This window comes from Rhamphochromis longiceps, linkage group LG1, assembly GCF_057381845.1.
Source record: "Rhamphochromis longiceps isolate RC_006_pf linkage group LG1, R_longiceps_female_GT1.1, whole genome shotgun sequence".
NCBI classification, from domain to species: domain Eukaryota; kingdom Metazoa; phylum Chordata; class Actinopteri; order Cichliformes; family Cichlidae; genus Rhamphochromis; species Rhamphochromis longiceps.
The window spans coordinates 28956411-29027871 of NC_140557.1; the positions used below are offsets into that span (position 1 = coordinate 28956411).

General features: G+C 41.1%; 3 protein-coding genes across 8 annotated transcripts; 1 reads left to right on the forward strand and 2 right to left on the reverse strand.

Annotated features, from left to right (window-relative positions):
* Positions 1-5860: 5860 nt before the first annotated feature.
* cyp19a1a (cytochrome P450, family 19, subfamily A, polypeptide 1a) lies at positions 5861-8695 on the reverse strand. The gene is made up of 9 exons (XM_085405001.1): positions 8515-8695; positions 8270-8420; positions 8003-8157; positions 7726-7890; positions 7474-7588; positions 7286-7397; positions 6934-7096; positions 6422-6663; positions 5861-6159 (listed from the first exon to the last, which is right to left on the reverse strand). The coding sequence occupies exons 1-9, from the start codon at positions 8669-8671 to the stop codon at positions 5899-5901; spliced, it is 1521 nt and encodes a 506-aa protein (XP_085261127.1). The 5' UTR covers positions 8672-8695; the 3' UTR covers positions 5861-5898.
* Positions 8696-12431: 3736 nt separating this feature from the next.
* Positions 12432-17868, forward strand: gldn (gliomedin). The gene is made up of 10 exons (XM_085405038.1): positions 12432-13053; positions 14623-14674; positions 14762-14779; positions 14931-15029; positions 15544-15645; positions 15744-15860; positions 16090-16170; positions 16255-16380; positions 16477-16627; positions 16719-17868. Exons 1-10 carry the CDS (start codon positions 12511-12513, stop codon positions 17182-17184), a joined length of 1755 nt encoding a protein of 584 aa, XP_085261164.1. The 5' UTR covers positions 12432-12510; the 3' UTR covers positions 17185-17868.
* Positions 17869-18069: 201 nt separating this feature from the next.
* dmxl2 (Dmx-like 2) lies at positions 18070-59564 on the reverse strand. 6 transcript variants are annotated; one of them, XM_085405034.1, is made up of 56 exons: positions 59152-59564; positions 50784-50909; positions 50448-50519; positions 50248-50326; positions 49927-50071; positions 48000-48066; positions 47727-47899; positions 47175-47355; positions 46872-47052; positions 46536-46754; positions 46164-46435; positions 45153-45416; positions 44721-44950; positions 44421-44623; positions 43785-43906; positions 41919-42008; positions 41677-41785; positions 41459-41578; positions 41113-41340; positions 40362-40648; positions 39725-39897; positions 38987-39638; positions 38520-38849; positions 38311-38430; positions 38063-38198; positions 37371-37481; positions 37064-37233; positions 36617-36714; positions 36324-36489; positions 35660-35924; positions 35338-35540; positions 33946-34338; positions 33217-33399; positions 32785-33081; positions 32490-32681; positions 32302-32378; positions 31900-32030; positions 31169-31414; positions 30368-30445; positions 28440-28466; positions 27908-28098; positions 27652-27785; positions 27476-27561; positions 27086-27287; positions 26474-26591; positions 25404-25469; positions 24629-24715; positions 24270-24391; positions 24012-24150; positions 22525-22585; positions 22246-22373; positions 22093-22170; positions 21892-21983; positions 21749-21801; positions 21432-21649; positions 18070-19983 (listed from the first exon to the last, which is right to left on the reverse strand). In XM_085405034.1, the coding sequence occupies exons 1-56, from the start codon at positions 59236-59238 to the stop codon at positions 19774-19776; spliced, it is 9288 nt and encodes a 3095-aa protein (XP_085261160.1). In that variant the 5' UTR covers positions 59239-59564; the 3' UTR covers positions 18070-19773. The 6 variants fall into 6 exon arrangements, with proteins under 6 accessions (XP_085261160.1, XP_085261157.1, XP_085261142.1 ...); XM_085405031.1 differs by lacking the exons at positions 28440-28466; positions 30368-30445 and adding an exon at positions 30708-30890; XM_085405016.1 differs by lacking the exons at positions 28440-28466; positions 30368-30445 and having other exon boundaries at positions 50248-50323; positions 59152-59563.
* Between the last annotated feature and the right edge of the window lie 11897 nt (positions 59565-71461).

The following is a 71461-nucleotide window of genomic DNA, read 5'->3' on the forward strand; positions in this document are numbered from 1 at the left end:
GAAGAAGAAGAGGGTGAAAAGCTTCCCTCAATGATGAGTGCCACCACTCTCTTCTGATGTTCAATGGGAAACAAATGGGCTGACTTTGCAAAATGGGCTTCCATGAAAAGGCCATGAAGTGAGAGTCTGCCTTTGATCCAGTGCCTCTACTGGCAGAAAGCCTCCCAGTCTGGGCTTCTTCAGACAGACCAGTCTGACGAGAGAGAGTCTCTCCTGTTTCAAAGAGAGTCGCGCTGCATATCCTCTTTTGCACAAATTTTCCTGTGACTATCAAAAGGCCCGAAATACACTGCTCATATGAGCACAGTGCCAGCGAGGCTGAGAAACACTCACGAGGGCAAATTACTCCGAGCATCATGTTAAACAGTGTCATAACTGACTGTAGGAGGTACCGTTCATATTGACAGAATTCTGACAATGTAGAGACACGAGTACATTGCCAGTTTACCCTTTCTGGTAGATGTTTCCATGGCAACCATGGCTCTCTTTTAATGAAACACGAATCCAGCAGGGGACTGAAACGGAGAGACAATATGGCCACTGGCATTTGAAAATTTTAGCAAGAAATAATGTGTGTGTGTGTGTGTGTGTGTGTGTGTGTGTGTGTGTGTGTGTGTGTGTGTGTGTGTGTGTGTGTGCGCGTTTCTTGGCAGTAAATAATATGTAATCAATCAGATGGTCAATCAGAGCTCGAGGCAGGACAGTCTCAAGTTGGTGCTAGGCTGTTGCGTCAGAGTTATTTTAAAGCTGTCTGGCTGTCTGCCTCTGTAAACCTGTCATGGAAGAATTAAAATAAATGGATGGGTATGGAAAATGTACCTCATGTGACAAATGAAAACCACAAATGAAGAAACATGGACTTCCTAAAGAGAAAGAACATAAGATTACAGTTAGCTCAAGTGTAATACAGTCCAGTGTGGTGGATTTGCGATATGCATGTTTTCATTTAAGTGCTCTGATTTCATCCTAAATGAAATCACAAAAAAGTTACAAAGTGTAAAATCTCAAAACACATTACTGTGGATCATCTTTGTGCTTCAAGCAGACAATGCTGACACAATCTGAAACCACAAGTATTTTTCAATTCTTCTTGAAAAATATTTCTCATACGGACACACACACACACACACAGCCATCACAAACTGATATAGCAGATGCGTGGTATAACAGGCATCTGCTTTGGGGCCACATTTTCTCTTATTACTTTCTCCTATTATTGCCTTAATAGTTACCGTGCAACCACACTCATGGTACACATTAGGTTTTTTTTTCCAGGGCTTACTGTTGCTTAAGAGATGGCAGAGTTGGTTTGTTTGTTTGATCAGCCTGCCACTTTGGTTCACAGTCAAGTATCTCTGGCTATTAGCTGTAGATTTCTGGTTATTGCTAAGAAGTCTGGTGTTGGAATAGACAACATCTGGAGATGATGACTCTTCAGTGATGCATGATTCATTTGGAACTGTAATCTATTCAGTTGAATTCCTCTCTAGGAGCACCATCGGCTAAGAGTTTGCTCACCACCAGAATTCCGGAATTCGCATGATAAGGTGGGGCCAGGTTTCACAATGAACTCACCCGAAACTCTGGCTGATTGGGACCCACACCCAGTTTCACACCTTGGCTCAGGCGATTAGAGGATCATCAGGGGGTCCTTTTGTCCCTCTGTGGGGGGATACTCCCACTAGGTTTATATCTGGGACTCTCCACCATTTGACCTTAGAACTGAAGAAGCTTCTCGGATGAGAGGTGAAACGTCTTCAAGTTACTTAAAGAAGTCCAGACGCTTTTCTTTGCAAGCTCCTTTGACTACAATGACCTGGATGACTGAGAACCTTCACAGACAGATTCATGAAGTATATATCTCTGTATCTCTGTCCCATCTGGCCTGTCAAACCAAAGTGTTTTGGGGACTCACTGGCTCCACCCTTAGTGCTTTTTTCAGATTATACTTCCACAGTCAGTAACATGACATAGCCCATCTGTAGCTGGAATAGCAACAACTATAAGCAAGCCAACAAGATGGGGGACATCATGATTTCAGGTTCATTGAATTTAAAAGGAGATTTTAGACTATGCCATTGGTATACTACAGTAAGTACCTTAGGAGCTGCTATGGTTTGATAGACTACAGTGTCTAGTGCTAATAAAAGCCACCAAAAACTTATGAATGAATCATTATGGCTCAGCACACTTGAGTAACCTCTTTGTGACTAGGAAAAAGCAGAGGTTCCCTGGTGTTTGCACTGAATTTTTTCACATTCAGTGACCAATAGCAAGTAGTTGTGGTAGTTGTTCGGCCTCTGGACGACCACTTTCTATTACAAGGGGATTGCACAAGCTGCCTGGTGGAACAATCCTGCTCTGACTGCAGTTACTCTCAGACAGTTTGGCGAAGGTTTGCAAATAATTGCCATCTAATTTATAAATGCAGACAGATTGCCAACACATCATAGTTAATCTGTGTGCTGATGAGTGTAACATGTCTACAGTGTGTCTCTCTGCAATAGAGAACTTGACTCAGCTGTTGGTTGCTCATATTCTGCTTATATTCCTGTATAAAATTGCTGTCCTGCAGCAACACCGTCACTATTTCTGATCTTTTTCAGATCTACGAGGTTCTAGCTGGACTCTATATGTAAGCAAATTTCTGTTTAATATCAGTGTTTTTGTATGTACGCAGCAATAGATTTGCGATCAAAGGAAACAGATTTATGATTTTCCCTGATTTATCACAGTGAATCACCATTTTATTACAGATTGCACATAGTTGCCAGCCTGACCCCATCCAAATGCAAAGTTATAGCAGACTGACTCTGTTTCTTTGCAGTTGCTTTGAGGACAGCAACTTACAGTGAGTGGTGACAGGCCGGGTCCCCGCCTTTGAAGTAACATTTCAAAGGCAGCGAGAACCCATGTTCAGAGCACGCTGTTAGTTTTGGGCGTGTCGTCGTCTCCAACCACTGTTTTTCCTACTGTGACTGTAGCATGACCAGTACAGTAGCCAGAAAACCATAACAACATAGATCTGCTTTGGTTGTTGACTTTTACTTTCCTGTAACCCTACGTGAGCTGCTCCACTGCTATGATGGGTGCAGATGTCAAAGGTCATGCTATTGCAGTTTTTTGATATTTTACTTTGATGACTTAGAGTCACGTTGCATTTCCTTCGACACACAGAGTAGCTGATTTCTTTAATTATTGTTTTGTTTAGTTTTTAAGAGCTAATTCTCATTTCTAAAGACTAGCTACCCTTAAGAGGGAAGTAAAAAATAGACCCTATAAATAAAAGTTTTAATAACTTCTTAAAGAAAAACAATTGAGGGGGGATTTCTCTAAAAGTTATCAGTACTATAAAAAAGTTTTTGCAGTTCCTGCTGATGGTGATGTACAATGACTCAACTAGGCCCGTGCATGAGGATGTGATAATTAAAACACCATTACACCCTGAGGCTACTTTACACTGGCTGTTAACACATTTGTCAAAAGCTGCTGGAAATTGAATGTATACAGATCTTTATTTTAAATTATAATTTAAATTCTTGCATGCTGCTCGATAATCTGTCTGTTCAGGCTTTGTTCTCTTTTAACATAAATCTAAGATAGATAAACACGGCTCGCCTTAAGGGTTTTTGAACTGTGAAAAAAAATTGACAGATGAGCAGCAGGTTGCATGTGAAAAAACCTCAAGAACAGCAGCTTCAGTGTATTTTTAGCTTGATGTTTGTCAGTATTCACTCATTTACATCCATCTTAATAACTTAATTCTCTCTAGCTCTTCTTAATGTTATTAAGCTCACAGATGTCATGGAGATTATTATGACGAAACATTTTTTCCTCGCAAATTTGCAAGATCTCATAAAGATCTGTCTGGGCTGCATGTAAAATGTTTTCCATCCTGATCGAGGGCAGAAATGAGATTGGGGTTGATGAGACTATTATGATTCATTTGCTATATCCCACAACACCTGCAAGGAACAGCCTGTGATCTGTGATGCACACACACACACACACACACACACACACGCACTGAAAACAATATTACAGAGAGAAAGACACAGTCTCTCTACAGTAACAAACACACACACAGTCACACAGACAGTGACTTTGCTTCTTGCAGAGGTGCCGAAATGATTTGTTGCAGGTACTGATTAGCCTACCAAGCAGCTGTGTGCGTGCTACCCTTCCTTTAATACCCTCCCATCTCACTGTGATCAGCACCATAAGGCCCCAAGAGGTCGCATCAGTCAAGCTGAGACAGATACTCTTATTTTGATCGTGTCACTCTCTTGTATCACTGACACACAGCTGACCGTTGACATGCAGAAACTGCACTGCGCAGCTGAAACTCTGCACACACTGCCTGTTTGAACACAGTTTCTTTCTCAGCCCTTTTTCTTTCAAACATTGAACAGTGATTGTTCAGCGTGTTTGTTGATTGCTTCTAGCAAAGCAATACAAGCTGAAGCATCTCAGTATGAAATGTATTAGCCACTTTTGCCCAAAGGCAGAGCAACTGAACATAATGAAAAGACTAGACGCTGAAGATAAAGATCAAATCACTGTATTAGGTGTTACTGCGCCCTCTCCTGACCAATGTTAGTGTTACATAATTGCAACAAGAGATGCCTTTTTTTTTCTCTTTGTGGCTGTCGAAGGGCAGTTTTATCACCCACTCAGAACAATCTCGAGACTAACGATGCCTTATAGATCATAAAGTCACACATGTTAGATCTATTGAAAAGCACCATAATGCACCGTTTACTGGAGTAAGTGAATCATCTCTTGCTTGTTTTGCAATTAGACAAAAGAGATCTGGTTACTTTGGTGTTATCAGACTTGCATTGGTTGTCTGTGGATTATAAAATGGCACTGTTTGTGACGACATGACTTCCTGATACTGTTTATCTGCTGTACATAGTTGTTTTTTTTTTTCAAGCCTGACACAGCGTGCTGAAATATGACAAGTCTTTGCCTTATAGCTCTTTGGGAATCACCTTGTTGGTGCAAAAATACTATTTCATGCCTGTCAAACTGTGTTATCGTTTGCATTTTTCAGAGATTCACAAAAGAAAAGAGAACAATGAGTGAAAAAGAAGTGTCCAAAGAAAAGCATTCAAAGACTTTCAGAAGGTCTGGAAAACTATTCCTCAAGAGCACTTTAAAAATTACAAAAAATTTGGCTTTTTGGAAGAAATAATATTTAAAGAAATAAAGGCTCGCTGAAGACTTTTGCACAGAACAGTAGGGGAGTTAGCTGTTGTGTCATTGTTTGGAATTAAAGTGTGTGGGTGCAGAGGAACTCTGGGAAAATGCCTGGTTTTCTCTCGCTTTTTTTCATGTGCAATAAAAATTTAAATGAACTTACTTCTCAGAGTTGGAGTAGACTTAGAATGCATCGCTTTCTTCTACTTATTCTCTGTGTAATAACTTGTATTTACATTCCCCTTTGCTTCCATTGGACTTTGCCTTTGCTTTTGCTTTTGTTTTTTTGTAATAAAAGGACAAATTTGAAATCCTTTTTCATTTTCTGTGTTCTTAAATGACAAACGCACATTTATACCACATTTAATAAATTATTAATCGTGTGATTAGTTCAATTTAGGTGTAAGATATTTAAAAAAGGAGAATGAGAAAAATGTGGGGTCAAATAAAAAAAATACAAAAACAAAAAACTGTGAACTAAATATGTATGACATGCAGACAAAATGATGAGACGACAACACACATTTGTGACACAATAATCTACATTTATTTCAGTGTTAGCAGGTTTAAATGTACATTTCACATCATGCATACAGTTTGAGTACAAATACAATCTTTGCGTATATCAAAATATAAAGGCTAGCTTTGTGTCGTTATAAGATTATACAAATTAAGTATACAAAAGTACAGGTACAGCTAAAGGTTCGGGTCTCGGAGGGTTTGACAGTTGCTTCTCTGCCTGGGTAAGAACCTCATGTGGAGATGATCAGCCTCTACAGGCTGCTGGGAAAGGTTGTTGGTTTGTGTGAGGCAGTCCAGGGTCGGGCCCTCGTGAGTACAAACAGAGTACTGAGACAGCAGTGTCACCAAAATGGATTTCATCATCAGCATGGCGATGTGCTTGCCAATGCACGAGCGAGGGCCTGAACCGAACGGCTGAAAGTAGCGCCGAGGAACCTGGAGGCAGAACAAGAGGACCGATGAGAAAAAAAGTAAAAGGAAAGATGTATTTTCAAGAACACGAAGCTCAGATGATCTGTGTGGGTGTGGCTTCATCAGGCTGGACTGAAAGATTCTGATTGACGTGTTTCTAATTGCTGACTGGTGCAACTGGAACAAGTGCCAGACAAGAACAAATAAGTGTGACATCATCTTTTTCAACCAAGTTCCACCTCTTTCTAACCAGGAGAAAAAGTAAAGCAATGAAAGCACTACTCACATTCTTTTCAAAGTTTTCCAGATTAAATTGATTGCCTTTGAGGAAAAACTCGGTGCGGTGCATTTGGCCTGTGTTCAGAATGATGTTTGTGCCCTTCGGTATCCTGTAGCCTTCCATGATGTCATCAGACAGGGCTCGACGCATGGTGAATTCCACCACTGGGTGGAAGCGCAAGGATTCATTGATGAAGCTCTCAAGCACCTGCAGCTTGTGAAGATCCTGGTTCTGAAGCTGTCTCTCACCTGTAGCAGCAACAGACTGTTGTGAATTCAAGTTTTTCAGCCTGGAGCAAATGCAGTGAAATGCAATACTCCTGAGTTAATGAAGGTTATTGTGGCCAGGTTTTGTGGTTTTGGTGATATAGTTGGACTTATTCTTTTAAATGGGGTGTGTAAGCGTAATAGTAAGAGCTGTCAGTGTAGAGTGAAACAGTGCCAAGTGTCAAAATGTATCTTTGATGTGCAGCAAATCAGTTATAATTGCATTTTTTCTTAACTGCTGCAGCCTCTTACCCACAACAGCGTCTATCTCCTGTAGCAGCTGCAGCTCCACGTGTGGGTTTTGTTTGAGGAGCAGAAGCATGAAGAAGAGACTGACGGACAGAGTGTCCGGAGCTGCGATCACCATCTCCAGCACGCACTGCGTCACATCGTCAGCAGACAGCTCGCCGTGGTTCTGAAAACACAGTTGAATGCAAATATGCTGTCTGACCTTACTTGGTAGGCGGAAAAGAAATCCAGCATTTCACATGCAAAGAGGAACTGCTGAGACAGCTTGAAAATGAAAAAACACAAGTACCACAAGTGAAAGGTTTTACTTTAAATGAAAGTATATTTGCAGAAGGAGAATACTTCATAGACTGACTTGTGCAAATATGAGCTCTGCCGTGAAGTTGATGTCGTCCAGCTTATCTGCCTGCTCCATATTTTTCCTCTTTTGATCTACAAGATGTTTAATGGCATCGTGTAACTCCTGGCTGTGAGATAACAGATAACACATATTTAAAAAGATGAAACTAAAGGTGGGCTTATGTATGAGACTGAGTGACTCACGCTGCTGTCTTGTGCCTGTGGTGAATCCAGCCGAACTTGAAGTAGATGTCAGGTTTGATAAGCACATCCTGCCATGTGTGAAAATACTTTAGAATCTTCAGCATCAGCTCTTTCTCTGGATGCAAGGTAACATAAATATATTAGCATGCTAAAATCGTTCCCATATCTTTTTGATCCACTTCTGGAGACAAGAAATTCTTTATGTACAGCTTGCATGATAACGCAAGTAACATATTCATGCATCCTATTCACCATTGAGAGGTACGCCCAGGAAGAGTCTGTTAGAGATGTCCACCACGGTGCAGCGCATCAAACTGAGGATATCAACGAGTCCCAGGGTGTCCAGGTGGTCCAGGTGAGCCTTTGTGGAAGAGATGCAAACATCCACCGTCTGCTGCAAATTTGGGCCTGACAGAGCTGACAACATGAGATGGTTTTATGATTTAGTTTAGACAAATATTTGCTGTTTAAAAATCACATTTGAATAGCTGACTTTGTTTTGAAGTTCATGAAAGAGTTCCAGTTTTACCTTTAGCAAAATAGGTGCGTATCTTTTTCCACAGAGTTACGTTGTTGTTGAATATGATGCCTCTCTCGTTCATGCCGATGCAGCTGAGTCCCTGAATGCTCCCAAAACGTGAATTGTAGTTTCCGTTCTTCAGCACATGGTGCACTGCTGAAGCTCTGGTTTAAAAAAAAAAAAAAACAATAACAAAAAATCCACTGAAGCTTTTCATTTTACTTCTTGACTGGCTTGTTTGGTAGCATCAGCACTGACAGATTGAATGCAACTAACCTGCTTAGTATGAGCGTCTCTTCTCCGTTGATCCAGACTCTAACAATGTCTCCATACTTGTTATTGTAGTAGTTGCTGGCTCTGCCTATGCCAGTCCAGATAAATCTCAGATATGACAGAAGTGGGCCCAAACCCAAACAGAAAGAAGGACCTGTTGTATTAAAAAAGCAGAAAATATATTTCAGCTCTCACAACATTCTGTTGTAAAAACAAACAAACTCCTAATTAGAGCAACCTGAACCAACCTGGCGCAATTTTCTTGTCCGTGTGACTCCAGGCAACCAACAGCAGACAGACGAGCAGTATCAGCGTTCTGGTTGCCATTGATATTCCATGCGATTGGATGGCATTTGAGATCACGGACAGATCTGCCACCACGGCGTCTAAGCCTACAGGACCCATCGCCTGTTCACAAGTAGAGATCAGATCCACGAGAAGGGTGATGATGTAGAGCAGCCTGCACAGACCTGAAGGGTCCGAATGCTCACATCTGCCTTTTTATAGGCGGTCTGAGCTGGTTACGTGCCAGGTCAGGGTAATGCAAAAGCCACAACACTGCAGGAAAAAGGTAAACAATACTGTGGCAACCTTGAGGGATTGGGTTTGTGCTTGTGCCCTTGGGTTTACAGGACCTAGTTCAGCGGTTGCATGTTGGCAAATATGAGCTCATATTTGGCATTTTGTTGATGAGAAGGTTTTCACCTCCTTTAAACTTTAAAAGAAGTTGCTTTGCCTGTGAGAACTTGAGAACATCAGTGTTATTTGCTCTAGCTGCCTATTAAAAATCAGCTTTTCAATAAATGCACATTTTTCATCTGTTTTTATTAAACAAGCGAGACAAGGGAATGGATTAAATGTTAATATTGACATATGTAATTGCATTTGAATTATATTCTTCATTACATTGATTCTAGATTTATGTTCAAAAGCTGACTTGGATTTTAGGTGATACATTTTCATTCAAAATCAGAGCTATTTGTTTTAATCAGAGCTGCTATGTATTCGTATTGTACTCACACATGTGATCATATTACAGTAAAGTCTAAAAAATAGGAAAATGCTATCCATTTAATCCTGGCTTCCTGTGTTTTAATTTATTTGGCGTTGCTCTCAGATCCAGTGAAGCCAGGAAATAAGTTACACATAATACCAGTGTTAAATGCAGATACCATACTGTATTTGTTTATTTGTTTATCAGATGAATAAATGAAGATGATATGCTCTATGTACTACAGTAAAGCTAGACTGATCTGTTCATCTCCAGCCCCCAGACAGTTTGAAGAAAGAGTGGATAGCTGTAGCTAATGGAGAGACTGGTGGAAGAATTTTCCTCGCCAGAAAACAAAGTGGAGAAAAAAAAAAAGGTCATCAGTATTAAAGCTGGTCTGTGAACTAAAAACATGGAACAACTCGGTGAATATTGACATTATCTGTGACTTTTAGCCACTTTCAGTTCTCCGCTGAGCATTATAAATTCTAAAAATCCTCAACATAACCCATGCTGTCTGCTCTTGTGCCTGCCTTTGTTTCCTTGGCTCATTCTGCATAAAGAACCCTGCAAACTCACCGCCCACACTCCAGTCCAAGAATGCGCACACTTCAAATGACTGACTGTGTGCTGTGCCCCTGCCTCGATAACGATGCCCTGTGTGATGGCGTAGACCTAGATTGTTCTGCATGATTAAGCGGCGACAGCCCCCTTTGTTTCTCCTAAAAAGTAGAAGTGTGCGTAACCTCGTCTCTGGGCTTTGAGTTGTGGTCAACCGCATCTTTATCACTAGTATATGTTTAGGGAGTTATTCAGAAACGAGCTGTTGAAAAGGTTTTTGACATGTCAGAATATGTGTTATATGTAGGATTATATTATTACATCACATATTTAGATAAACATAAAAAATTAAGTACACCCTCTTTCAGCTCTAATGCTTTACATACTGCACAAGGGTTACACACAATTTACACAACCTATAATTTATCACCATCCACAGTCATTGCAGGAGTGGACGTCCCAGCAAATTCAGACTGTGCAGTGCTCAGAACAACTGAAAACCTCAGCTAGCATCTTAAACATCAAAGTTCAAGACAGTACAATTAGAAATAGACTGAAAAGGTATGGCTAGTTGTTTTGTCCACAGGTGAAAGGCTGTTCTCTCTGAAAGATCACTGGCACATCTAGAACAGTCTCCCTGAAAGAGAGATGTCCTCAAACCTCAATGAACTCAAACACTGCTTTAAAAAAAGAGTGTGCTGATTTATACCACGTGTTGTTGTTCTTCTGAGGTTATATTTAAATAGCCTGCTAAAATCATATATATATTTTTAATCACGTGTAAAACCTCAGAAGTTAAAGAGGGTGAAGTTTCACTTTCAAACTAACAGAACAGAAGGAGAGACTGATGATTTTGACCAGCAGCGAAAGAAAGCAGACTCTCAGCTTTGTGCTGCCCGAGCAACCTTGGGGAATTTATCACATGATTCACATTTAAAGCAGCACTGGAGAGTTGGTCATGAGATATGATAACACTGTGAAGCTGAACTTGCCTTCCCCACCAGCTCCGCCGCTGCACATTACAAGCTACATGCAACAGAAAGTGTTGCCTTTACTGTTTGACATTACACGCTGAACTCCACTTTATTCTTTTCTGTTGACACTATGAGAGGACTTACCTGCAGTACAAGTAATCCCTCACTTTTATTTCTGTAGTAGTCCTAATAAATTTTAAATTTCTGAGCAGGAAGAAGTGGGAGGGTGGATGAAGTCTTCAGGAAGGCTGGCCATCTGTCTGTCCTTGGGCAGGAGTCCGAATTCGAACATGGACCTGTGGGAAGAACAGAGATAAAGCTGCTTTCCCAGCAGCTGCAGCTTAGGAAGGAGAAAAGGCTACAGGTGGGAATGTCAAAATATAGATTTAGTATGAAATAATTGATAAGCCTTTGCAAAAAAATATATCTGGAATGCAAAGAAAAGAAAAGAAAAGAAAAGAAAATTATTATAAAAACTCATATGTACATGTCTGGCTGGAGCAGTTCAAGCTGTCCAACCACTGGCCATCAGTGACCCACACTACAGGGTGAGCTCAGGGCTTGAATCTATGTTGCTTGGCTGATTTCTTCCTCTACCTCCTCCTATGCTGAACCCATGTGTGTGTGTTTGTGTAAAAGGGCTTTAACGCGGCTGCAAGAGCATGTAGGTCAGCGACATGAAGTGAGCAGTGCTCTAAAACGCCACAGATGCCAATTAACTTACTCATTAAAGCACTATTAAGGTAGTCACATCTTTGTTTAAGCCAAAGCAGGCTGTACCAGCTACCTTTTGCAGGGAGAAAAGCTTCAAATGCCTTAATTTCTTTTCTGCTGAATTGTCACCTTTCCATTTTTCAGTTCTAAATCAAAGCTGTGGAAATGGGCCATTGTTGCGCCTGGTGAATGGAAGCTGTGAGGATGTGACAAGGACGAGAGCCGGGGGGAGAAATTCAAGGATACAGGAGGTGGGAAAAAGGAGAGAACTCAGTGGAGCTATAGTGGTAATATGTAATGATGTAATGTATTTTCTTTTAATGCCATATAGGCCTAACAACAACAACAACAACAACAACAATAATAATAATAATGTAATTGTGTAATAATGTAAATGTACCAGTGAACAGTTGTTTTTTTTTCTGGTGTATTCGTGCTTTCTTGTAATGTGTTTGAGTCCTCTTGTGTGTTCATCATATATGTGCGCGTGCATGTGTGTGTGTGAGAGAGATGTCAGTCTGCCCACGGCGGTGCAGTAGAATGGGTTCAGATGAATATAAATCAGGTGACTGAACAGGCGGGGGTTTCTCCCCAGACAAGCTCAGAAGATTGTGTAATGCCCACTCCTACATCACTGGTTTGCATGTACACACACACACACACACACACACACACACACACACACACACACACACACACACACACACACACACACACACACACACACACACAACCCCATCTCCACTTGGTGAACAGCCACTGTATTTACCAGTCTGCCTTCAGACAGACCACCAGTGTTGAGCTCAGATACTGAAGCTGACTAGATTTTATTTAGAGATTTCAAACAAGCTGAACGAGAGCTTAAATTTCCGCTAAAGTCTTCCTGTCTCTTGGATTACTTTGAATTTTAGATGTTTTGATTTTTGTTGGGAGCACCTTGTTCCATAAGGTCATAGAGCTAACACATCCTCTGTGCTGTTTCACTGTTCTTTCATTCTCTTTGAATGCTGAGGTCAGTGGTTGACCCCCAGAAGAGAGGAGGTGAAGTGGTGACAATGTGGATTCCCACACCCAGCATGACTCTCCCTCAGCGGATGGTGCTGTACGGGACGTGTGTCGTGGCACTGATGAACTCTATAGGCCTTCTGGTGCTCTTGGTCCAGCAGAATCAGCAGTGTGCCAGGCTGGAGCAGACAGAGGCACGGCTGATGGAGGTGGAGCAGAGCTCTGTGGTGGAGTTTCTTCAAGAGGTGCCCAGAGGAGCAGCAGGGCTGCGGGCGAGCGTGGGGGAACAGCCACAATATCAGTACCAATACTCCAGGAACAAGAGGAGCAAAGAAGAGGAAAAGGAGCTACAGCAGGAGCTGCAGGAGATTCGCCAGGAGGAGGGAAAGGAGATCAGTGAGCAGGAGGCCAGCCAGGAGGTCGGAGAGGAAACCGACAAGAGGACGAAGCACGAGAAGCACAAGCAGCGGCACAGCCAGCACTACCACAAGGCGCAGGTGCAGGACGACATGATGATGATGATGACATACTCCATGGTCCCGGTGAGTCTAGATCCTTGAATGAGAGAGAGAGAGAGAGAGAGAAGGCAAGCCAGGACATTTAGAGCAGCTCAGCCTGCTTCCTTGTTTTGTGATTGCTTAATAATGCTGTCGCTAATGGTTCACTGGACTAATGGCTGAAAGTCGTAACGCTCATGGAGCCTGACGAGCTGGCAGCGCCGAAGGCTCCAGATCCTGTTTGTGGTAATATGATTACAGGAATTTTAGTTTAGATGTCCTAATCAAACTCCAACAGAATATTTCCATTTATCAAACTACTTTTTTGTAAACACACTTGAAGTTTAATTTTGTACCATTTTAAGCTTCTACTCAGCTACATTTCACAGAAAAACTGTAGTTATTTAACATACTGAGATTCTGCATTCAAATCATGCTCGTCTTATTGAATATGACTTACTCTAGTCACTGCCACAAAGTAAATATTATTACATATCAAATAATAATAATAATAATAATAACATTCCTCGCAGATAATTATGTATATATCTTAAATATTATTCTATAGATACTGACTTAAAAGCACTATACAAAAGAATTTCAACCAATGTGAATGACTGAATTTGAGCCAATGAATGTTAATGTAACTTAAAAAAGGAAACATTCCTGACATTCTCAGTAACATTGAACAGTCTGATTTCTTTGGAAACACTCTGTGAAACTCATTAACTAGCTTCTGATGACTCAGAGGGTAACGGTAAGGGTTTGGGGGCGTTATGTGTAGCTGGCGGATTTCAAGATGCATAATGGATGAAGTTAGAGCCACAAATTCAACTGTGAGACAACAGCAAATCAGATTTCAAGCTAGCACTTCAGTCAGTGCAGTCCCCTTTTGTTCTGAACATGAACCCTTTACCCTTCTGCAATCAAAGCCTAGACGAGTAAAACTAGTCAGTAGTTTTTGAACTACAAAACAGAAACTGGATGTTCTATTCTAGAGACTATCATATAAAAAGACTGGAGTTAGATTTACCCCATACATCCAAAGAAAGCGACATTTAATCTTCCTTTAGAGCACCTTGCCTCAGTGCTTCTTTTTCTCCACTTCCCTACAGAGCAAAAGTGTGCAGCAGTCAGAGTTATTCTACCTGCACTTTAAAAAGGTGATGCCCGCCTTGCATGAACTAGGGTCAGCATCAACAAGCTCTTAATCTCCATGCAATATTTTAGCTCCTCTTGCTCTTTTCTCTATAATAACCAAGCTCAGAGTCAAATGTAAAACAATTAATACTCAGACTGTAGTAACATTTCTCATCTACCAAAATGATCAGTCAGTTTAATGTGTATGTCAGGCTCATGTTCTGGCCTGTGCACAGAATGCTGACTCATACCTACTGAGTGTGAACACCACACAATTAACACGATGCTAACTGCAGTTTCCTTAATGGCCGCTGGTGTCTTTTAACATGAAGGGGTTTCTGAAGTCTACACAGATAATCTTTAACTGGCACGTTAAAAGGTGCAGGGTTTTTATTTTTAATAGAGTAATTTTAGGTAAAGTATGCTGCTAAATTTACTGCATTAATATTTTTTCTATTTCCTCTTTTACTTCAGATCAAAGTGCTGATTGATATTTGCAACAGCACCAGGGGAGTCTGCATAGCTGGTATGTTTTACTCGTATGAATCATGTGATCATGTTCAGAATATTACTTTTAAAAAATTCTCTAACATTTCTAAACTTTCGTTTACAGGCCCTCCAGGTCCGCCGGGTAAGTCAACCCACAATTCCTAATCCAAATTTAAAACCTGCTGTAGGGTATGTCTCCTTTGTGGTTTAGTGACCCATATTCTTGATAAGTCTTTTTTTAATGTTTATTCTTTCGTTGAGTCCACAGTAAAGATTTTTTTGTGTTACTCTAGGTTTGCCTGGTGCAGATGGCCTGCCTGGACACAATGGGACTGATGGCATCCCAGGACTGAATGGACTTCCTGGGGCTGATGGGAAAAGAGGAAGAAAAGGTAAGGAATTAGTGCTTTCACTCGGCATCCATCCTTATTTTGTCCTCAGGCAATCTTGGCCATTTAAGCATAGAAGTACTGGCACAATGTAAAAGTCAAAAGGTTGAGTATAACCTGCAGAGAAAAGTATTAAAATAGCAAAAAAGAAGAAACAGCCACTTAAACTCCTTGGCATGCACACACACACACACACACACACACGCACAGACTTCTTTCTGTCCATGTATCACAATGCAAGCAGAATTTATTCACATTTTTGCTTCATGAATGAGTGAAGAGTTTGAAACAGCTTTCTTCCCTTGCCGATATTATTCATCTCTGTGGTTTTGGGCTTCAGCTGAATGAACTGGAAAACTGTCTTCCAGTATTCTCCCACTTCACTCTGCTCTCCTCCACAGTGGATGGCATGATTCATGCCAGCAATTCAATGGGACAATTCATTTCAACAATGGGACAAAGTGTATTGAGGTTACGAATACAATGTTCTAGCTATTTTGCACGGTGTTCTCCGCAGGGCCACCAGGTGAGAAAGGAGAACCAGGAGAAAGAGGGGAGCGAGGAGAGCTGGGCCCACCCGGAGAGAAGATCCAACCATCCAATGATGCCATTATTGAGGGTGAGTAGAACTTTATTGACTTGAACCATTTTGCAGATGACCTGAAATAAAAATAAATTTAAATGGATAACATTTAGACATTCTCTCCATTTGAGCAGGTCCACCTGGGCCTCCAGGACCACCTGGGCCTATGGGTCCTCCTGGCCCGCCGGGGCCTCAGGGGCCTCCCAGAACAGGGCACCGCAGAGCTCACCTCCAAGCTTCTCATAATCAGGGTGAGAGATCAGTCATAGTTTGCAGGTGACATTTGTGTTCCTAAAAACAGTTGTTGACAAAATAATTTTCAATGCAATCAAAGCTCTCGGGAAGAAGGTTCAAATTCTCTCTCTCTTTTTAAATTCAAAGACCCCCCCCCCCCCTCCCCATAAAGTGTCTAATTGAAACCTTCTGACAAACTAGTCCATCAATGACATGACTAAAACAGGATGAAACTGCTTCTAACAGGGCTACATGCCATTCCAAATGATGAAACCTCACCTGTAAAGGAGACAGAAAAACTACACGAGAAGACTGCCAAAAGGAACGGTACGTTTCCAGAGGAGGTTGTGTTCATGTGCAGTCATGTGACCTGTGAGTAAATCCCCTGAGATTTTTTGTTTTTCCCCACAGACTGCCTGATTAAGTCTCTGATCAACCCCAGAAATGTGACAAAGATGAAAACCACATTTGGCACATGGATGAAGGACACCGCTCAGCTGAACGATGAGCGAATATGGGTGGCGGATCACTTTTCTGGTAGGCTGGTTACAGAGTGTCGCGCATGTGCTCCTGTCCCCACTTTTATAATCTCCACGTCTTTTAGCAGTAAAGATTTTGCTTGTTCTTCCCCAGGTCGCATGCTGAAGGAGTACAAAAGCATTTCCTTTTTCCAGAAGAACAGCAGCGACACCATAGACGTTATAAAGTACTATCAAGGCTGCGGCCACATCGTTCACAATGGCTTCTTTTATTATCATGCTGCTGGCACTCCCAGCATTGCCAAGTAAGCCTTAAAGCCACTCGATGCACATCAAGGTGATTTTTTATGACTTCCACATCCTTCATTTAGCAGCTTCCTGCTTGTGTGTTCACAGATTTGACTTCAGCACCAAAAGACTTCAGACTCTCACTATTGAAAACTCTTTGTACAACAACCTCGCCTACCTGCTCCCCAACTCTAAGACCTACTTCAAGCTGGCAGCAGATGAGAACGGCCTGTGGCTGATCTTTGCATCCAATGTTGACGAGAGCATCATGGTGGCCCAGCTGGACCAGAAGACCTTCTCCGTCACATCCTACGTGAACACCACCTATCCTCGCATCAAAGCCGGCAACGCCTTCATCGCCTGTGGCGTCCTGTATGTCACCGACACCAAAGACACCAGAGTCACCTTTGCGTTTGACCTGCTGAAGGGAAAGCCGGTCAATGTGACCTTTGACCTGAGGTCTGCTGGTGAAGTGCTGGCAATGCTCTCCTACAGCCCAAAGGACAGACACCTGTATGTTTGGGACCACAGCTACGTCAGGCTGTATGTGGTCCACTTCATCTCTGATGAGTGAGAAACATGATGTCCGAACACGACCGTTACAGTAAATACTGAGAGCAAAACGCCTGCAGACTTTCATCTATTCACTGCATCTGAAAACTGATAACACAAGAGTGACATACACTGTGTGTGTCGCTGTTTTAAATATATTGTCCTGTGTTACTTTTGTGTTAAGTGAAATTGTAATTGACCGTCAAACTATTTCACTAAATATGGTTTTGGTTAACAAGACGTTTGCGCTGTTGCCTCACAGCTAGAAGGTCCTGGGTTTGAATCCGCCACCTGGCCAGGGCCTTTCTGTATGGAATTTGCATGTTTCCCCCGTGTAGTCCAGCTTCCTCCCACAGTCCAAAGACATCCAGTTAGTGGGGTGAGCTCAACTGGCAATTATAAATTGCCCATAGGTGTGAATGTTTGTCTGACTATCTGTTAGCCCTGCAGCGACTGCTGACCTGTCCAGGGTGTATCCATCCTTTCGCGGAAGAAAATGTATGAATGGATGGATGAAGGAAGTGCTGTATTTACTGTACATGGAGTTTTCAAAGGACACAAGATTTACTAATAGTGTGAAAACTTATCATTTTGTATAAGCTGGCAGTTTATGCCAATCAAACCTATAACTCAACTTTTGTTGCCATTTGCGTTTTTGCATGGTGGGTCACCACTGCTTGATTTTTATACAGATGTAACTCGTGATGTCCCTTCCCCCTCTTTTTGTACATATAGACAAACCTGCCTTTGTAAGGAAGCAGCACAGCTGTCTGGCTGCAAAGGATAATAAAAATAAAAATTAAAAAAAAGAAGAAAAAAAAAGCGCCAAATCATCCTGATGAAATAAAAAGAATTTATTCACTTTACAAAAGGTAAAACTGACCATGACCTGTTCTCTTACACACCTTCAGGCTCAAGTACCCTAATAGGCCTCTACTCATAATAATGGCTTCTTTTCGACTGTTTGATGTGCACGTACGCACACGAACGCGCACACGAACGCGCACACACACACACACACACACACACACACACACACGACACCAGTGGGACCATTGGGGAAACACTTAAGATGCATACAGTACACACAGAGGGCAGAAAGAGAGGGAGAGAAACACAAATCTCTTTAATAAATACCATACATACACTTAACAAAAGTTACAACTAATCCAACTGGTATGATACAAACCAAAAATAAAGAAATGCCTTCATGTTTGTACAAGGTTGTTGTGATAGTTCATATATATATATTTATATAATTTATATAATAAAACTATTTCAAATGTTGTACTAGTAGGCCAAATAAAGCCAGACATTCATTTGTATATAATCGTTTCCTCTTTAATAACCTATTTATTTGAAATAAACTTTTAGTGTCTCCAGAATTTGAGTGCAAATATCTATTCCTTATGGATGAAACAGTAAAAACAACTAGTGAGGTAAACACACTTACAGTAGACTGTTGCACATCTCCCAGTCAGATTACAGTAAAACCCCTTACATTCCTAAAATAAAAGGCAATAAGATAAATAGTTTTAGAAAGGAATGGTCAACCAAATGAACACAAACATAAATAACTTAAATAAGAAAATCAACTCAATTAAAAAAAACAACAAATAAAATAAAATCTTTGTGATAAAACCAGAAGTGAACCTTTGTGTTTCTGCTCTGGGGTGAGTGGGTGGGTGGATCTTTAGCGTTGTACCAGACAGATGGAAACACTGAAATCACAGTCACAGGAGTAAAACACACCGTCTTCCAAACAGGAATGTTCTAGCAGTGAGTCTGCCGCACAAACAGGCATTTGAGGGCAGGTGGGCGCGCAGACGTACAGATGGCAGACACAGCAGAGTGAACACGCACGCAGAGGGCCAAACTGGAGCGGGCTGAACCCAAACCATTATAGGCCAAGTGAGTGATGGGCAGCCAGTGGAAAAAGAGAAGGGGGGGGGATACAGACAGGTGTCACTATCAGGACCAAATGCACCATCAACTCTTCCACGGAGCTGAGAAAGCTGGGCAAATAAAAGGCAGGAGGGTGGGGGGCAAAAACCATCGAAACAAAATGCAGATTCCAACAACTCGATTCACACTGGAAACCACTGACTTAATAACAAACCACGGTGCTGGTTACAGTAGATGCTAAGAGATTTCAGCTGTGGGCACAAAATGACAACAGTTACACACTTTTAAAATTTTTGCTTGAGCACTTTTACAGAGCACTATCAATAGACCTGTGATTGCACCGCATAACGAGAACAGGACATGCATAGCTTCCCTATGGACACACTCTAAGAGTAGAGATTCTTTGATAAAATTACAATAAAACTAGCTTTAAAATCAAGTATGATACCATTTGCTTGTAACTTTGTTTTCAGCCTTTGGGAAAATAAAATGTTTGCAGCTCCGTTTTTAATCTTCTGGATACGGCCAACAGTAAACTCATGAACACCGTTCATGCTGAAAGTTGCCAACAGCGTGGTAATCTTTTGACTAACTCTTCCCCCAGCAGCGTTTCTATTAATGCCTACAGAGTGTTACAGAAGCATTTCGGTTTTTTCCTCCACTTTCTGACCCTTTCCTCTTAGGACCCTCAGAATTACAAAAAGCATTACAGGGCGTCAACCAAGCTGCTGGGGATATTGTAGCGGTCTGGGAGGACCCTCATCTTTAGGGTGCCGTCTGCTCCGCAGGTGAAGATTCGGTTTCCGGGTCGCGTCTCCACCTGCATGACACCTGCGCCGATGTTCCGGAAGATGGACTGCTTGGCGTGCTCTATGCTAAAAGAGTGCATGAGCCCGTGGCCGGCTAGCTTCCACACCTGGGTACAAAGGAAGAGAGAGCGAGAACAGAGTATATAATTAGTTTCTCTTCCCAGGGTTTTCTGGATGAAAAAAAAAAAAAAAAAAAAACCCAAACAGATCATTTTTTAAATAATGAAACTGGAGAAATTAAAAACTATTTGGCTGGGGACACCACTTGTTTGGCATTTGTGATCAATTAGCATTTTTCCATGTTGTTTCTACAAAGAGACAAATGTGCTTTAAGGATCCAGACAACCCCCCCCAAAAAGGTGGTTGCTGGAGGTTGATGGCAGTAGCAGGAAAAGAGAAAGAGGTTGGACATGGGTATAGAGTGCTAATCTGTGTTTGCTTTTGTTTCTAGCAGGTTGACGCAGTTGCCGGTAGTTTGCATACCTTGACTTGTCTGTAAACACTCGCCAAGCAGAAGTGAAATGATTGAAAGTCTGATGCAAACAAAAAACAGAAAACAGACACAGTCTGCGCCCTTTCAAATGTGTCAGTTACAGCGATCAGGCACAAATTTTACTTTGAAGGTGAGCAGCCTTAATTTCTGGTTTCCTTAAATGTTTTTACATTTCACAACATGTAGAGTAAATGGCGAGTATTTCCAGACAAGTTGGTGTCTTCCATGAAAACTACAGGTGATCACAGCAATTTTTATTAGCCAATCAACTAAGTCAGAATACAGAGAACACATTTATCAGTAATAAAAATAATTCTCAAATATTTCAGGACAGTAATTTCAACCAGTACTCCATGTGATTGTGCCAAACATTAACACACTGCTGCTTTGACTGTCACTGATAAATCCGAAGTCAGATTTGAATATATAACATACAGTAGTCTGTGTTTTAGTTAGTTCAGCCAAAGTCATAACAAACTATTTTTAGTGACAAGAAGAACAAGGTTTCCTGCAGCAGACAGTATGGCACCCACAGAGGCTTTATCATCAAATCAGTCTGAGTTTACATTAAAAGATAAAAGAATCTGAGTTGATTAAAAGCAGCATGAAAGACTCACTTCTCTAAATCTTTTGCCTTTAACATTTTCTTGTTCCTGCTTATAACATCTAAAACAAGAACGCAGTCATCCCGGCAGTGCAGTGTTGACCTTTAGACCGTATCACCTCTGTGTTTTAAGTCTTTGATCTCATCACCTTATACTGGAATACTTAATAAACAAACCACAACAGCAAAGCCTGAAAAACTAGACCTGGAATCTTAAATCCAGGGACAAAAGTGTTGTTTGAAGGCTAGAGAGCTGCACCAAATACTCCTCCAGTTTATGGATTAAAAAAAACAAACTTGGAATGAATATAAAATAATTCTCAGTAGTTTTGATGCTGAATGCTTTATACAGTGCTTATGTTTAATAACATTCACTGACACAAAAGGATATTATTCCTCAGCACACAATGTGAGCGTGTATCAGCAAGGAAGTGAGTGAGAGAAAGAGCATGCGCCACCTTCATGTTGCCCTCTGCAGAGCCAGTGACGAAGAAGTCCTCAAAGGCATCCAATGCGAGGGCCTTGATGGCTGAATCATGGGCCTGGAAAGTGTGGAGCAGCTGCCGCTGTCGGATGTCAAACACGCACACAAAGCCTTTTCTGCCTCCAGTAATCAGCAGCTGCTGTTTAGGAGCATACTGAAGCACAGTGGCCCCGTTCTCATGGCAGGGAAAAGCTGAAGGGGGAGGTAGGAAGTAAAAGTGGATAAACTTGAAATATAGGGAAAAAGAAAATCACTGAAACTCACTTATTAGAATAAATATGGATTTCTCACCATGCACCATAGTATTGTTAGGTGAAATCAGAGTGTCCCACAGGCAAACATTTCTATAAATAACATAAAGCAAAATATTATGCAGCTGGAAAAAATAAACAAAAAGAAAGAGAGCAGTGTTTGATTAGTCGTCCAAATCTGACCTGTTATCATTGGACTGTCCGGCCGTGGCGATGAGACTGGAGGATGTGATGAAAGCAAAATCCCCGCAGGTCTTAGTGTGGCATTGCCAACTCTGAGAGCAAGAACAGGAAAATAAAAGCACATTTTCATTTGAATTATACAGACCACTCATATTGTGTGTGTGCTGCGACTGTGAATAAGGAGGTGGGAGGGAACCTTACCAGGTACGGTTTAGGGTTGGACGATGTCTGGTTAACCTGCCAGAGACTGAGGAAGCCCTCTCCATCAGCGACTCCACACTACAAGAATGTTTCAGAGGAATCAGAACAATGGCACCGTACACACAAAACACAGTTGCTACTTTGTGTGTGTACCTTGTTGCCCTGGGAGTTGAAATAGAGACGGGTGACTCGAGCGTTGCCTGCTTGTCTGAAGCAAATGAGTTGCTGAGGTCTGTTCCATTCAAACATCCTCACGCTACCATCCTGAGCCCCAGTCATGTCTGATACACAGCCCCACACACACACAAACCAGGAAAAGAAAGGGAGAGAGATGTTGGGGAAAGAACAGGAATACAAAGCAGGAGAAGCTATATAATTTACTTATACGTGTTAAACATGTATACTGGTGAATCCTCTCAAAGTAGCACTCACAGTACTGATATATGGGATGGGATGTCATTCTCTTCACATTGTTTAGATTCCTCTTCATAATCTGAAAGACATCAATATAAACATACATTTATCTTGTAATTAGCTTAAATTAATTGGGCAAACAATTAAGTTAACTATCTGAAAACGTCAGGCCTGAAGATCAGCCTAGTGAGTGGTTGACGACCCCCTGAGCAATAACTGTTGCCCGTTTGGGTTCCACTCTTCACAGTGTCACTACCACTTAGCGTGCATTTAGCAAGTTTTTGCAGACAAATTGGTTTACACATTAATCAAAGGCGACCATATCAATCTGCTACCAGCCAAAGCAATCGCAAACAGCTATTCAGTGCAGCGCCGATCATCAAGCAGTCTTTAGGCATTTTTAAGTGGAGCCTTGGGCTAACCTAAGCAGTAACGTGATTGGATGATGGGCTGACTGAGGCACCGTCTATGTGCGCAAGAGTTTAAATCACTTTTATCGAATCTTCTTCTCAGACACACATGACACTCGTTCAGGTGTGCACTCGTTCAGACTTATACGTGACTATGGTAAATTACACATCACTTCAAACATCAAGCAAATTTCTGCAGATCGCCTCAATATTCCAGCTCTTTTAGTTAAAACTCATTCCTGCACTTTCATGACTTCTTCAGCATCAACAATATCTTTAAAGTATTTTACATGCATGTAATTTCACATTTTGGTCATGAAAAAACTTTTTTTCTGACCACTGCTGTAAAGACTAATTCTAAAACTGGACAGATAGTAGCTTTTAGACAGATGAAACAGCAAACTAATTTACATGAAATACAAGTGCAACTAATTTTGCTGCACATCAGAATATGATAATTGAATATGTTAAGAGAGCCCTCCTCAACCTTCACATTTAACAAAACCCCTTCCACAGTCGTTTGAACCTCTATGACACCCTCGGTCTTGTCCTCCTTTGTGTATCACACTAAACATTTATCACCGTGGCTGGGACACTGAGAACCTATCTGCGTGTTAGTCTGACGCAAATCTGTACCTTGGCTAGCCGTCTGAAAGGGCTTCTGATATCTGTGTTTATATTTGGCCATCACTGCCATGCAGACACACCCCCAGTCTGTATCTGCATCTACAGACTCAGCAGGCCAGCTGTTTAGTCGGCGTGGTTCAGCAGCGATAACAATAAAAAACAAACTTTGCCTGAAAACGTGCAAGCCCGGCAGACTGCTGAATAAAATCCCCAAATTAAATTGATTTTTTTCCAGAAGCAGAAGTTTTAAATGAAGCGTTTTCATTTTGTAAAAATACATCTAAATCTTTACTAATGAATATTATGAAATGAAACGACTGCAGAGTCATGCCACCCTTTCTATGAGCCCTGAAACGGAACTTAATCACCCCCTACTGGTTATCGCTAAATACTGCATATGTACTGCTGCCTGGTTTTGCTGGATTCAGGTTGCACAGCTGTGTAGATTTGCAGTGAAGAATCGCGTACCACACTGGCTCCCATACTGGTCTGACCACTACCGAGCCACGGCATGGATGCAGAGACTGGCATCTGCGGTGGTGCAAAGGGGACGGAGCTAGCCTGGGCAATATTGGTGTGCGAAGAACGATGATCTACATCATCAGAGCTGTAAAACAAACAAACAAAAAAACACAAGCTATCATTTAATCGGAGAGGAGACCGGGAGTGTGCAGTCCAGGCTCGGTGAGATTTGAAGGAAATCATATGATCTGCTGCTAGTCTGACCTGCGAGACTCCTTATCAAAGTCCTCCCCAATCCACGTGTAGGGCTGGACAGCTACTAGACTGGACACATCAACCTCTTGGACATCATGGGTGGAAGCCAACACTATTTCATTAGAGTTAGCCTAGGAAAGTAAGGAAGCACGGTGGATAAGGCGAGACAACACATATCACTAGCTTCTCTGAATTCCCAGAAAGTAACTGCCATGTATTTGCTACTTAAAAAAGATTTCTAGAAACCTTCATTCAATATAAATCTATCTAATAATCCTGTCTCCATGTACAGTGTCCTCAGAATCAAAGGAAATTATGAACCACAAGTTTTCCCCAGTATTTTACACAAGTTAACACCCACAACTGACCTTATTTATGGCAAATGCCATGATTATATCAGACTCCTTGTGGATGATTTTAGCTTTTCCTCCAGGGTAGCCCAAATCAGCCTCCACCTGGAAAAGACAAAAAGAAAAGGAAAACATCAAAGCTGAAGAGAGAAACACTAAAATAAGGTTCTCCTGGGTCAGATTAATGGTATGAAGGAGATTTTTTAAAAAATAAATAGACTTTAATTTCCCTCTAGTAGGATAGAAAACAGAAAATATTGACAAGTATGACTACTGAGCTTCTGGGCTGACACCCTCCAGTTAGAAAGCCTCGCCACCACACCCTGACAGTGAGCATGCAAGTTAGTAGGTTTAAAGTGTGTGCTATCTCATTTATGTGATTTTGAGTCCTGCAGAATCAGTCCAGCTAGAAAGGATGTGAGCTACACAGGGAGATGAGTTATTGATAGGTTTGGATATGAGGTTATGTGAGTGGATAAGTGTCCCAGTGAGAGGAAGAGATTAGACATTAGATCTAAGCCATAGAGCTTCGAGTAGATTTTATGCCAAAAAATTACCAGAGCAGTCACTATCAGGCCAAGCTAGAGAGGAGACATGCAGTGCTTTACCCCAGCATGGCGGGATCTCAAAACAAACTGCAAACCAAACCCTGTGCAACTGGTGCAAGATTTCTTTTAGTGTTTAATGCACTTGCTCCTTCAAGCTTGGCTTCGCAATGACTCTCCCAGACAGAAAAGATAGACAGATGCTCAGACAGAGCCAGGGCCTGGGCTGGTACAGTAAATGATACTACCTTATAGGAACTGCTAGCTCCTGCTTTGCAGTGTGGGCTTATACGGTCCGTATGGTTCTCTACAGACTACACACACACAGAGGCAATATAGACACAGGACACACCAACACAGCACGACACAACACACATGCACAAACAGAAAAATAAATCATGAAATGAAAATGAAAAAAATTAACAAAGCTGACAGGATATTGTATACTTGGTGATAAAATGGGAGTAAGTCAGACATGTTGCAGCAGGTATGGAGACATCTTACTATTACAGCTGAATTTGACATGATGTTATTCCAGTTAGCGAAAAAGGTTTTAATTATTAACTAGGCATGAGGACAAGAATCTATAGGAGGTTTTTTTTTTTAAGCTCGAGCTGCATTGGCAGTCTGTCATAAAAGTGACTGATTCAGACATCACAGAAGGCAGTGAACCATCTTATACTTGATTATATGTTAAAGGAGTCAAAGCAAAGATAAGAAAAATATTAATAGTGATAAAAATGCTCACTCGGTGCTTTAAAAAAAAAAAAAAAAAAAAAAAATCAAGGGATGAATTTAGATACATGACTAAAAAAAATTACCAAATTGCCATTTCCAACTAATAGACTGCAAAAATATTCCAAAGAAAAGATCTGGGAAAAAAATAAAAAATATCTGGACAACCGAGCATCTGGATACCGTTTTCCATTTTTAAGGGAAAACCTACTGTGGACATGCGGCACACTAAGAACTAAAGTTAAATTAAAAGGCATATAAAATATGTTATTTTTGTAAAAACTGTTCGGATACTTCACTTTGGTAGGGCTAGTTGTTTGATGCCTACAAGGATCATAAATCTCTGTTTATAGGCGTCGTGTCTTTACGTGTGGTTAACCTGGGCTAATGTCAGCAAATCCACTTCAGAAATTTTCTATGACAATCATGTGTTACACTAAGATGAGGAGGAAAAAAAAGAATAAAAGAAAAAACCAACATAATATAGTTGCTGACTAATGTGATGTTCAAGTACTTAAAATTCATAAAAGAAATTATAAACTTCATCTAAGGAAAAAACAAAAATTAAATGCCATGTGCCGACCTCGCTCTGCTTCCTTTTCTTTGTGAAGATGTAACGGATTAATGTCTCCTGAAGAACTTCCTGTTTGACCAGGAAATGCCACAGACGTCGGGCTGGAAAGGACTGGTGGTTCCTTGTCCTAAAGAAAAAAAAAGTGGATGAAAACAAGGTGATCACAAACAGGCTGTTTGTGACTGTCACTTTGAAAAATCAGAAGCAAAGAAACTAACAGAGTAACACAAATTCCTGTAGTCTGCATGGAAGAAAACTGTCTTGTCTGCAAACACTTGCCAGCAATCTTTAGCAAGTAAAGCCTGAAAAAACACGAAAGCTTGAAGAAATGTGATGTGAATCTGGAAAGAAAGAACAGCCATTTTCAAAATTCAAGTTATGCCTTCTGGCTGAAACCAATATGTTTCTAAGGGTGGAACTTGTTTTCCATTTCCAGTCGATTTACACTTATTTCACTACCACTTGTGAGCAGTTAGCGAGTTGTTCGGAGAGAATACTGTTTTTTCCCCCCAGCAACCTTTGGTCACTAACTGGTGTCTACATCTGTGCTACTGAGGCCTTATCTATTTATCTGCTGTAAGTACAAAGACAAAAATTACATATAGATGATGTAATACTCACTTGAAGGGTGTGTTGTCAGGCTCCAGCATGGCCTTATGTCGCAGTATTGCAGGGCCACCTCCTGTGCTGAGGTCAGTAGGGTAAGTGTTGATGTAGTTGGGAGGTGGGCCATCAAACGTATTCATTCGCTCCAACAGAAGCTGCTCCCAGGTCTCCAAAGTCTTCAAGGCAGCATTGCTCAGAGGGGACGTGACTGGCAGCTCTGTGACACAAACACATATACAAATTTGATATTCAGAAGCAAAAAGCTATGAAGCGTTTATCTGTGGATTCCATATGATTAACAAATTATTGTTGAAATGTCCTAAAATATTTCCATGCACCTTCATAAAGAATGCATCGCTTACGTTTAGAGAGGCGTTTAGGATCGGTCTTTTGGCGAGCATGTACCTGTAAAGTCCAGGCCAGTGAGAGGAATGAAGTTCTTGACATTGTGATAAGCCAGTTTCACCATGACCAGGCGGATCAGAAACCAGCTACATAACCCACAAACACACAAATAATTAAAATATGAACCTCAATGAGTCTCAGAGGAAATAAAGAGAAAGAAGCATGGCTGGCTGTACCTGTAAGAGTTGGGGTCAGAGTGCTCAGTCATCTGTGTGTCAGATAGGAAGGCGTCATCATCATCTTCGTCATCCTCGGCACCGCTTTCGTCTGAGTCATACAGGGCGTTGCTGTCTGACAGCGGCAGGAAAGGCTGAGAGGGGAAATGATCAGCAAAGAGTAAATGAAAGGCTTAAATATGTATATTGTTTTGTTTTGTTTTTTTAAACCTTAAATCTGAAGCAAAGATTCAGTTTGACAGCTTTACTCTCTTACTTTGGCCACAAAATAGTCCCACATGCTCAGCTCTGGGGGAATGAACTTCTCCCTGTAGGTGGGTCTTTCAACGGGAACAGGAGGTGGCGTGGCAGGTGTCTCCTTTACAGGGCGTCCAGGAACCAGCATCCTCATGTTGAATCTGCGTCTGTATCGGTCCACATCCTCTGCTGGGGGCTGAGGGGGAGCCACTGTAGCAGAAGAAGAATGAAGAAATGGTATATTTCAAACACAAGACAATTTGAAAAGAGGTCTGCAGTGTGCTGCATTTTATACAAAGGCTGAAGATCAGCTGAAACTCAGCATCACTTTAAATCCAAAAAAGAAGAAAGAAATAGATCCGGAGGAAAAGTACTGCATCCACATCCTACATAAAACACATAATACCTGAGAAAGGAGGCTCCTGTCTGCACCTAACTTCAGTCACAAATGACACGTCATACACTTTTGGAAAGGAGAAATACAAAAAGGCACAAAAAGCACACGTTTGGGATGTAAGCACAGGGCAAGAAACACTCGCTAGTACACAAACCTGCACCATTATCCAGGATGACCATCTCTGGTATCGCACCAGACAAAACAAGACAAGACACAAACCAGAGTAGACAGTGCAGTTAGACACACAGATACTGCACAGTCCATTACATAATAGAATCAGCGAATATTTCATGTGTGGGCACAAAGAACACATCAAACGATGGCAAATTTCTTCAGCGATCATGTGCTAAGCATTTCCTCATATCCACAGCACTTAATAGGCAAACAGGATGAGACTGGCAACTACAGTATGTTAAGGTTAAAATGAGTTAATTAGAACATGACAGTTGGGCATCAGCATGTACCTTTTCTCTAAAGCTGTGTGACTGTGGCATGCATGCAGGTTTGCCGCGGCCCTCAAAAGGACAATTTTAACAAGTGATTTTTATCAACAGGCTGGCATTTAAGATGGCCTGTCCTCTAAAGGAGCTCTTCAAAAGGCCCCTGGCCTTGCTCAGAGCTGCCTCAAGCTCTAGAGATGTGGAGTCTAAATGCCAGTCCCCATCTTCCTCCCTCACAAACACAATGTGAGCACGGTATACTCTGGCCTGATGAATATGGATGAACAGTGTCAATTTCAGCCAACAGTGACACAGTAGAGCTGTGAGCACTTTGGGAATGGCTTAGTTTTTGAAATAAACAGACAAACACCTGAATCATGTCACACAAGCGCTAGTATAAATCTATAATGCAGTAACTAACTCAACTGCAAATTACTTACGTACACCAACTCCATTTGCATTACTTCAAAATACAATCCCAGTTTCAAGAGAGTTGGGATGCCGTGTAAAATGCAAATTAAAAACAAAATGCAATTTTTGCTAATCTGTTTTCATCACAGTAGATCATAGAAACCATATCAAACATTTGAAGGGAGATTAAGTACCATTTTAAGAAGGATATTAACTCGTTCCCAATTTGATAGCAGCAACATGTCTCAAAACAGTTGGGGCAGGGCCATGTTTACCCACTGTGCAGGATCCAACCTTATTTTAATCTGTACAGTCAGGACTGTCTGAGCAGAGCAGCTGCTGGACTTTTGGGAGAGGAATGCTGTCCCATTCTTATCTGATATGGGAATGCAGCTGCTGAAATCTGCAAAGCTTTCCCTGAAAAACTAATCTGAATGGGAGCACATGTTCCTCTAAAACCTGTACATACCAGTCAGCACTGATGGTGTAATTCCAGATGTGCAAGCTGCTAGTTCCATAGGTACTAATACAGTTCCATATCATTTCTGAACGGAGCGCTCTCCTCTTTAGTCTGGAGGATGGTGCGTCCATGTTTTAACAAAAAAAAGAATTTCATCTGACCACAGATCAGTTTTTCTAGTTTGTCTGAGTCCATTTGAAATTAAGTTTGATCCAGAGAAGACAATGGTGTTGCATTCTCTGGCAACGGCCTTGTCCTTTGTGCACAGGGAAGATTTCTCCAGGTTCCTTGAATCTATGAATTTTCTTGAATTTATGGACAGTAGATGATGAGATTTTAAAAGTTTTACACTGAAGAGGACCGATGATCTTCAGCTCTTGGAGATGCTCTTTTTTTTTTTTTTTACAAAGCAATCATGTTAGTGACATGTTGTAAATGAACCTGATTAATTGCAAAATGTTACTTTTCAGGCCTTTTGTCACCCTGCTTCAACTTTTGGTATTTGTTGCTGTCATCAAATTCAAAGTGAGCAAATATTTTTCATGAAAGAGTAAAATATCTCAATTTAAACATCTGGTAGGGTTTTTGTGTTTTATTGTAAATAAAATATAGGTTTAAGAAATGTGTAAATTATTACATTCTGTTTTTGTTTAGATTTAACACAGCACCGTAGTGGTTTTCTTGAATTGTGGTTGTATTTCATTCTAAAATCTGGACAACACACAAGTAGATATTTAGCCTGAACGCTACAGGAAGCCTCTGAAAGTGTACCTGGTTTAGTCTCAGATTCACATATAGTGGGCTGCTCAGCATTGGCCTCTGAATACTCGTTGCTAGGCCCAGCTGGTGCTTCAGTGACACAAAATGAGCACAGAGGACGTTACAACATGTACATGCAATGCAGTATACACACACACAAACACACACACAGCTGTTGGCTTGTCATAACAGTAGTGGATTTTGTTTTGTTTTGTTTGTAATGCTCATTCAGCAGTAGCTTCACGATAGAGTGGTGGGTCATTCAAGCAGCTGCAACAATGCAAACCTTTACATTTACCATGCACTGCAATTCTGCAAACCAGCACTGCAATCCACCAGCCCAGTTACTCACAGCTGGTGTTAGCTGCAGATACCACAGTGCCCACCCCCTCGTCCCTTAAAACAGGAGGAGGGGGACGTTTAGGGCGCTGGGTTTCAGTAGGGGTGACAGTGGGGTTTGAGGTGAAGTTGCTCTGCTCTGGTCTTCCTGTCTCTTGAGACTCCTCTGGCCTGGCTGCCTCAAAATCAGCTGGTGCTGGGACACAGGGCAGAGGGCACACTCACACAAGACGCTACACACGAGTAGCAGCAGCATGTTAGGAGCATCAACAGGACAGTGCTAAGTAAATATCTATGCGATAATACCAAAAGTGGAAGTGATCAGAGATGTTAAAGGGAAAACAGACGTGGGAGGAAAAAGGTCAACTTCATGTGCTGAATCAAGGGATAAAGGCAAATAATTACAACCATGAACAATGTTGACATGGTAAAGATAAAGGTTTTAGATCGCCAACTACCAAATTGTCCTTTTACCTGGTGGAGCCTCAGGCCTCTTTGGCTTAATGACGACTTTGGCCCCTCCTCCGAAGACTGCGGCCCACACCCGGTTATTGAGGGGATGTGCTGCCAGGCGGAAGAGTTCATTGCTGCTGTGAGTGCCCAGGCCATGGATTAGCAGGGAAAGATAAACTGCCACAACAGCTTCACACAGGAGCACACTGAGCTTTGGCTGGTCCTCGTCCCTCGCAGATGTCAACAATGAAATCAGGGACGACACACCTGCATAGAGGGGAAGCACATCCAACGTGATAAACGTGCAACAGATTACCCCCTAATTTACACAAATAACTTCCACAGGCAAACAAAAACACCATCTCAGCACCATCGAGAACCCATTTATGAAACCTTTTCAGGATGGCGTGATCAGTCTCTTTCTTTCCATTTCCTTCCCAGAGGCCACTGAGCTCCTATTATAGAACACCATCTGCCTCTCTGCATAAACACAGACTGCCTGCTTTGCTCTGCTCTCTCTCGTCCTGCTCTTCACATTTTCACAAAATACTGTCCTTGATGTTTACACAGAAAGCCATTTTCCCCATCCTATGCATCTGTGAGGATCCTCAAATATGACTTCAGTTTCATTTTGTAAAACTACAAATTAGAGCAAATGTGTTATTATATTCTAATCCAAATCCTCTCTTCAGTCAGAATCAAACCAACTCCCCAAATACACCACTGGGTAGCAAAGTAAGAGGTCTTATTACCTGGCCACTGTGCAGGTGCAGAGGTGGGAGTAATATGCTCTTCAATGCTTTCTGTGCGGAGTCGTTTCCTCTCACTGAGCAAAAGGCCCTGGTAAACCATCCCTGTAAACTGGTTGGCCTCTGTTTGACTGCTGCAACGCAACCAAAACATTAAACGATAAAGTCACAACAGCCCAAAACATGCATGTTCAACATTTTGTTAAATATATTTATTCTTCTTTCATAGTGTGAAACTCAAAGATACAAATGTCTGAACAGACCTGGAGTCAGACTAAGCTACACAAGCACAGCATCAAAAACAATAGTTCTCAACTACTAAATAGCAATGAGCGCATACTTTGAGCACAAGGGTAATGTGAAGCCAGTTTTGGTTTCTGGATCTGTTGCAATGCACGTGTTTACCTGTAGCTGTGACTGTCACAGAGTGCTTGATAGATGCAAGCAGACAGAGATGCTGCTAGCGTGTGCAGAGCGTTCACCTAAAAACATGAACATCACTTTTCATTATTCATCCCCAAACTGAACAACCAGACAGTAAGACTTTCAGTCATCTTAAAATGAAGTTAGAGATTTGTTTTTAAAGTACTGACCCGATCGTCCATGATGTCCGGATGTGGTGGGGTCTCCATGAGTGTGATGGTGTAGAGGATGTCGTGTATGTGATTGCTGAGGTGGAGAACAGGGTTGGCTATGACTGTCTTGGTGGGGGCAATGTAAGCAGATAACAGGGGCAGTGTAGTAGGCAGAGGCAAAGGGGACTGCAGCTGCTTCACTGTGGTCTCCTACAGAGTATGACAAAAAGTGAATTTGCCTTCTCTGTAAACTGTTTTGTACTAATAAAAAACAAACATATATAATGACATATGTATAAAGGTGCATGCATACCTGCTGGCTCTCCTGCAGGAGGAACAGAAGCTCCATGCGAACAGAGGTGACTCCGCCTCCCTTGGCTCCATGAAGGCTGCAGTAGGATAGAAACACTCTGAGCAGGGCCTGGTTCTTCCTCAGCCATGCCTTGCGCCTCTCAGAGTGCTGCTGTTTGGCCTGAAGCCGGCGGCGCTCCATCTGATGACGCTCATAGGCTCCGGCGTCTGTTCGCTCCAATACGTCATCTGATATGTCCACCGATGTTGAGCGTTCTCCCCAACGCTCCACCTCTGACTCTTCCTCCTTTCCTTCCACCTGAGTTGATAACGTTTATGGTAAAAAAAATAAAATAAAATAAATTACAATGAACCAGAACTGAAAAACATTTATAGAAACATTCAGCAGTTTTTAAAATAGGCTAAAACAACATCAAATAATATTAAAGTCGACCTTGTAGTTGCAGATTTTATGCATGGCTGCTATCTCCTTCTCCAGCCAGTTGTAGAGCTGAAAGCGGAGCTTCCCTCCGTCCACCTCAAAGCCTGTAGCCAATGTACGCAGCTCTGTCATGAGGATCTTCAGACAGGCACGGAACTTCAGCTGCTCTGCTATCACGTCGACCTCCGACTCGCCCTGAAATACATGCGAGTGACTTAAAGGACAAAGACCGTGCTTTGTAGCCTTGAATTTTATATTTGGGGCCGACCCAATTTGCAAATCAAGCCCAAAAACACTCTCTGACACCTTTGCTGCAAGTTTCCACCTTTTGGAGAAGACCCCACCAGAAAAAACATGTTTTTCTTTTCTCATTCAAGAACACTACATCTGAATGAGAGTCGAACCCTCACAATTGTTTTTTATTATAATAACGATTAAATTACATATCCTAATAAACATTATTCTCTCCCTGCTGAGTGTTCAGGCAGGTCTTCTTTGATGTGTTAACTCCAAATAAAAATCCTTTAAATGTAACATTTTGGTTTGTATCTGTCGTCTCCTATATGCCAGATAAGACAGTAAAGAAACTAGACAAGGATGTGCCTTCATACAACATCAAAATGAAGTTATTTTTTTTTCCTGTTTTGGTATTTTAACTGTGCAACCAAAGGAAAAAAACACAATAAAATAAAATCTGAGATCTCCACAATTACTCAAGGAGATTCTAGATATTATTGCTACCTGTGAGTCCTCTCTTTGCAGTTTCTGGCTGCCTTTTCCTGAACCTTCCTCTCCTTCGGTTTCCAGCTCTGGTTTCTTCATGGTCAGACCACCATCGTCCTCATCCTCATCATCTTCCTTGACATCTCCCCAGTCCAGCTTCAGCTCATCTTCCTCTACCTTCACCATAGGCTGGCTCCAGTCCAACCCACCAGTGCCATCATTTCCTCCCCAGGCCTGTGTCGGTGCTGCTGGAGAGCCCCAGTCCAAACCTCCCTGAGTGCCATTTTCCAAGGGTTGGCTTGTGTTTAAATTGGCCTTGGATGAAGCCTTGCTGAGAGGCGATGAGCCAGACTTCTTGCAAACCTTGGGGATCTTGGAAAGTACTTCCAGAGCTAAAACTGGGCAGCCCACCTACAAGATTCAGAGATTATATAATATGTATATGAACTTTTGTTATATAATCTCGGCATGCATGCTTTTGTAGTTATCAGAATGATACATAGGGGGATGGAAGTGATAAATTACAATTATCTTTCTTATTGTAACAAAGTGGATTTTTTTTGTCTACAATGATGATTATGTAAAAGGTATGACATCAAACAGCAACAGCTAAGGCCTAAATCTGAATCCTAAATTCACAAACTCTGGTGGGTCAAGCAAAAATGTTAGTTTCTTAGTTACAGCTTATCTAATTTCCTTCATTTCACACTCAATGACATCCTGGCTGGGTTAATGCAACATGTAATTGAGAGCCTCCAAGTATAGTTTTTATTCCAGTCTATTTTTTCCTGTTATAACACTGCTACATTTCATTTCCCTTTAGAGGAGTAGAAAGAGAGCAAATTCAGCAGATCTTCATGGAGCAAAAATACAATAATGTTCTGTGATCGAGCCCAACAACAATATCATGACTTATTACTGCATTTCTGCTAAACTACAAGGCAAAAATATTCTTTCTCTTTCCCTGCAAAATTGTATGCGACTGCAGTAAACTGCGTGTAACAAATTTTGCATCCTTTGATAGTGGAAGTTGATTCTTGTGTAAAGCTGTTTGCTGTGTTTGTGATTTATTTATGAAGCTCATGAACATCATGGTTTCACCCTATCCTGTTTACCCTAGTCCTGCGATTTCAGAGGAAGCAGTCTGGACATTAAAAATTGATCATCAGTTACAGGCACAAGCAACAAAGTGCACTTGAATTTATAGACTAAAAATGTTCTTTGCTAGTTGTGTCAGAAGGCGATGATTTCACTAATCTTTTACTCTTGTCCTTACCATTTTAAAGTTTACTTCAATTGTAACTGCCTCACTTTATACTACATATTTATACTTACACATATAATGTACAAGTTCCCAACTCCATCAAGAGAACTGGATTGGAGTAAATAGCTAGATTAGTATGGACTCACCTTGAAGTGTGCATTGGCCGTAGTGAAGAACAGTTTGCGCTCTATGAGGTTGATCTCATCTGCGCTGCTCTTTTCAGCAGTGAGGCCTACTGTTGTTGCTGTGCCCGCTGGATTTGCAAAGTGGCGGCGAATGATCAAAGGGTGTGTCCTTAAGTAGTTATAGAAGCTAAACACCACAGGGTTGCAAGCCTTAACCATCACATCTGATGCACAAAAATGGAAAGAAAAGGGAGAAAATATTTATTTCAGGTGAAAACAACATGAATAATGCACAATGGAACGTGCCGTTTAAAAATCACTAAAATGTCTTCAACCAACTAACCAGGGTTCTCATCGTCCTCTTTTGGGATTCGCTCCAATAATGTGTCCAAGGCTCGCGTGTAGTCTTTCATGATCCAGTAGGCTATGCTGCGGAGGAACGGATCGGGGTGCAACCTGGAACAGTGGTAACCACTCCCGTCCCTATTGCAGCCCAAGACCTTCTCATAAAGGAGGCCTTGGCAGGTGGATGAATTCTCAAAATCAGCCTCATACAGCCTTGCTACTATCATGGCTAACTGGAGATCCTCCATCTTCTCCAGCAATACCTAAACACCATGAAACAGCGTGATGAGTTAACGGTGCAGGTTTTTTTCTTTAAAGAAATAACAAGCCAAGTGCAAAAAGTTAAAGATTTCTGCAAGGTACAAACAGAAACTCACACTTCCTTTTCTGCCCATCTGTATATTTTGACTGTGTGTTGAGAAAAATCTAGGCCAACAAAGACTATGTGCTACTGTTATGCATCTTATTATTTATATAATTTAGGCTTCTCTTTTGTGATTTAAAGGCTGAAGACCCACTCTGTCATCAACATATTTCTGTACCAATATCACCTTAAAGAGAGACGACTTTATGATATTGCTGCTGCAAGTTACGCTGAAATATGCTACTGGAGTAAACACAGCGTCAGTAAGTTGTCTGTGCACTATTAAAAGTCCTCAAACCTCTATGGCATCTTTGAGGGAACCAGCCAACAGGAAGAAGGCAGCCGACTGTTCAAAGCGCTGCTTTCCCAGTAGGGAGAAAGCATTTTTGAGAGCTGCCTTTCGCCAGCGGTCTTCACTGAAGTTGTTTTTGAAGAACTGAGTCATCTTCTCGTCATGCTGAGACCTGAAAGAACAAAGCCACAGAGTTTGGTATCCATTCTGCTTTAGTAAGAAAATTCACTTAAAACCTCTTGTTCTGAACATTGGAAAAATTATTCAAATTAATTATGTGTTTAGAGAAAATGTCCAACCTGAAGAGTCCCCACAGGACAGCTTTCTTCTTCATGGCCAAGTAGAACAGGGCAGCATCTAAAGGGTCATTTTGCCTCTGGAATGCAGCTTTTCCCAACTGATTATAAACAAGCAATAGTCGTTATTTAGTTATTTCTAAAGAGTTATCAATATTTACCAATTGCTTTGATTCATAAAGTCTTTACAGTAACTCCTAGCTGTTCCTAGCTCCTATTTACTAGAAATGGAAAACTCCTGTAGGAAATTAATTACATTACAGAGTAAACTGGATGGTAAGTTTCCTTTTCTAGTTCATATACTCACCTAGAAACTGAGGCAGATATTGCCATAATCAGAATCAGAATGGGTTTATTGCCAAATGTTGAGCAGGTTTACAACAATCAGCATTGTAATCAGCATTACATTTTGATTTTTATGTATATAAATACGCATATTTATTCTGGTACCTTCTCCACCATTTTCCTCAGAGTGTTGATGTTTCTTATCCACCAACCCACACCCACGGCCCGGAGCTCAGACCACTGTGGGTCGCCTCTCTGCATTGCTGGGATCATGTTCAGCATCTCTTCCTCTGCCTCTGAGTGGAACGCCCATGCAAAGTGACACGTTGAGAGGCCTGCAATAGAAGCAGATAGTTGGATCGGGATAGTGAATAATAGGGATAGTGAAAGGAGCAATATACCCCATAACTGTCATACAAAACGTTTTGTATACTCGTCTCACAGCAGCAGCACCATGAGCAGAGTACTTTACCTTGGTGGAGCAGCTGCATGCGGTAGAGTGGGGGCAGAGAGGTGAGCAGGCAGGTATGAAGACGCATGGCGAGCAGGTACCTTAGTCCACACTCATCAAGAGCCTCGCCACCTACACAAATACCAGCAGTTGATCAGTTTTCCCCCCAAAGACCACTCAACAAGAGGGCAAAGACCTTTAAACTCAAGTATCACTTGAGTTCATGTGATCCTGTCACACAATAGGTCTCCAGTCCTTGAACCTTCTTACCCTCTTCTCTGCTTACTTAGCACAGGAACAACCTGCTAATGTCTTCCTCACAAAAGACTAAATAAAAAGAACGAAAAACCGAAGTAAAAAAAGGCAAAAGATACTGAAAAAGAGAAAGGAGCAGTTTAACCACCAAGATTTGATAGCTGGCGAATGACTCAAGAAAAGTATTCCTTTCCTGTTTGTTAAAAACATTTATTTAACTTTAATGCAATATTGGACCGATTTGCTAGGTTTCAATTAAATACCAAGACTTAGAACCAATCTGCTTGCTAAAAATATGTAATCAACCTTTACTGCAGCAGTGCAATATCAGTAAGGATGCTGTTATGACTTCTTTTTAAGGAATACAGTGTTTATGCCAAATGTCAGATGTATTATATTGTACACAGTCTCCTGTACATATCATAAGTACGACTGGAACACACACAAACTAGACAGACCTGTGTACTGTTGATCAGTGGAGCTTGCGACCTCAGCACTTGTGGTTGCAACAGTATCAGCCAAGGCCACCAAGAACATCTGCTCTAGGCGGGTCAGGCCTGGAAGGCTGGAGTGCATGAGGTGACTGGACAGCACCTGGACACAATTGAGAAGAAAGCAAGTGAAGCAGAGAACCGATAAACAAATATTACTTCTCCATAAGTAGATTTTTATGTAAAGGGAAGCCTATTTTTTATTTCATTTTTACCTGAGCATGTTCTGGTCCAAAATAGGTAGGCCCATATTGAGAGAGGTTAATAACTCGGGATTTTTTCTCTGGTTTATCTGTGGCAAAGTTTACAAAGTCATCCGTGGTAACTGTTGGCACCTGTTAATGCAGGAAGAGAAGAGTTTAAAGTCCTTACGTGCAGGTAAACCTTTAACAACAAAATCTGTTCAAGTCTCAACTCTTCCTACCTGGAAGAGGTCAGCATACTGGTCCTCTGTGGACTTTTGGGCTGCCTCACCATCAGTCCCTTTAGTTCCCTTAGCATTCTCTTCAGGTCCTTTATAAGAGGTGTCTAGATCAGCCAACATGAGGGAGTACAGAGGCAAGGGAGGGATGGAGTTGATCTCTGTGTAGTCCCTGCCTCCGTCACGGCCCGACACTATGGTGTCTTTTGCTGTGCTGCCAGTAACGCTGATTGTCCGAGACAGATGTCTCCTGGCTCCGCCCTCACCTGCCTCCACATCCCTAACCACAGCGACTTCTCCAGCAATACATTTTACCAGGTGGGCGAGGATGGCCTGACACACACAAAAAAAGACCAAGACTTTATTAAAATCAGATAATCCGCATCAAATCGTGTAAAAAACACTGAATAAAAACTCACTAGATTTCACTTGGATGTTTTCACTACTGAATGAGGTAGAAATGGACTCACCTTGGCACGCCGAACTCTGCCCAGGTCCATGAGTTCCAGCAGCTGGGTTGGATGGTACTGAGGAAGAGTTGGGGACAGCGAGTGAGCTGCTTCAAAGAGTCCTCCTTCTTGAAGTCCTGCCGGGGCACGAAGGGCCTCATCTACTGCAGTACTCCCCTCAAACACACTCTTTGACCTGGCCCTCCCTTCAAAGATCGAGGAGGACACTGTGCTTTGACCTCCGGCTATGTCTGCTGATGAAAGGTTGCCTTCTTCTCCCTCACCGGGCTTCTTGTCCTGATGCCACTGTGCATACACATGCATTTCACAGTCCATGCCCACCACTAGGATGCCATCCCTTACCCAGGAAAGGGAGACCGGCAGCGATGGGGTGCCATCCACAGATGACAGGAGGTCAATGGTCCGAAGCAAAATCCAGCGTGAGCGGATCCCCTGTTTGATACTGCCCCCTAGAGGAAGGGTGATAACAGCCACACCCTCCTTGCTGCTCGTCTGCTCATTGACCACACCAGAGATACGGCCATACATAAGAATGTTGGAGCCCACTCCCACAGTGAGGATGTGCGATCCATCCTCCTTTGACAGCCAGTCCAAGTGCACGTAGTGCTTAATGTTGGGTGAGCTATGGTCTCTGCTCATGTACAAGTCAGACCTGAGGTGAAGAAAATGAATAACCTATCAGACATACAAGCAAAACACTTACTCTGACAGAATATGATAAACGTAATAGTTCCTGACCTGCTGTAGACAAAGAGATTTGAGTCCACACTGACTCTTGGATCCAGGGTGGAAGAGGGTCTGGCGAAATCATCCAGGTGGACAGTTTGCTCTAAAACCCACTCTGAGCCACCAGTAGACTCACACTCGTAGATGGACACATGCATAGAGAAGTCTTCTATGGAACTTAGACTCTGAGGACAACAGAAGACCGTTTGATTTAACATGACTGCTGTGACAAATCAGTAAGACAGTAAGGCTCTTAATACTTTTTACATGCACCTTGACACTAAATACACAGACTTGCTTATAAGCCAGACTGCTGATGTTAAACCTGAACTTATTTTCACTTCAGTGACATCTAGCTAGTTTTTAATCCCTTCTCACTAATGCTTATCATTTGTAGATGCAGCCCAAATGCAAAACTTGATCATTCTCCACTTTACATAAAAGTAAAATAATATGCTGACACAGGGCATTAGTATGCATTAATGGGAGAGTCCAGGGTCCAGCCAAATGATGTTTCTTTGCCCAATTTACATTTTTATTGCATTTTTCTTACACTTCAAGGTAATTTACACAATTTCTATGCTGCTAGTTTTTTTTGTGGTATAATACATTCACAATACAAATACAAAGCCAAATTCTAATTTCCTACCTGTCCTTGTCGTGGCTGTTTGAAAGCCACAGCCAGCCTGCCAATGTAAGAACACGACACAGCTACAGGCCGGCCTGACACACACACAGCACTGTTGTTGTCCTCCTCTTCATTCATCAGAGCCCAGGGCTCCCAGCGGTACACCCGGTTGTCCTCGCCATCCATACCATTCCCATCATCACCCTCCACAGCACAGTGCCAGAACCGCACTCGGGAATCAGAGCAGGTTGTAACAATCAAGTATGGAGCCAGGCACACGGGGTAAATAGAGGAGGAACTCAGATGTCCTGGTAGAAAGAGGAGACAAAATTAAATTTAAGAAGATTTTTCTTTAGCATATTCTTTCATTTAAACCCACCAGGAAACTAATTTCCTCAAAACTGAATGATAAAGACACACAACCTATTGAATATACTGTGTCGACAGGCATTGAATTATTACAGTAAGTAAGGACAGGTGAAATGATGCATTAATTTATGTGTAAAAAGAAAAAAGAAAGAGTTTTTACTAGTGCTGTCAGCGTTAATCTGTCAGCTGCACGGCGTCAACGCGTTAGCGAGGTTAGCTCGTTAATGCGTTAGCGCTGTGCAGCCCCACGCATAGGGCGACCCGCGCTAACTCGCTAACGGAGATTTACCGCGTTAATGCGGTTATGGCGTTAACGTCATTTTAACGAGATTAACGCTGACAGCACTAGTTTTTACACATCAGCAACAACAGCATGGTTATACTCATAAGTTTATATTCCAACCTGCAGATGGGGTCGCCCTAGTAACCTCCACCCCATGAGGAAGGTCAAGGCGTTTGCTGTAAACCAGCTTCGAGCTGAGGATCAGTTTGCTAGCAGACTGCAAGTTAGCTGTTGAAGTTGACCGTGGCAAGGGTCTGACAGGAGACGTCTCTGGAGATGAGTCAGCATTCACAACTTGATTGGGAACCATCAGCTGGCTCTGGAAGCTGTAATCTGGGCTTGGCTCATCTGCACACAGAGGCAACACATCAGAAGAGACAAGTTAATCTAAATTTAAAAAAGCAGACTTCACATTATTTTTCATTTTCACCTATAAATGCTTTGCTTCACGCACCAAAACACTTACCCACACAGGCCTGCACAGACTTAAGATGTAGATGCCACATCTGCAGAACAGAGTTCCTGTTGAGATCCTTTTCGATCACCACCAGGAAAAACTTCTCAGAGAAGGGAGGAGGTTGGTAATCTGGATAGAGTAAAATGCAGTATTATCGTCATCTAATGACAACTGGGCTGTAAAATAGGAATAAACAGACCGACACAGAGTTTAACAGAGTGCTATACCTCCCCCAGGTGGAAAGGCTGGTGTGTTTGCTTCTGGTTCTTTCTGGGGCTTGTAACCTAGAATGAAGTCCTCTTGGAAGACATGTAGCAGCTGTGTACTGGCTCCACACTGGAGGCACATGGACATAGCATCACACAGTTTACTATATCTATTGATCAGGAGGTTTCAGTAGTTCATGCCAAGAATTTTGGTCTGTCATTGATCTGAAGTGGGTGAGAAAAAATACAGAGCAGCTGCTAACCTGGTTTGTAATAGCATCCAACTCTATGATACAGCCGGGTCTGGCTGTGGACTGCTGGCTGACGATATTGAACACTTCGCCCACGAGTTTCTAAGAAGAGATATACAAGGAAAAAATAAAAACACAAAAAACACATAATCTACTTTGTATTTCATCATACTGCATTTCATTTAAAACCATTGGAGTGGTAGAAAGTGTTGCATAATATTTTTTATATTGTACAGAGGAATGAAGTCTGGAAATTGTTATAAGGGCATGAGGAAAACACATATTTTGCTTCAAAAACAACATGGCCACATGTCCTATAAATTCAGGATCTGTGTGACTGATGTAATAGTTGTTAGGTTATTTAAAAGCTGGCCTATAGCAAAAGTTAACATCTGTGAATAATGTGCGTATTTGACAGCTGCTGTTTTATGGTTGGTGTACACCTTTAAGCCAAACAAAGCCAACAAAGCAACACATAAGCCTGATTTTAACTCAATTCTTGGTCCCTCATGACAAATTCTAAAGTTCCGCAGTGTGAGTAATGAAAACCCAGATAGGTCTGTGAAGGTTCTCAGTCATCCAGGTCATCGTAGTCAAAGGAGCTTGCAAAGAAAAGCATCTGGACTTCTTTAAGTTACTTGAAGATGTTTCACCTCTCATCCGAGAAGCTTCTTCAGTTCTAAGGTCAAATGGTGGAGAGTCCCAGATATAAACCTAGTGGGAGTTTCCCCCCACAGAGGGACAAAAGGACCCCCTGATGAGCCAAGGTGTGAAAATGGCTGTGGGTCCCAATCAGCCAGGGTTTTGGGTGAGCTCATTGTGAAATCTGGCCCCACCTTATCATGCGAATTCCTGAGGTCAGATGGCCCAGGATGTGACTGGGCGTTAAGGCGTCTGGGAAGGGATCTCAAAACTGGATTATAGATGGCAGACAGTTGGTGTCGTAAACCACCGCCTCTGTTCAAAGACGGTCGCTCACAGTGGACATAAATGGCTTCTTTCACTCCTCTTTCAAACCATCTGTCCTCTCTGTCCAAAATGTGAACATTGGCATCCTCAAAAGAGTGTCCTTTATCCTTAAGATGCAGATGGACTGCTGAGTCTTGTCCTGTGGAGGTGGCTCTTCTGTGTTGTGCCATGCGCTTGTGAAGTGGCTGTTTGGTCTCTCCAATGTAGAGGTCTGGGCATTCCTCGCTGCACTGTACAGCATACACCACATTGTTAAGTCTGTGTTTTGGCGTTTTGTCTTTCGGGTGAACTAGTTTTTGTCTGAGCGTGTTGCTGGGTCTGAAATGCATCCAAGGATGTTATGCTTGGAGAAAAACTGGTTCACATTTTGGACAGAGAGGACAGATGGTTTGAAAGAGGAGTGAAAGAAGCCATTTATGTCCACTGTGAGCGACCATCTTTGAACAGAGGTGGTGGTTTACGACACCAACTGTCTGCCATCTATAATCCAGTTTTGAGATCCCTTCCCAGACGCCTTAACGCCCACTCACATCCTGGGCCATCTGATCTCAGGAATTCGCATGATAAGGTGGGGCCAGATTTCACAATGAGCTCACCCGAAACTCTGGCTGATTGGGACCCACAGCCGTTTTCACACCTTGGCTCAGGCGATTAGAGGATCATAAGGGGGTCCTTTGTCCCTCTGTGGGGGGACACTCCCACTAGGTTTATATCTGGGACTCTCCACCATTTGACCTTAGAACTGAAGAAGCTTCTCGGATGAGAGGTGAAACGTCTTCAAGCAACTTAAAGAAGTCCAGACGCTTTTCTTTGCAAGCTCCTTTGAAAACCCAGATACATTCACATAAACCTTAAATGAAAACTATCACATTGCAGTGAGCAATAACAAAACAGTGCATATATACTCACAGATGTTTCAGGATCTGACAGCTCATCCAGTAGTTTCCTGGCATCCACAACAGCTTGATAGAGACGCAGGTTTTTACCATCTGATGCCACGAAGCAGGCACTGGCACTGTTACAGTAAGTTCCTGTTAGACACAACACAAAGATTGCAGGCTTAATATTGGGCAATGCACATAACTCTGAAGGACACTCATAAATGGAGCCATCCAAGAAAACTTCTTCAAAGAGCAATAATCGGGACAAACTAGATTGAGAATGGGTTTGAATTAGAAAGGGTATATTTTTTTTTTCCTTTCAAGACTTATGGCATCAGTATCAATAAGACAGAAGAACACTGCATTTTGACCGCAAAGCTGGAACATACTGCTGATTCGTTTGCTACTGCTGGAACTGAGTAGCTGTGACAGTTGTTCAGTATTTCCTGAGAAATTCCGAGAGAATATCCTCCTGCCACCTGGACAAAAAAAATAACTAAGTGCAGCAAGAGTCTCAGCAAGAGTGAAAATGTCCCTCTTAATCAAAATTCTTGTTATTAAGCTACTACTACTAATACTACTACTACTACTACTAATAACAACAACAACAACAACAACAACAACTCAAAAATCAGCTTTATATAAAAATGTACGGTATATTTACCAAGTACAGTGCTGGGTACTAGCGTGGGTAGCCAAGCAACATTGCTGAAGGCAGAGGTGTGCAGAGAGTTGATACGGGCCAATTCTGAGACGCCTCCAGTGCAGGACAGGGGTCCAATGTGGTCCACTCGCCACAAAATCAGCTCACTGTAGATGGCGTTGGGGTCATGGAAGGTCCTTGTAGCTGCATTACGAAGCTGCTTCCTTAATAATGGATAACAGTTACAATTACTAGCCTATCACCAGCAAACTAAACCCATTATTGACGGCTTCAGTTCTCTACCTCTACTTCATGCTATACCTGGGAAGACCCTTTGGTAGGGGAAAGGTAGGAGGCTGCTCTCCTTCCAAACTTCCAGGGGCTGAGGGAGGGGTGAGCAGGGCATTGTGGTGAGAGGAGGTCAGCAGCAGCGGCAGCACTGTGTGACAAGCTTGGTCATTCAGATGGAAACGATGGCCGCAGTACCGAAACTTATGAGATACTGTCAGTACATTGGAGAAGTCAGAACGCTCTGCAAATGTCACAGCCCACTGCAGACAGAGGAATCAAAGCTTTTTGTGAGGGAAACAGAATATGCAAAAAAACATCAAATTATAGTGTGAACTGCAAAATGATAGATTGTCTGAGAATTGCGTCAAGCCTGTGGAAACATCTTGGGCTAAAGTGGCAATTTATCAAAACATGTGAGCAAAGCCCTCAGAAAGAAGAGCGAGGTTAACCTCAACCTCGTACCTGGTTAAGAGATCCATCAACATGCTTGGAGACCATCATGACAGCTGGACTAATGTGAGGGTTGGGAGGGGAGGTCACAGCAGCAGAACTAAGGCCAGCTGAGGCTGAAGCAGAGTGGGACACATGTTGGACTATCCTTCCCTGCTTGCCTACTCCAGCGCTTACACCCTCAGTCAAAGTGCAGGCATACATGAGGATGTTTTTACTCAGTGAGTTGGCATCTCCTGTGGGAAACGCCACCGGAATACGGGAGGAGAAGGACACCTGGAGGAAAATAAAAAACAGTTGCGAATATTTTCTTAGTGTCTTAACCCTTAAATCAACATAATAATTCAGCTTCCTAATGATATTCCTTTTGGATTACTCATCTGTGCTAAACCAACTCAAACACGTATTTAACTTGTATTGTGTAGATATGTTTTAATATTAGAGCATTAAAGTCTTTTCATACTCTACTGTATTTTTGCAGTCAATGCAAAAGGGATATTTTCGAACAAATGTAAACATCTGTGCAGCTGAAGCCCAAAATTCAGTCCTTTTAAATTTAATATCCTGTTTGGTCCTCCTTAGAGGAGTGCTGAAGTGCTGCTCTTTCTAGGACAGCCGGATGCTACAGTGCAAGCTTCTCGCTGCATATCAAAGTGAAAATTAGGTGAAAAATTACTTGGGCTCTAACTTTATTAAAATGACAAAGACTTCCTTCAGTAAGTTATAACAGCTTTTGCTAATTAACATTAATTCTGTGGGTAACTTGATAAAGCGCAGAGTACTCTCCATAATTCTCTATTGGAGAAAATGAAAAAAATATATTCTGAATGTCAAATACAGCTGGAGGAATGCTGAGTCAATTTATATTTGAGAAAAAACAGTCACACAGTTTGTGCTGTGAGCAAGGTGTGTACGAGCAAGTAAACGACTGAATTCAATTTAAAACAGAAAAGTTACAATTTAGGAAAAGAGATTATGATTTGCTTGAAAAATGTTTTTCATATTCTGAATTTTTGCGCACACCTGAACCTGTCTGAAGATGCCCTGGTTGAATTCGTCCAAGTATTTTACATGCCAAACCAGGAAAGATCCATCCAGTGGATGGATGGTAAACAGCATGTCTGGGCTCTTGTTCCACTCTGTGATCAGAGTCTCCATCTTCCTCTCTAGCAGCATGGAAGGCAGAGGCATGCTAGAGCTGGATCCTGGGGAGGATGCCTTGGTGCTTCCCTGCTCCCCTGACTCACCCTCTTCTCCTTGCTCTGAGGATGCTTTGTCAGACATCTCATCCAGGTCTGGAAAAAACAAACAAAAACAAAAAATTATTTAGTCTTACACGTGCCCTTTAACATGGTAGGTTTTAAGCAGCCTTATATATTGTTAGCCTGGTCATACCAAAGTCAAACTTCATAGGGGATCCTTCAGGATCCAAGGGGTCCTCAGTAGTTTGGTCCAGCTGTTGTTCAGAGAATTTACGGAGTTGCAGCATAAAAAGGTCCATGGATGAAGTGAAGCTAAGATCCTTATTATTGAGCCAGTGAACCACAAAGCCTCCGCCACCTGTGCCATCGTCTGGGTTAAACACTGCAGAGTCAGCTAGCACTGATGGGATATCTGACAGACAGAAACATGGCAGGAGCACAAATATTACACAAGCTTAGATTAAGTTTACAGCTCCATTCAATGTGCACATTGATTCATTTTAAAACCCAGTCCAACAAAAAACACTACCTGTGTTGGGATTAATACTGGCCGAGATATGGAAGTGACACAGGGCATTGGCATGATGAGTGATGTGGCGGTGAGTGTGTGCATCCTGTGTGCCCAGCTGAGAGGGCAGCAGCTCACTGTGTGCCACTAAAGCAGAGGACCGTCGCCGGCCACGGCGCAGATGTTTTAGGTGGTGGATTGACTAATTAGAGAGGGAGCACAGGAATAAAGGCAAGAGAACAGGTCTGTGTTATTCCTTTCTGAGAAATATTCCATTTTTTGGTCATTTATGAATTATTTCTGCTGAGATTGAACTAAGTGTACCTCCAAAGCATGTTGGATCTTGTCCTTATTGCCTGCCAGGCCTGGCAGGCTAGAGCTGAAGGACTGTGTGTTCTCAGTGATCTGTCCACCAAGCAGACTGTCTTCAGGTAACAGGGTCTCCGACCATAATCTACACACTCCATCCTCACAAGATGTCAGCAACACATTGCACACTGAACCCCTAGAAAATAACACAAGAATGTAATCGTCCTTCAGTAGTTCTTTTTTTGATTCATTTTGCCTTTATTAAAAATGTTCAGTCAAAACACATTTTAGGGACTCAACAACAATTTCTTAGAACAAGAGTTAAGTATGCATACCCCATGACTAAAATAAAATTATTGCTGGATGCCCAGTTATTGAACCACGTTTTTAACCAAGTGCGCTGAATATCGTTCTGGCCTAGTAACGCATCACTCAAAGGAGGCAAAACCTCATTTTATAGCCAAAACATTATGTCTGGCTTTAAAAGACAACAAGCACGCACAACAAAAGTGGACAAATAAACACGTTTACAGCATATTATGTGTGTGATCATGTGTGCTTTCTTACTTGGGCATGTACTTGCTGGTCTTCCTCCAGGACACACCAGTGACCGAGCGAGGATGAGCCAAGTAAACAAAGGAGAAGTGAACAGGAAGAGGCTTTTTATCAGACGGGTCCTGGACCACCACTGCGGATCTCCAGCCAGTAGTGGGATACCAAACCTTGAGTAAACAGTCATCCTGTACATGTGCAGAAAATCATTATATAGGCAAACTGAGGTACAAAAAAATGTTTCAACAATTTGCCATTTATAAAAAAATGTTAACATGAATCTTTAACCTTTCCATTTGTGGCAAAATACTCTCCATCAGGAGACCACTTGGCTGCGTGGACAGACGCAGCGGTCCTAAAAGAAAAGGAAAAAGAAACAAAAATAATATCAGCTATTAAGGTTTCTCATGTGATGCCAAACACATTCCTCAAGAGCTGTTCACCACGTTGGACATAATGCAATCAATGGTTGTTAGGCAATAAGATTCTCAACTGGCAGGAAATGGAAGCTCCATCAGATTGAAAGCTCTCGTTGAGTGAAATCCGTCACAAAGAAAGTGCTATAGCAAAACGTCACTGAGCAGTCTATAGCAGCGGTCCCCAACCTTTTTTGCGCCACGGGCCGGTTTATGCCCGAAAATATTTTCACGGACTTGCCTTTAAGGTGTTGTGGATAAATACAACAAAATAAAACTAATACCAGTACCGAAAAAAATATTTATTCATAACACACGTGAAAAGACCCAGGAAAACAGAGTTAACGATGAAAACGATAACAAAATAACGCTGAAAACCGATAAAAACCCTGAAAACCTGAGCCTCAACTCTCGCGGCCCGGTACCAAACGACTCACAGACCGGTACCGGTCCGAGGCCCGGGGGTTGGGGGACCGCTGGTCTATAGGACTGCAACTGTAACTGAGAGCTTCAGCCATTATTTTCCCCAGCAACCACTTCCAACCTTCTGGGAAATACTCGTTTCCCCCCCTTTGCACAGGTGTTTGCCAGATGGTCAAGGATCGATCTCTATTCCTGTGTGAGTGGGGTTTTATTCACCTGCTCCTACACTGTCACCATAATTTTCACACGTTCAACGCAGCAAAAAGTTAACCTCACATGGTTAGTGGTCAAGCGTCAGCAAAACCCTTAACATCCACTTCTCCATGGAAACAGTCTGTTTCTTTGTGCACAAGGTACTGTTGGTCGCAACCATTTCGTAGTTTTCTGTTAGTCATCATATGACAGTAACAGATGTGGTTTCATATGTCTGTGTCTACTCACACAGCTTAAGGCGTGAGAGCGGCACTGCCTGCTGACTCAGAAGACTAGTCTTCGTGTAAGGCCAGATGTGTTTGATAATCAGTAACTGACTGTAGGTTTTATGAGGGAAAGGGAAGATTACAGAATGTATTCTGCACAATGAAGTGATTAACTCTTCACTGCATAAGAGAAAATGACCAAAAAACGTTTACTTCCAAAGTAATAGTGAAAAAATAATGTATGCAAAATATTCAGCTGTTGCCTCAAAGGTACACAAACTAGAATAACTGCCTTGTTGCAGCCGACATCCATGTCTGGGCATGCTCATCATATTACACTGTGTGTTGTAAAGTGTTTTTGAAGAACATGATGGTCTGTGAACATTTGTGTGTGTGTGTTATTTATATATATATATATATATATATATATTTTTTTTTTTTTTTTTTTAATTTTATTTCTGTTTAATGTTATCATCGATGACGATTTAATTCAGTTACGACCAGAAAGGGTTTTTTTGTGACCTTTGACAAACAAAATCTAATCAGTTCCTTCCTGTTTAGATTGGTGCCAAATTTGAAGAAAATCCCTTTCTGCATTTGAGTGTTATCATGTTTAAAAGGATGGGGCAGGTAGACAGACACAGAACCCAAAAATATAATACCTTTTCAGTGCAGAGGTCTAAAAATCCACCTCAACTTTCTCAAAACGGATTTTAAATAATTTCTAGATTCCACTTAAAATTAGACAAACTTGGCTGAAGAAAACATCTTCAATTCCACAAAAAGAGATAAGAGGAGGTGGGGAAAAAGTATCTGGTCTGTTCAACACTTAATTTACTGGTTAGTTAAATGTCAAGGTATTTATCCTAAAACGGTAGCTTTGTAAGGCGCATCACCCTGACGCAGCGAGTTTTGTTTTTTAATAAAACAGTATATAGAATGTAAGCCAAAACGCACTTGCACTGCCAGACACAGTTCCAGTCACTGAGGACAGGGTGGGGCTTGTCGTCAATCATCTGCCCATCCTCCTCCTCAATCAGGGCATCCGTCAGTGGAGGTGCCCACAGCTGGAGTCGCTCGGTTGCTGCTAGGATACGGTTCCCTGAGGACACAAAAGCACTGTGTTACACACCTCATGTCCCACGTTGACTACTACACTACGCAGAGCCACATACAAACTGTGACTCTTACATAATGCACATGCTGTTTCAGCCAAATCAAAGGGTGGTAGGAGAAGGAGCTGCCTTTATCTGGTAATCATAGAAAGCATTTGTGTACCTTGTGGGTCCCAGGCCAGGTTGTAGGTGATGGCATCAAGGAAGAACTGTCCTGTCTTTTGCCACTGATAGTTAAGCTGCTGTTAGTGGTGGGAGAGCGACACACACCATGCAGTGTTAGTGGAACAAAGGTGTAATTAAATCTGCTACAAACTGATTTAAATCCTTAAATCTGCCTAAAAAGCTGGCGCTGGTACTCACCTTGTGGCGTTTATTTGGGTTGATAGAAAGAGGTTCAAAGATGCAGACTGTGTTTCCGTAGGATGCAGCAATCTAAAAATAAAGAGCTGTGTTCATCATCACAACATTACTCACCCCATCAGTGCTTTTGCACAGTCACTCCCACAGGAAAAAGGAAGGTGTGGTGTGGTGCAGGAGAGCGAAATGGCAAAGGAAGACGAGAAGTTGAAGACAAATGCAAACGAGGAAAAATTTACCTCTTTCCGCTCAGCATAATTGATAAAATCTTTTAGCCACAGGACAAAAAAAACTAAAGCTGTGTGTGGGAGTGTGTCTCTGTGAGCATTTAACACTTACCCTGCCAAGCTGGTGGGAGCACTCCACACAGCCCACCTGTATGTTTCCATTTTGAGCTCCCGGGATAATCTGAACACACTCAAAGTCACTAGCCAAGATCACTACGTCGCATCCTGAGCCATAGGCCTGAAAATACCAGAGTATAGGAAAAACAAAATCACATTTTAAGTCATTGGAAAGAGGCGTCTACAGGAAATTACATTCGTAGCTGAATGGTGGGGAGAAAGAATAACAACAGCGTGACTCTGCAGTCGCTGAAACAACCTCCTGATCTGTTTCTATTACACGCCGATATTGGTCATTTTTGGTTTTACCATTTATCACACTGAAAAAAATTTATTTTCCTGAAAATAAAGTGCATACACAGGACTGATCAGCCACTGCAATCATAATATCATTTAATGCACATATGTGGTGATTTTATAGCACTATAGCATGATTTCACATGATTTATTGAAAACAGCATTTGTGAACATCATTCTCATGTGGCACTGAATGAAAAACTGAGCCTTTAACAGCACATGTGACACTGCATCTGAACGACCTGAGCCTTGCCAATGCAGGATTTTTAAGACCAATGTTTGGGGATTTAAAAAGCTAATATTTTGGTACTGGTCAACATTTTGTTTTCCTTTTTAGATACATGAAACATATTCCCGACATTTGTTGGCTAGTTATTTACTAGTTTATGCTCTGCCTGACTGCGCTTAGAACAGCTGCTTGTTGTTTTTGTTGCATTCAGCGCTGTTGCAAACAGGAAGGTTGCAGAGTGCCCTCTGGTGGACAAATCTCCACATATTCGAAGGGTGTTTCTCCCATCTCTCATTTAATTTTCATTTGTCAGCAGCTATAAATGCCAATACTGATTGAACTGAAAGTAGCTAATATCATCCCGCCAATAAATCAATCAGGCTCTAAAACAGAAAAGCATATGAGGCACATATCCCCAGCATCTAAGATAGTCTAAGACACATTTTGTGGATCATATTTCACACAATATTTAAAGAAAACTGATAAACATTGATGAGACAAAAATTTCACTGATCACATTCACCATTATATGCATGCTATCGCACTGCCGAATAACTGCTGTAAGACTAGTTTTAGTTACTTCTCATACAAATCAAATAAAACCAATTCCAGACAAGTTCCTTTCCACCTGCAATACTTAACCATGGGAGGATATCCATGGTGTAAAGTCCATACAGTGTGCATTTTTTGTTTCCTTTTCAGTTTTGCTGAACAGACAAACGTTCATAAACAAAACTTCTGCTTTCGCTCTCATCTTGGCAGATGAACAAGGGCGAGCCACAAAACTAAGTAATATTACATTGTAACTGTCACACTTTCAGTCTCATTCATAAATAAAACCAAAGAAGAGCTTAAAAAGTTAAATTAAATGTTCAAAATATTTACATTTTGTGTTTTAGACAGTGCATGAGCAACAGTCTAGCAGCAAGGATTTTTATACACTTGTGCAGACCCGGTGTAATACCTACAATATAAAGATTTGGAACATCGACTGGAAGGTAAATTGATATGATGCTGATTGCCAGCAGCTGGCATACATGAGCAGAATGACAGCGGCACCTAGGACACCAGCAAACTGGTCTCACAGCAGCAGTACAGTCAGGATGACGGCTTGTGTCTTTCATTATTCAGGAGAACAGGAGGAGACGCTGAGAACCACTAGGTCACACAAAACACGCTATAGCTAGTTATATAACACTGAGTGACGATCAGGGGATGAAGTTATAGTGAAAACTGTCATAGGACTATACTTGAAATACTATAATTTAAAATGTGAGTGACACGTAGAAAGGAATAAGGGAGGTGCAGTGTGTACTTCATTCTTACTGCGACACTTCCCTCTGAACATTACAGCTGGAATTAAAAGCGGTCACCGTCACGCGCTGTCTAGGACTGCTTTGCACCCTCACATTCACATTTAGACACAACAGGACCTGGAGCTAGTGAGCTTAAATATACCCAAGTTAAAGAGGGTGACCCATCGTTGTTGTTTTTTTAAATCATCCTCAAATCCACATAGAGGGTTGGCATACAAAGGACTGCATTTTTTAGTAATAGAAATTTAATTCTGATATTCATGGTAAAAAAGCCAACACTTGTTGCATTTTAATATAGAGTACTAAGCAAATAATATTTTTGTTATATATGGTGCTTTGTACTGCTTTGTGATTGTGTAGTGTGATAGTCTGTGTGGAAAGACACTATTAAAACATGGCGTTAGCACATCATACAAGATTAATAATCATCGCAGTGTGTGCTCAGCTTTCAAAGCTTATCCACATGCTATTGCTAACTGACAACTGATGCACTGCCAAATATGATCCAGGTGGAACTTGGCTCTAGAGTATATAGAGCCAAATAGATGGTGTACCAAACAAAGGAATCATTCTGAATTGAATGTCCCACACTGGTTTGGGACAAATACATGTATCGTTACCCTATGACAAAGACTGGCACCGTGTAACAAACAGAGAGAAGATTTAAATGGATAAAAAACATAAAAATACAACAGTGTCACCATCATCAGGTAAGAGATTCTCGGTCAAATTATACCTCAGGTTTGTCTTTTATTTTGGTGTTTTTAAAGACTGAGATATTCCACGGTCACATCTAGACAATCACGTCTCCTGTCTATAGCATCTTTGGCCTCTGACAAGCATTACCTCTGATCTGTCTGCACGGCATTATTCGTGTGCAGAAGGGAAAGGATATTAGAGAGGCAGGGAGACAGATTCTAAGATTAAAGTAGATCAACTAAGAGATGTGAAACACTATGACTTAGTCAACAGTACATTTATTTAAATGGCAGTCTATTGCAAACACCACCGTTTGCTGAAAAGTCTAATCAATGTAATGCCCAGCTAACTTTTAGGATAGTAATTTGATTCAGTAAAAGATTAAATTAGGCGGCCACTGATTGTGTCTGAATATATTTGGATCATCACACTCAAGTATCTACAGCTTCTAAATCCACCGACTTAACGAGTGTGACCCTGATGGAGCTGCATTTCTTCCCTGTCAGACATATAAGCTGCTTATATGAAGAATGTTGCCGCCAATGGATAAATATCGTCTGTCTACTGACGAAAGAGCTGCAATCAAGCAAAGAAACAATAAACTGTCAGTTTTCTGTTAAATACAAACTAGAGCTGGGCGATATAAGATTTTTTCATATCACGATATGTTTTTTTTTTCATTTCAGGCGATAACGATATCTATCACGATATAAGCCAAATAACTATATTTGTAAGATTTAAATGTGCCGTTGCTCACAAGTAAAATGTGAAATAATCAGCAGCTTGTTTTTATTTAAATATTTATTTCCCATAATACGTTCAACAGGGTAGATGTACTTAAGGAACATGAGACTTTTTCAGATAAATAAAGGCAAATATTGCAAACTACACAAAAGGCAGCCGCTAAAGCGTTTAAGTTTCAAAATAGAACAAACGAAACAGACTAAATTGTCAATTCCACTTAGAAACAAAATATTAATTCTAAAAATAAATCTTAGTTTGTTTTACAGAAGAACAGACAAAACTGACTAACTTTTGTCAATATCAAATAAACTGAGAACTAAAAGGAAATTCTCAATCTCTCCTTGTTGTATAGCTTAGCTTTTCAAACAGTTTTAACAGTTACTTTAGTCTGACAAAAGCCGAATGACGAATTAGCGCTTCCAGTCAGAGACTCAGGCTACGTCCACACGTACACGGGTATTTTTGAAAACGGAGATTTTCCGTTTCCGTTTTAAAAAAATAATCCCGTCCACACATAAAGGCAGAAATGAAGGAAAACGCTGCTATGAACATGCCAAAGCAGCAGGTGGCGCTAGATTCCTAACCGTGCAGAAAGGTTGGCCAATCAGAAGTCTAGAAGCCTCGGTGGGAAAAAGTAAACAAAGCTGGGGCATAGAAGCAGAACCGAGTCGTATGTGTGGAGGGACAGTAACTGTGTGTATATGTAAGCATTTAAACACTGCAGAGAGTAGAATTAACAGTATTGTAGAAATTCATTTCACCGAAACAATAACGTGGCGCACAGTGTGACGTCAAAAAATGCGCACACCTTTGACGCTGCGTTTTCTCCGTTTTTCTAGTCCACACGTAAATGCAAAAACTGAGTTTTTAAAAATCTTCGTTTTCAGTGACGAAAAACGCCGTTTACGTGTGGACGAAAGGTGCAAACGCATAGAAAAATCTGCGTTTTCAAAAATACCCGGGTACGTGTGGACGTAGCGCATGCACCAGTTTATTGTATTTCCAGACTTGCTTTCGGCACAATTTACAGTGCACGCTACTCTGTTTTTTGTCAGACTTGAAATAGCCGAAATAACTTCACACTACGGAACTTCTATGGCTCTTCCGTTCGACAATCTCTCCGGCATTGGAACCATCATCTGTTTTCTCTTCGGTCACGCTCGGTTGATTTTTCTAGTTGGCACACTCATTTCCTCCATTACCCGGGCGGTACGGTGGCTGGCTGCTTCCCAAACAAATACACATGTGCGGCTTGGCACTTGTGCTGTACGTAACAAGTCACGTGACGTGACGCTGCGGCTGTGATTGGTTCGGCTCTGCGCTACTTAATTTGGATTGGTTGTTTTTTTTTTGTTTGTTTGTTTTTTTTTAAAGAGGACAAGAGCGGCGAGGTCTATCGCGATAGTTTAATTTTTCTATCGAGAAAAAGTTATACCGCGATACATATCGTTATCGTTCTATCGCCCAGCTCTAATACAAACTATGTATTTTTGAGCACTATCTACTTGAGAGTAGGGCTGCACGATTAATCGTTAGAAAATCGCGATGTCGATTCATACTTATGTGTGATCTCATTTCCAAATGACAACGATTTAAAAAAGAAAAAAAAAAGAAAAAAATGACGAAGATGCCGATTGTACCGAATTTTGATCCGGGACGTAATCTGCATGAAAACAAGCGCTCACTCTTCCTGCTCAACAAATGACAAGGGCGGAGCCTTATACCACGTGATACAGAAGCTGTGCCATGTGATGCTAAAATTAGCAGGGAAAAAAATAACGGAGAGCACGTCAGGGATGACGAGAAAGTGACAGGAGAAAATCCGTCCCGGTCAACCACCCAAACATCAATAACGGGACCCTTATACAGTGCTTCCCTATACCCGTCGAACTCCCGCAGGCACAAAGAAATTACAGAGGCTATCACTTATCACCTGACCAAAGATATGGCTCCCATCAACACTGTGCAAAACGAGGGATTTAGGAAAATGATCAACACCCTAGACAAACGCTACACAGTGCTGTCCCGCAACTATTTTTCTATTGTTGCACTACCTGCTCTATACACGCAGTGTCGAGCAACGGTGGAGACGGAATTTCAAGCAGTACAACATTTTGCGGCAACAACAAAACGTGAGACATTAGTTGTTTTTATGTTTATTTATTGTTTTTATGTTCACTTTCAACTGTTACGAAGTTGATGTGCAGTTAATAAGTGCAATAAATATTTATACTGGAAAAGAAAATCGTGAGAGAATCGTGATCTCAATTCTAAGCCAAAAAATCGTGATTCTCATGAAAGACAGCGCAGGTATCTATAACATGTGTTATTACTGATAAGAGCTAAAGAAACGAGGGACATTTTGCCAGTCTCATTTTAAATGCTATTTGCATAATGACAGAGAGGTATTTGTTAATGTCTTTTAAAATAAAGGAGTGAATGTAATTGTGTTCTGTGGTAATGAAAGTAGATATGAGGAACAAAGTGAGAGATCACTTCTGCCTTCATTACATCAAATGCCACTTTTACATAATCACGTGATCATGTTCCAAAGCCCCAGCTGCTACCATCTGTGGCATATTTGTGCAAGCTAGCAGGACTTACAGTAAACATAAAAAGCTTTTGGTGCATTGTTTTCTTTAAAGGATTGATCAATTCTGACTTGCAGTAACCTGGTAAGTCTATCAGTCTGTAAGATGTTAACCCTTGCGAATTGTATGGCACAGACCTGTACTTTGACTCTTCCACTTATAGTCACATGGCATGGTCTTTACTGTTCTCTGCAGCAAGATTGCAAGAAAACAATGAATGTTTTAATGCCAAATACAACATCTAGATTCAATCATTCTTCATTCTCTCAGGTAGTCATAGCATATTCAACTGAATCAATGTAGCCAGCCAGGCAGGTTGCTTTTAGAACAACAGGGGACCTGTTTTAGTGACACTTTTTCTTCATAGATACATAATTAACAAACATTTTTTGGCCAAGATTTATGTAATCTTAGACAATCCTATCCATCTTTGATCAATGTGCAGCACCTTCTTCTATTGCAGTAACTATAAGAACATTTTCAGAAATATGGAGCTTTGGGAGGGAGTACGTGCTCCTCCTCTCCTTGTGCTTAGTTTACAGATGTATTCTATTTTTAGCAGATCACACATCTGCAGATCTGCATATCAAACCCACTAGGCTTTTTACAGATATTAAGACACCGACTAAGGCTTAAGAATCACTTTAATAGACATGAAAATGATCTTTCTAACCAAACTTTACAGCTGTGTGTTAGCCACAGTTAACGACAGAAAAAACAACACGTGATTATTAAAAATCTGCCAATATTATATTTTTAAATATGTACTGTTCCCTTTAATTCCGACTTATAGATCAAACTGTTCTGGTTTCTCAGCACATAACCACCATCTATCAGGCCACTGCACAGAGAGAAGGCAACATCTCTGTTTTTCACTTTCCAACTCTATTTAAAAATATCTCTTCTGATTTCTGTCAATATGTCAATGCTGATAGTTTAGAATGAAACACTGCAGACGCCATGCTGAAGCTGGTGCCCTCATGGCTGCTCTAGATTAGATATGTACGTATGTGTTCGTGCGTTTTGTCAGGATCTGGCCTCCGAGCCCTAAGGGTCAGTGGGAGTGTAAATGTGTTTGCTGGACATGAAGCCCAGTGCTCTTCAAATACCCTCTCAGACACTGAAAGAAAACACCAGGCACAGAAACTGGGCCCTTTCGGCAAAGCGATATGCAATGCTTTAGCTTCAAAATCATCTTTGTCCTTTGCTGTAGCGCATATTTGAGGATACTGAAAGACGCAATGACAAAACACCACCTCATTAATAGGCAACAGGAACAAGCCCAGATCTGGCAGCTGTAATAAGCCAAAATAAAGTACATTCATCAGGCTATCAGTAAAGTCATCATTCCTCTTCTGCTATCGATTCAACACCAACACAGAGAGCAACAGTTTTGGATTCTGCTGCACGTTTACTTCAGCCTGTCAATTTGTTGGGGGTGAAAGATGACTGTGTACTGTGACATTACAGATTCTTGCCATGTCCTGTAGCACAAAGCGAAATATTGACTTGTCTATGTATTCGGGGTCGACTTGAGATAGATCTTAACATATCTTTAACACACAACACGCAACAGAGGCAGACTCAGCTCAAGATAATAGCGTTTGATCAAGATGCCTAAAAACCCATCAAGTCTATGTGACTGATGTCCGACTGCCCCATCTAAAACTGTAAACCTCTAAAGAACATCAAACACTTGGTCATGAAAAATGTAACTCATTTATAAGTCAAAGCAATGGCAAATGTCTTCTGATTATGCTCTTCCCCAGTGACAAAACACGGCCATTCAGCCGCCTAACTCATGTATCCATATAAGGCTCTCTACGTCACGGCTGGCGCAGCTGATGCCAGGATGACAGCGAGCTAACGATCTGTGAGGAGGATTTAACGCCAAATGGGAGCAAGCTAAGCTAGTTCTGCAAACACACCAAACACAGCGTTTTCCTTCTGTGAAGGTGCGCAACGTCGTCAAACCCTGACACACAAGTCGCCCCTAATCTGCACTGCAAACGAATTTCACCGGCGCGTATCCCACTGCAAATATTTGCCAATAAATGTTATGGCTGCGCAAAGGGATTCCCTTGCAGTAATTCTAATGTTACGAGATGCAGCTAAAGGTCATTTGAGTGGCTGTTTTAAAATTTCTTGGGGAGAATAATGTCAAAAACCTTCACGTAAATAGCTAATGCAAACACCGCAGCGGATCATGTACTCGTGGGGTCCTGCTTATCGGTGACTGACTGTCACGGTAAATTAAAAAAGGAGCTCGTGACACGGATGCCCCGCGTAGTCTCAACCCACTGTTTGTGAATCACTCGGTGCGGCAGTTTGGCTAGCACACTACCCGGCTAGCCAGTGCTTTAGCTCGCTAGCCAGCCCGTTTCCAGCCAATATAACGCTGGTTAGCTAACTACCCAGCTAGCTAACTTAGTCGCTAGCTTCAATGGGTGTCATCTTTGAGCAAACAATATCAAAATAAAATCTTACCGTGAACTGAATGTCGTTCACACTTCCCACCGAATAGCAGCAATCTCCTGGGTTCACAGCTCCCGTCAGCACCTGGTGCAGATGCATTTTCCTTTTATTTTAGCAGCAGACGGGCTCTCTTTTTTCTAATTATTTATAACGAGTCCACCCTTTCGGTTTCTCCATCTAGCAGCAGAGACTGGGAATTCCATCATTAACATTAACGTCGTCCTCCACAAACGGTGTTGTTGCGGAGAACCTGACTTGGACTTGAATAAATAAATTTTATCAGGTCCTGACATTTATTTAAACGTGTAAAAACGGCCGCCTGCTGCCTCTCGCTGTCAACACCATCCCGACGATTAATCGTGAGAGCCGAGGCAGCGGGATCTCTGCAGCGATCCTGACATGCGCATTCACAGCGTTGTCCAGGCACGACTGAAAAGCCCTAGATAGCTCAACCTAGACTGGAAATCTTTACTGCTGGATATGTGTGCGAGGCATCACTGGGCGTATTTCTCACTGAGAAAGGTGTGTGCTTAAGCCCTCCTATCTATGTTATAGAATGACATAAAGTTCATATCAGTAATCAACTGTACTTTTATCTGTCATGTTGTTCAGCTGTTCTAGTAGCACTCTTCTGTATTTAAGGGACTCCATCTTTGTGGATTTCAATTTATTGCTTGTAAATGTAGGGTCCGGGGTCTAATTGAACGGGTTAAATCAAAAGTGGTAAAGGGTGGGTTTTAATTTAGACAATATGATGTGTATACTGCGGACAGAAAACATTTAAAATACAACAGTGAGGGCATTTTATAACTGATCAGACACACATTCATAGAGCTCTGTGGCTCTTCTCCTTTGTGGTTCGCCACTGCCAGCTGAAAGAAGGTGGCTAAGATTGCAGACATACTGGTTACGGTTAGTTAGTTAGTTAGTTAGTTAGTTAGTTTCTTTTAGGATGCATGTGGCACAATGTTTCAGTGAAACTCCTGCTTTTTCTTTAGAGAAAAGCTAATAAATCTAGAGATGATCCAAACGGAGACTTTTCCTGTTTAATTTCACTTCAGTTTTGTAAAATAATGTATTTGTCTTTTGGTCTCAATGTCACAAACAATTTCTTTAACATTAGAATTTCCAGTGTTGTACAAAAGTCTTGAGTCACACTTTATTTCATGATATTTTGCTTCCAATGAGCACACATCTTGCAATTTTCAAAGTGGTTTTGAGCAATAGTTCTTCACGTTTTCTCAAGGCCTTTCAATTTTTTTCTTTAGACTGCCTTTTCATGCATTTTCAGTCCAGTTTTTGTACCTGGGGTGTTAAACGCATGTTTGTTTGTTTGTTAAGCCACTGACCAATGGATCATTCAAGCATAAAAGAAGCACATAACCCACGGGATGAACCACTTTTGTGTTTGTTAAGAACCCATTTTAAATTGTATATTTAAGCAATTTGTTACTAGCAGCCTGTTGCAAAAGCTTCCAATTTTTTAGTTAAAGCTATGAAAAATACAACAGTTTGATATTATTTTGCACCAACAAGGTGATATTAACTGAAAAGCTGATAGTATGTATATGAACGAAGAAAAAACAGAATAAAATTTGCGCTGCCATTCAATGCCATCTGTAGGCATCTGATTGGCAGCACCTTCCTTTTTCAGCATATCAATGATCCCAAACACACCGCTGGTGCATTAAAATCATGCACACACAGAGAAACACTATCGGTTATGGATTTGCCTTCCCAGAGCGCAGACCTCAACATTATGAAGCAGTGTGGGATCATCTTGACAGAGAACAAAACAAAAGGCAGCCAACATCCAAAGAAGAGATTTGAATGTCCTTCAAAAAGCCTGGAGAACTACTCCTGAACATTAAAGAAATGACACAAAGGCTCGCCTGAGAGAGTTCAGGCTGTGCTGAAAAATAAAGGTGGTCCAATAACACTGTGGAAGCATAATATAAAATCAGTGAAGAAATGTTCTAATGAATAAAAAGATCACATGCAACTGTCCTGCCTCTTGTTTGTACTTTTTGGATTTTGAGACTCACTCAGGCACCATTTAACAGAGAACAAAGGGAGGTGAGCAAGACCTGACTGAGCTTCAGTGTAACTGTTCCACATCTGTTTATCTGCTCTAATTCATCTCACTGATGAGATTTAACAGAACGCATCAGCACAATGCTGTTTATCCTCTTTCCCCCTTAAACTCCCTTTTACATATCGGCTGTAACACTCTCCTTCATTGTTTGTAGAAAAATGATGTGAACGATCTGTGGGGGATGATATGCAACCTACCATCATGGCACTGGCCTAGTTATTTAAGCCACACTGACATCATCAAGCACGGCCTGCCTGCCAGCCACCATGACACACAGGACATCAGAACAGAATATTGTGAGGCAGAAGCCCAGAGAGAATGTGACACATACGCATAAACAGTGTCAACAACAATGGCGGGGCACACTCATCGTGTCGTATGTGTCTATCCATTTAGCATTTGGTGACTACCATTTTTTAAACTTCAAGTGTCAGACTTTACAGCTGTTCTGCGTTCATGGACTGGTCATAATGACTGATGATTAGCAATAGGTCCTACAAAGAACATAAGTCCTCCATCAAAAGAGTTACATTTACAGTTTAACCTTCAACATCAGGTTATAATTTACGCTGTCGTAATCTTGTGTAAATTAGAAACAAATTCACCAATGACTACCGTTACATAACCCAGAGTGCCATCCACGAGCTTTAAATCCTGTGAGACTTTACCAAAAATGCTCTCTTTTGTTTGTTTTTGAAATTTTTTAAGATTGCAGAGAGGAAGTGTGACTAAAACCTTGAGTGCATTCCTTCAGGATGAAGTCTCGATGAGTGACTGAAAAAGCAGTCTAACCTGTTTATACTAATGCACGTGTTTGCATCTTATTTTGAGATAATGGAAGATATCTGCTTTAGATTATTAGGAAAAAGGGAATTGGTACCAGATATGTTGTTCAGTCACTTTGGTTTGCAGGCCAAGAATACTGAGGTCTCTGAGACTCCACTGCTGCAGCACACTATGTGTGAAGATAAGAATGTATTTAGAGCAAAAAAGAAGGAATTGTGCAAGAATGTGTATAGTAGGTGTTTGACAGGGTGAGTAATAGGTACTGTATGTCTGAATATTGCAGGAGGGTTTGATGAAGGTTGATGCAGTGTTTCTAGTCCCTCCAGTACCACTAAGAGACACTACCTTGATCTACAGAGATGAAAATTAAGTGCATTATAGATTTTCTCATTTCATGGATGGCTGCTAGCTGGAGGGAGTTCCAATCTGGGTCTGAGGTGCAAGACATTCTGCTTCCCAGCACAAACATGTAATGGGGTTTCATCACCATTATATGTGATGGGAAGTAATAAAGAAAGAGTGTTCGATACATACTGTTAAAATAGCATGTGAATGTCTCAGCATTGCATCAAGAGGTGTGCAAATAATAACACTCTGTGTAGTTGTGAAGAACTAGCAGGTAGTAAATGGTTACAGAAATAAAGATTCACTGGATCTCGGAAATTGTGTTAATTCTGAATAAAACTTCAAGATACAAGATATAAAAAAGCAGCCAAGCCTGGACGCTGAGCCAGTCAACCTTCTGCATCCTTTGGTTCTATAGTCTGAGCTTCATCTGTGCTGCAATGAGACAAATATAGTGTGTTTACATGACCGCACAAAGTTATAATTTTTCTTTATTGAACCTGTTATACATTTACAACATATCCATTGGCAAGCTTTAAACTTTTTTTTTTTGGAGGGCAGTGACCTCATCCATGGTGTACTGGCCATGAATATCATATGCTTTACAACTGCAAACCGTAATATGGAACTCTCATGAAGATGTCACAGAGGATACCTATACTAATTTACAACTTCTTTTGCAATGTTTATTCTTGAACTCTGCTAAAGCAGCTTTTCATGATTCACAGTTCAGAAATGATCCTTATTCACCTTTTACTAGGCCTCGGCACAGCCTCTCAGTTCATCATCTGCCTGAGACAAGCTATTCATTTCAGCCACCTTCCGCTTCCCTTTATGTCTGTTTCTTCTGATTTTCTCACCTCACTAGAATAGATTTGGACAGCAGTCAGGTTTGGCTTTTGTATTTTATTCTGATCTGGCTGTGAGGTGACCATACATCTGCTATCACTGACATCACACAGAGCCAAGGCCAGATAAATATAAAAAAGAAGAAAAAAACTGAGTCAGAGACAGATCAGAGATTTCTGAACTATGACTTTTTGGCTCACAGGAATTGCTTGGCACTCATTGACGGATTATTAGAAACCACGTGTGTATGAGCATATATGTAACAGAGCATGCATATGACATATAATTGGTAAAAACATAGCAGACTCATTCAATATGCTCCAGTGGTTACTTTAAGCCTTTAAATGTTACTTTAACCTCATTAAGGCTGCCTTTGGATTCATCTTCTGATGTGCGCCCACCATATTAATACCCTATTTTTAGATAATTTGTCAAAAGTTTGATTAAGCTCTCTTTTAGAGTACTTAAGAGTCCTGAAAATGAATTAATATTACACTCAAAATAAGTGATGGTGTTCTCCCGAATATGGATTAAAAAAAAGAAAAGAAAACAGTCATTAGATCAACCTGTTTAACTGCTTTTTAAACTTAAATAGCCAATCAGGTGGCATCGCATGGCAGAAACTCAGTGCATTTATTCATAAGATAAGATAACCTTTGTTAGTCCCACGTGTGGGAAATTTGTTAATGAAGACTGTTCTCCAGGTAAAATGCTTTGAATGCACATTTACACAACTAAATGGCTGGAAGATTCAACAAATCCCTTTAGTACGTGACACAAACAAAAGGAAGCATTTCTATAGACAAAGAAACCCCTCCACTTGGTTCGACCTGCTGATGTCATGTGTGACTTCATCAGGACTTTAAAATGAGTAAATGCTAGGCAGGCGTTTCCCCACACCTGACCCACATGAAGACTGAAAAGACAGAACAAAGTAAATATGAACAAATGACTTAATCTGTAACATAATAAAATATAAAGAAACATGTAACTGAGTATTTGCCTGAATTTGCAGAATGTTTGATTTGCCGGCAACAGAACGCTTACAAACCCGAGACAGTGAGTGCAACAATGTTACTCCACAAATAGTAAATCACAGCAAATAAATAGAAACAAAATAATGTGTATAATGTGCAAAAAAAAAAAGAAAAAAGGTCAACACATGGGACAAATGGAGAGCCTTGCAACTGCTCATCCACTTTGTCACACCTGTCCATCCCTTTATGACCACAATGTAAGCCATCTTCTGATGGCTGTTTTCAGCAGGTTAGTGCTCCATGTAAAGCTAACTTGTATTTGGTACATGGTGTCATACCTGGGGAATATTGTAAGTTGATAAAATTGTTTCCCTTACTCAAGTTTTAGTATTTGTAAAGAAATTCACCTGCTTTGGACTTTTAAAAAGACTATTATGTGTCTGGTATATGAGGAGCTTTAAATAAAATATCAGTTCCCTGTAAAACTGTGGGTTCTACAGGCCTCCAAGTCTGTTTTCAAAGATCAAACATGCAAATATTCGAGGAACTTAAAGCATCCATCATTCTATCTTAACTTGAGCTCCGCGTCTTAGAGTGCATATTGACAGAGCACAAGGGCCACATATTTGATGTGAAAAAACTGAAGGTCCCAGCTCAAACATGCTCAAATGTTGAGCAGAAAGTATTTTTTCTCTCCAAGAAGAGAAGTGTCGAAAAACTCTCCTACTTTTATTTATTGTTCTTCTTTTTTTTGGGAATAAAAAGTATAATAGTCACAAACCCATTACACCATATTTGTTTTCCAGCCTGCATTGTGAAAAAGATTTTTTTTAAATCATCTATTGATCTATTATCTGTTAATATTTAGTATTTTTGTCCTTAGTTGGTGGTGACAGATTGTTTGAGCTTGAGACTGAAGGCTGAAAGTCAGGCTGTCTGACACTGGAGTGAGTTGAGTAGGCTGGAAGATGCAGAGCTCTGCTGTAGTGAGCTGGCAGGTGAGCCAATGGATTGTTGTCCTGAAACACAAAGAAGAAAATTACTTTGGATTTATGCAAAAATTACTGAAGACCAGAGAGTAGAAGGTCACCATCCTTAGCTGTACACAAATTTCCACACAGATATGACAAACTGGCAAGGGGTGGACAACCAGCTTGGGTTCAAGTGCTGCAGACCTTAATTGTGGATGGGTTTTACATGTGTAGACCAAATACACAGCAGATCAAGGTTGACTGCCACGCCCAGACCTATACACACAAATACATTCACAGGAGAAAATGGAAACACAAGGAAACAAAAGAACACTCAAGAGGAAAGAGTACTGTAAAAAAAGTAAACAATGTTTGAAAGTAGCACAAGACTCACTTCTTTTAGCTGAAGAAATAATTGATAAAATCATATGGTACATGAGCAACATGTGTGCAGGTCTGCTCTTTATGTTTTTCACATTAGAAGACCTGGTGAACTTGTACTATTGTCTCCATCATATCTGCTTCAAATTGAGATTAAATCTAATTTAATGATTCGATTTAATGGCTGAAAATCAATGCTGCGTTCAAAAGGACAAGCTTCTTGTCAGCCCGCTCAGCACGAGCGCTAAAGGATACAGAATAAAGGAAAGATTTGGAATCAGGTCCTTAAAAGTTCAAATATCTAAGCTAGTCATGAACAGACATGTCCTACATACCTGCAGTCACAGATCCAGACATGCAATCTCTAAATTTCTGGCTTTCTCAACAGTTTCATTTACTGTAGCTGATGGTGTTCAGCACAACACGTTGCCAGTGACAACAGCTTTTAGTGATAAATTGTCAGGTAAAAGAAATTAAACACAGAATTTTAGAAAATTCAAAGAGCAAATGAAACGCTAGGAAACATTTATAGCACAGGAACTGAAGCAGTGGCAAAAACAACACAGAGTGACATCTTTTTGTTCTTAATCTGTCAGAGGGATTAATCCTATTGCAGATTTTTGTTTGTTGACATCAGTCAAAACTAAACAGTGAGGTAAGACAGTCTATTCACTGTAAGAAGATGTTCAAACAGCATACTGCAACATAAGACTAACTAAGAAAAACACGTTAAACCTTGATGTTAAGTACAGTTTTCTTGAAACCTGGACTCCTGATGGGGTCGGAGCCTTTTTTGTCCACTTTTTCAGAACCTTTCATGTGTGTGTGGGTGCATGGGTAACACGCACCCACACACACATTCAGTAGATTTTGAATCCCACGTTGACATGTAAGATATCATATCAATCAACGTGGTACAAAAACTTTAGGTTTTTTTCAGGAAATTCTGAATTTTATGAAAACTGGAAACAAATGATTTGGTTGCTGAAAAACAATAAAAAATAAGATAGAAAAATAAAACTACTGTAATACTACACTTATTACTCTGCATACCTTTGTAGATGCTGAATTGAGTGTTATATAAGATAAATGCTGCCCTCCTATAGCAGCAACATCTGTATTCATTTCTATGCTGTTTTCATTTTATTCTTGTGAAATGTGTTTGGTTTGTGTTGGACCTTGTAATGACAGGATAGCTTAGATTATTAATGTTTCTTAAAAAACAGAAATATGCACTGCCACAGAAAGGTGGAAAATCCTGACGGATCCTCCTTAATCTCAGTGTTTGGTAACAGCACCACTCAATAAGGCAAAACTGCCACAGCAGCCATGGATTCTGGGTGAATAGATGACAATTTATTTTCTTTCTTTAGGGACAAATTAAAACCACACACAACAGTGTAATGTGGTTTTGTATTAGTGCTTCCTCATGCCCCTAGCCTCAGTAATTTTGTACTCCATATTTGATTTTGGAGTTACGCAGCTACACTGTAAGTGTCATTGCTTTCTATCTTCTGCTCCTCCTCTATCTCTTTCTCACACACGTCTTCGGCTCTCTGAGATTTCTGTGTCTGTAGCGATACTTAAGATTGATGACAGCTATTTCAGAGTATCGTCTATGTCTTTGACACCATCCCTGATTCTCTCTCTCGCTTTCTCTCCACACTTGTCTCACTCTCCCCTCCTCTTCCCACTCTTTAGAAGGTCAGCCTCTCTTACTGTGGTTAAACTAGTCCATCTGTCTCTCCTGCATTCCTGTCCAGGCAGCCTTGAGCCAACTGATGGATCTCTCGCAATTGCAGTTGTTTCAGGGATGAATCACTGTCTGTGCCTGTGTGTGTGTGTGTGTGTGTATAGACATAAAATTAATTATTTCCTTTCCTATTCACTGGTTTGAAATTCTGTCGAGGTCCTCCTGTGTTCAGTAGTATAAGTAAATGTGTGTACGTGTGGGTACACTCATCAGAGCATTTGTGTTATGAACTAACCTTTTTTCTCTAACAGGATTATCTGTTCCTTCATTTTAATGTCAATGAGCTTTACTTGGTCTTGCTATGTCTTTCTCTTTCATTCATGTCTGACTGTCTGCCGTTCCATTCTATTCTCAGCAAGCAAGCAATTAATTAATTATACACTTAATTATCTTATTTTACAGCTACTTATATGATAGATTTCAGAATGCATTCGTTTTTCAGACATGTTCTTCTATGCGACGCACAGCATATGACCAGAGCAGACCGGACTAGAGCAGATGGTGGGTGTGAGCAGCTTTGTGAGGTCACTCTTGAGTGTGAGGAGAAGATCAAGGGCTTGGCACACAAACACCCATGTGCACACAAACCCACACAATAGCAGACCATACTAATGTGTGTAATCTCAACAGAGTCGCAACAGGTTTGCAAATGACTGTGATAAACACTGATTAGTGAGGAGGAGAGAGGGTATGTGGAGAATGTCTTCATTACTATTTGTTTACACTGTCCATTTTACTTAATTAATGCATGTGCTTGAGATTGGTTTTACTGGAATATACTGGTACATGCCAATCTGCTAAGCTGCCCATCATACCTTATTTTTTGCATTTGGAAGCTTGCATATTATAATTTATTACATGTATTCAGAATGGTCTCTATATTTCAAAACTGTTCTAAATCCCTGGCTAGATCATAAAAAAGAGTGGCATGCATGTCTGGGATGTTGACAAAATCAGTGTGTAGTCACTTATTGGTATTCAGTTTGCATAGCAGGGTCAAAGGTTGGAGTCAAGCTGTGGCCACCTATCAGCAAGCATGATTGAATCACAGAATGGGAAATGTGCATACGTGCGATCTGTAAGTGTCCTTTAACAGAGCTGTTTTTGTTAAACACCAAAGAGAAGTACACTGTGCAGCAATCAGAATTTTATTCAGTTTTGTTAGATCGCTCGAAATACTTTCAAATTGGGTTTCATAAAAAAGGGTCAGTGGCATTAATGGCCTACTGTGCATATAAAAGATTACTTTCCATTTCTGTAAATAGTGTACTCTCCCCTTTACAAAGGGAAACATTTTGTTAGTTTTAAAAAGATGCTTATTGGATGTCACCCAACAAGTATCATTCATATACGCTAAAGTGTTAATGTAACAGGATGGGTCAGAAGCAGAGGCATTCTAGTCTTCCAGCCAATGTTGTTGCAATCAAATGAAAACCTATAAAATCCAGTGAAAATGGACTTTAAACCTTTTGCCTCTGTAGAAATCAAAATCATTTTTATTTGTTGTTTCTGTCATGTTTAGATGAGATTATGTCAATGGACTGGTACTTGTATATGGTGCCTTTATACTCCATACGAGCATCATTCACAAACACACAAGTGATTATTTTATATGCTCTGTTGTCTCTGCTCACACTCACACTCACATTCAGTATCTTGTTTGACATGCAGGTTTGCTGGGATTTTGCCACCAGCCTTTCAATTAACAGTCACCTTGCTGTTCTTCTGAGCCACAGTGATAACCTAATGAATTTGCAGCATTGGTCATCTCACAGTTTTAATGTGTTTCACTCAGTAATTGTATAAAATATTTGTTTTCTAAAGTATTTTGCTTTACTGTGAGACTATTTATAGTATTGATGTCAAAACAAAGACTAGAGAAGGTTTATATTGCAATGTGTATTTTAAATATGTGGTTGTTACATGTCTCACAATATTTTAATTAATACTTGATTTCTTGAAATTTTGATCTCTTATTTTAGTCTAGCAAAAAAAACAACATTTATTATATGCCTACCAACATCTAATAGAATAGAGAAGTATCTGGTATGACACCTGAAGGTTTTGGGTGCTTAATAAAAAATAACTGTAGCAAAGAATGTGGTATTTTGGAATCTATCCATCCATCTAAATGGTTATTCAACTTCTAAGCTTTTCATCGCACAGAAATAAGCGGTTTGTCATACTGTAATTACAAATATTAACCAGAAGAGGGCAGTGTTGACTGGAGAGAACAAATCTAGATGACCCTCAGAACTGAAGCAGCTTCTTGGGGAATACATTGCCTGAACACACTACACTATTTCCCTTATCTCAGTTGGTGGGTCTTGGCAAACACCAGCAGTTCTATCTGTAGTAACGGAAAGATGTCTGTGTGTCCATATGCGCATAAAAAAATGTTACTGCTACCAAATTAGTGCATAAAGTGCACAGCCATCTGTGTTTGTTTGCAATACATTTGCAGTGTGTATGTGCATCATACTTCCTTGCATGTATATATGTGACATAGATTTACACGTGTACTATTGGCAGACGGGTGAACCCCAGGAACAGAAGCCTATAGAGTGAGAGGAAATGATTATGCCACATGGTTCCACTATTGCGGCTGGGCAGCTCAACCCCTCCCTTCCCCCCAGCTTATGCAGGGCTCTGTTGGCTCAGCAACCTACAGTGAGATTATCAGAACTGTATCAAGACACAGACCAGTATGGTAAATAAAAAATGAACACACGGTAGACAATAAGATTAGGAAAGCTACCCCACCCAACAAAAAGTGTAGCTTAGAATTCAGAATCACAAAATTTTGCACATATTTCATGCTTGTTTACTATAAAGTAAAAGAAAATATAAAAACTAGATAACATTTAGGTTTTGATTTTGTCCAAATTACCCAGACATGACCTCCTACTGTTGGACATTCTGATTCATTAAGAGGGAACTTGGCACTAATCCAATCACATTACCTGTTTCAAAGGATATCATAGTGTCATTTCTACCATTGTAGGAATGACACTATTTTGACGAAACTACTTTAGAGTTGGGACTTGTAATCGGGTTTGAAAAGGTGCTATTCCCCAATGAAAATTAGATACGACAGAAAATGAAGCAAAAAGAAAGAAAGAAAAAAAAGAGAGGGGAAAAAAGAAAGAAAGAAAGAAAATGTGTCTTTGAACAGTGGCTGATTTAAAAGTGTACTTTTGTAAATGGTCCTGTCTGTGTGTGTCTTTGTACTCTGGCTGATCATTAATCTGAACTATCAGGTCTGATAAGATGTTTCTAAAGAGAGAAGCAACTGAAAGATCACTTTCAGAGTGATAGGTTTGTGTGTGTGTGTGTGTGTGTGTGTGTGTGTGTGTGTGTGTGTGGAGACAGAAAGACAGACAGAAAGGTATAGTTTAAAGGACCTTGAGTTTGACGATGGTCATACTGCAGCTGCAGCCCTTGTAAATCTTACAGGAAGCTCATAATAGACTCCTTATCTGCACAGGAGACAATGAAGCCTATCAAGGGAGAACAAAATAAAACGAATCAGTCTGTGAGGTGGAGAAAGAGTATTCAAATGAGCACCTACAGGCATTGGCAGAAGAATTAGCAAGGTCTGGTCAGATGACATTCAGACTCACATGCACATCTAGAAATGTTAAGATGACACCTGCCTTATTTTTAGTTGTTCATTCCTAAGTTAAAGAGAAAAAAAAAGGATAAAACTTAAACGTGAGAATTGTTTGGTTAAGACTTTTAAGTCAATGAACTAATGTATTAAAATCCTGCCTATTATATTTGCGTATTATATTTCATATTAATTTACATATTGGAGAGACTGGAGAGAATGCGAGTGTGTCATTTGCCAATATGACAGGAAAAGAAAGCAGGAATAAATGCAAGTTAAAGGTTATTTGTTATTAAATACTGCATGATTAAATAATAATAAATGATTAATGACTCCAGGATGAAAAAACATCCCTTTGTCAGACATCCTTCATTATCACCTTACTCATTCTGCATGACACGTTGTGACTGTGGGGCTGTTAGTTGAAAGCACCAGGCTTAGTCAGATAATTTCCCCTGACAGTGGGTGATATGAAATGAGGTCACCCAGCAAGCACGGTGGCACAGATTCTGCTGTTTAGCTGATTCAAGTATATCATATTTAAGAGTTGGGGAA

Coding starts and splice junctions, on each gene's coding strand:
- gldn (XM_085405038.1), top strand. CDS start 12,511: ATGCTGAGGTCAGTGGTTGACCCCCAGAAGAGAGGAGGTGAAGTGGTG. Junction 15,861..16,089: donor CCAAGCTTCTCATAATCAGG/GTGAGAGATCAG, acceptor TGCTTCTAACAG/GGCTACATGCCATTCCAAAT. Junction 16,628..16,718: donor GGCACTCCCAGCATTGCCAA/GTAAGCCTTAAA, acceptor GTGTGTTCACAG/ATTTGACTTCAGCACCAAAA.
- dmxl2 (XM_085405031.1), bottom strand. CDS start 59,238: ATGCATCTGCACCAGGTGCTGACGGGAGCTGTGAACCCAGGAGATTGC. Junction 32,031..32,301: donor TGTGACAGTCACAGCTACAG/GTAAACACGTGC, acceptor GTTGCGTTGCAG/CAGTCAAACAGAGGCCAACC. Junction 24,392..24,628: donor TGGCATTTGCCATAAATAAG/GTCAGTTGTGGG, acceptor TTACTTTCCTAG/GCTAACTCTAATGAAATAGT.
- cyp19a1a (XM_085405001.1), bottom strand. CDS start 8,671: ATGGGTCCTGTAGGCTTAGACGCCGTGGTGGCAGATCTGTCCGTGATC. Junction 7,891..8,002: donor ACGCACCTATTTTGCTAAAG/GTAAAACTGGAA, acceptor TCATGTTGTCAG/CTCTGTCAGGCCCAAATTTG. Junction 7,398..7,473: donor CACAGGCACAAGACAGCAGC/GTGAGTCACTCA, acceptor GTTATCTCACAG/CCAGGAGTTACACGATGCCA.